This window comes from Dipodomys merriami, unplaced genomic scaffold (genome assembly GCF_024711535.1).
Source record: "Dipodomys merriami isolate MVZ:Mamm:240054 unplaced genomic scaffold, mDipMer1.0.p SCAF_805, whole genome shotgun sequence".
Lineage (NCBI taxonomy): Eukaryota > Metazoa > Chordata > Mammalia > Rodentia > Heteromyidae > Dipodomys > Dipodomys merriami.
Genome location: NW_027206408.1, coordinates 191,291 through 253,800, shown reverse-complemented (window position 1 = coordinate 253,800; position 62,510 = coordinate 191,291). Strand labels below are relative to the sequence as shown.

The 62,510-nt window shown below is 39.0% G+C and overlaps 1 protein-coding gene, 2 long non-coding RNA genes and 1 other non-coding gene across 4 annotated transcripts; 3 read left to right on the top strand and 1 right to left on the bottom strand.

Annotated features, from left to right (window-relative positions):
• Positions 1–17,671: 17,671 nt before the first annotated feature.
• LOC138819638 (zinc finger ZZ-type and EF-hand domain-containing protein 1-like) lies at positions 17,672–26,683 on the top strand. Its single transcript, XM_070011121.1, has 4 exons — positions 17,672–17,693; positions 21,671–21,782; positions 25,594–25,664; positions 26,524–26,683. Coding segments are annotated over exons 1-4 (345 nt in total). The 5' UTR covers positions 17,672–17,691.
• Positions 26,684–26,867: 184 nt separating this feature from the next.
• Positions 26,868–33,184, top strand: LOC138819643 (uncharacterized). The gene is made up of 3 exons (XR_011369543.1): positions 26,868–26,937; positions 32,048–32,207; positions 33,055–33,184. It is a non-coding gene; the product is annotated as an uncharacterized lncRNA (long non-coding RNA).
• A 70-nt stretch (positions 33,185–33,254) lies between these two features.
• On the top strand, positions 33,255–45,600 carry LOC138819642 (uncharacterized). The gene is made up of 3 exons (XR_011369542.1): positions 33,255–34,876; positions 34,970–35,083; positions 45,452–45,600. It is a non-coding gene; the product is annotated as an uncharacterized lncRNA (long non-coding RNA).
• Positions 39,011–39,114, bottom strand: LOC138819645 (U6 spliceosomal RNA). The gene has a single exon (XR_011369544.1). It is a non-coding gene; the product is annotated as a U6 spliceosomal RNA (small nuclear RNA).
• Positions 45,601–62,510: the final 16,910 nt, after the last annotated feature.

The window sequence follows — 62,510 nt, the reverse complement described above, 5'->3', positions numbered from 1 at the left end:
ACTCAGAGCATCCACCAACCAAGTTAGTTTATAGACAAAGTGGCAGGCCAGTCTTAGGCTCTTAGGCTCTGCCCTACATCTTCCTGTTTTGAAGGACCCCCAGACACACCTCAGACCTAACAACATGGGTGAATAGAAAAGTAGGTGAGTATTGCTTAGTATTCTGAAGGTGCGCTAAGGTGCTGTCTTGTCATGGCTGCCATCTAATAAATGTCCTTTCTCTGACCTTCATGATGTCACTTTATTTGCCATAAGGGGAAAACTGGAAGCTCTAACAAGAATACCTAGAATTTGGACCAGGGGTTGTAAACTCCATTTTGAGATCATGATAAACTCACCACTTACTGAGCCAGGAAGTTGGGTTAGGAATTCACAAGCTGATAATTAACTCCAATTTCCCTACCTAAACATCCCTTAGCACCCCTCAGAATCCCACTTCCCAAATGTGTGGACAGCCTTAAACTCTGTTCTCCTGGAGAAGGATTTGAGTATGGGATATCATCAGCTTCTCATTTGTGGCTGCCTTATGAATGCAGATTTTCTTTTAGGCTCAAAATAACTTCAGTAGTTGGGTTGCTGTGTAACAGGTTATATAGGACTCGGTCAAGGGTTCACACCCCTAGGTAGAATTGTCAAGGGCTAAGGACTACTGAGGGCTCACTTGCTGTCCGTGGTATTGCACCGAAGACTTCTCTGTCAATGTTGCCCACAGTGCCTGGGCCAAAGCCTCTCAGAAAGACTCCAAGCCCACCCTGCCGTGGCTGAGTCTGTGTGAGTTAATTATCATTGAACAACTATGTTTCACAGTCTATGAGCCACACACTTCTATGTGCATACGCATTTGAGAGCCCAAGTATGACTCTTTCAGAACTTCTTTTCCTTCCTCCTGTGTTCCGAGAGCAACAGTTAGTACAGTGCATCTGTCTCCCAGGAGCTGTTTTTAACTGCACAAATTTCTTACAATAAACAATAGGTGGAAGCTGCCATTAAAGCAAACAAGTATGAAATAGCACACAATGCTTCCCCTGCATTCCTGGACCTAACAAGTTCCCAATTCTGAGCACAAAGTGTTCATGGCTGAGTTCTAAAAACCTTCACTGATTGGTGAACTTAAAATAAACTTAACAAGGCAGGTACCATCCAGTACAGTAGTTGCCACCTATAATCCTAGTTATTAGGATGGCTGAGATCTACTAGATCAATCAATTTACAGACCATGCAACACAGAAAATTCTAAGATATTAGTCCCAAAAGAACAAACTGAGACAAGGAGAGCCAAGTGGAAAAGGAGGAAGTCTTAACCAAGAGAATGTTTCTCTGAGCAGAGATGTGGGTAGTAATTCCAAGAAAGTTCTCGAGTTGTGGCTCATTAGTAGAGACTACCAGGTCAAACTTCACTAAAGCCAATAATAAAACATATAAAAATAAAAGCTGAAGGGATGTGAAGGGTAAACAAAGGAGGAGGCTGCAATGCTTGATAAGAAATGTACTCATTATCTTGCCCATGTAATTGGAACCCCTCTGTACAGAATGTTCACCAAAAAAACAAAAAACAAAAAACAAAAAACAACTGAGCTGGGAGCTGGGGGCTCATGCTTGTAATCCTAGCTACACAGGAGGCTGAGATCTGAGGATCACGGTTCAAAGCCAGCCCGGGCAGGAAACGCCATGAGACTTTTATCTCCAAAAAACCACTAGAAAACCGGAAGTGGTGCTGTGGCTCAAGTGGTACAGCACTTGCCTTGAGCTGAAGAACTGAGGGATAGTGTCCAAGCCCAGAGTTCAAACCCCACGACTGACAAAAAAATAAAAATAAAAAAATAAAAAACTATATTTGGATTTCATTACTAATAGCACTTTTAAGGGAAGTGGTGTGTGTGTGCGCGTATGTATGATGTGTGGTGTGGTTTGTCTGAGGTTGTGTATGGGCCAGTACTGGTTCTTAAAAATCATTGAATTGGCACTGTCCTTTACGTTTCCCATTCAAGTCTGGTGGTATTCTAGCTCTACCACTTGAAACACACAATTCTGGCTTTCTGCTGTTTAACTGGAGATAAATGTCTAATGGGTATGTCAACCTGCATTGGTTTTAAAGTATGATCTTCAGATCTCACTCTCTTGAGTAGGTAATTCTTTAAGAGTGAGCCACTATGCTCAGCCCAGTATTCCCAGTAAGTTACTTAATATTTCTGATCCTCAGCTTATTTCTGTGTGGAAAGTGAATTATTTTGTGGACCTTAGAATCTGGTGGGAATTATGATGGGCACAGGAAGTATGTGTGGACAGAGCCTGATACTCTCATAAAATTACTAATGTTTATACTGAGATGAATTCCAAGAAATGGAAACAAGAGAGATTTTTCTTTTCTTGTTTGTTCATTTATGGGGAGTGGGGGAGCCACAGAAATTCAAGGAGAACAGAAAAATGATGTAGATACTATGTTGACCATGAACTATACCATTTGTGGACAGGGACAGGAGGGAAAAACAGAGAGATAGCAAGCAAAGGAAGTGGTGAGAATATCCAACAAGAAATGTACTCATTACCTGACATAAAATGATGACCTGTATGTACATTACCTTAACAATAACAATTAAAAAATCCAGGTTGATGATCCTCTCCCCCAGTTTTCTTTAGAGGCCCAGAAGACTAAGGCCCACCTATGGAGTGTTTAAAGGTCAATTTATATGATGATATAGAGACAGAATCTCTAAGAAATGTTATAAAAAAAAGTATTCTATTCTTAGTACCTGTTTTTGTTTAAGAGTGGAGATTCTATATGTTTTTGGCAAAGGTATTTTTTTTACTTTCTTTTTTCAGCACTTGTCAGGTGTTGAAATCCTTCTTAAAGCTTTGGGACAGAGGTCTGCTATATCTTGGTACTTTGCCCCTAGATAAAATGGTAATCAACCTTTGAAATTAATGTACTTGATTATGAGTGTTATTTTTGTGCATACCTATCAAGGAAATATATTGAGCAAATATATTATGAATTATCTGATATTTTAATGCATAAAACTGTTATCACTGTACCCAGGAATAATCTGGCACTGCATGCCAAAAAAGGGGGGGGGAGGGCATTTTAAACTAAAACTACAAAATGATTTTAAGATTTTGGTGCTAGCAAATGTGTCCAGGTATTATTACATTGAAAAGAGATTTCAAAATGGTTTTTCTTCATGGATACTTAGTATTTGCTAAAACCATGGAGTTTGATATCAAAAGAGTTTTCAAAATGTCCCCATTACAACAATGAGATGTACAAGTTGTTATGTCAAAAGCGAACTTTGCAACTTTGTGGGGAGGGTGGCAAGGGGAGCGGGAGGGTTGGGGGGGGCAAGGAAGGAGGATGGGAAGGGGAAACAAAGGAGGAGGCTACAATGCTTGATAAGAAATGTACTCATTGTCTTGCCCATGTAATTGTAACCCCTCTGTACAGTATTTTCACAATAAAAATAAAGAAAAACTAAAAAAAAAGAGTTTTCAAAATGTAAATTAAAGAAAAAATCACTAAGGAGGTAAAATTTATATTAAATGTTAATTTTTAAAGAGCAAAAGGAAGATCCTAGATGGCAGACTAGAGACAAAGCAGTATCAGAGAAATAAAAAGGTTTAATTGAAAAATTGAGCTAGAAAGTGGACATCAGGCAAAGGCAAGTAGTCAGAGCCTACCACCAACAAAGAAACATCCCAATATATTATCTCAGAAACAGGAAACAAGTTGCAGACCAGCGCTCATCATCAGTATCCCTGATTTCAATAATGCATGTACATCCTCTACACACACACACACACACACACACACACACGCACACACACACACACATGAATGTATGCAACATCTCAACCTCAACCTACTTACAAGCATCCACTCAAAATGAATCAAAGATCTTCCTGTAATATTTGAAACTTTAAAAGTTTCAAGTTTTGTAAATAATTGATAACAAATGCATAAGCAATTATTTTCTGAATGGCAGAAATGTGAGTTCATGACGATTATAACTATTTAACACATCCCTCCATATCCAAAGAAAGAATTAAACAACAGACAATCCGAATTTTGGGAATATATTTCTACTAGCTATTCCCCAAAGGCTTAATAAGAAAATACATAAGAGATCCAAAATTTAAATACTAAAATAATACAATTAATATATGAGTAAGTGAAGTGAAGGACACTGACCAGAGATCTACTCTGCCTCCTGCTCTCAGCCAGCTGCACATTCCACCACTTTTGAGGCAGCTCAAGCCTGCAGTTTTTTTAGAGTAGCCATGCTGGGATTGGGGCTGGGAGCTAAGGGAAGAAGAGGGTTGGCCACAGGAGGAAGGAGGCAGCAGGCCAGCTGGTTCCTTCAATGGCAGCCCTAATGGCAACCGGTTCTGGGGAGTGTAGGTAAGGTGCAGTGATTGGGACAGATCCCGCGGGGCCTAGCCTGAGGAAAAGGAGTAGCAAGTTCCTCCAAGGTGGACAAGGAGAAATATGACAACCAGTGGCTGAAGCATTTCAAGAACAAAGGCCACAACTTGGAGGTAAACTCAGGCCGTGTGGAAGGCCAGGGCAGAGGGCCTGGGGGCTGGGCGACGCCGGTGGCCTAGAGGCAACAGTGATGCTTCCTTCTATGGACGCACCAGGAAGTGTGTGAGGGAAGGCTCCTCCAAGGCCCTGGCCTAGCCCTGAACTGCCAGGAATGGCTGGCATTTTTGTTTTGTTTTGTTTTTGGGTCTGGTCGTGGGGCCTGAACTCTGGGCCTGGGCTCTGTCCCTCAGCTCTTCAGCTCAAGGCTAGCGCTCTACTACAGTGCCACTTCCAGCTTTTTTCTATTTGCTTATGTGGTGCTGAGGAGTTGAACCCAGCCTCAGGCATGCAAAGCAAGCACTGTACCACTGAGCCACCTTCCCAGCCCATGGCTGGCATGTTTGAAACAAAGTTTCTAATTTTTTTGAACCAAAGTTTCTAATTCCTCCCATGCTGACAATTCTTCTGCTACTCTCATTTCTCCTTGTTTCTTAATTCAACTCCTGTGACCTTTCGGTTCATGAGAAACAGCTGAAGAAATGTGAAGATGGCTTGAAGTCAGAGCTAACTTCCACTCCAGCTCAGAGGATCTAGTGAAGGACCTCCACCTGGGCCTCAGAATCAGGTATTAATTGACCTGTTTGGAATAGACAAACTTACTTTCTCAGGGAGAATCTGTCATTCCTTGACTTTCTCTAAAGAGATCTGATACTAGGGCACATTTCAGAGAATGTGCTTTCCCACCATCATCCATAGCCTTGTCATAAGGAACAGATTCAAAACTGAAAGTGGGCTCATTTCCCACAGGGCCAGTCAGAAGCCAGGAGATCACACTTTCTTTCTCATCATGATGTTCTGGTAGTAATAGAGTAGACAAAGTCTAAGATGTAGCTAAACTGAGCCTGAGCCTGAGGGGGATACAAAGAATTTCCCTCTTTTTGACTACAAGTGAGTTGTAGTCATGGCACCTTCCTTCATATTAGAAAATGCCCTAGGTGAATTATCTCACTGCCACTTTGCAGGAGGTTCAGTTTCCCCTAAGGAGAAGGGTTAAAGGGTGTGACAACCAGTTTGCTTTCTAGGCTGTTGTTTCTCCCACTCCTTCCCATACTGGGAATTCATTGCTTCTTTCAGGCACTCAACTACTTGTTCTGACTCCTAGTCAGGAATACTATTCTTTTGCTAGTCTCTTGCAATTGATTTAGAATAGGCCCAGGCTCTGCTCATGCCAAGAGGTAGATGCAAGAAGGTGACAAGAAGCTCAGATTTGTACCAAAGATCAATCATATAGCAATAAAATTTAACTGAAATTAGTAGTTGAATAATTTAGGGTTTGTAGCCACTAATTTTAGGTATTTATTTGTAACACAGATCTAGAATCATGGATTAGGAAGAGAATTGTGAAATAGATTCAATATAAGATGCAAAAGGCACCCCATAGACATAACAGAAGCTGAGAGTGTGAAGGAACTATTGGTACAGGTCCATCTAATATCTTAGAGTGTCCTTGGATAGCAGGCTGTTAGAATATCTAAAGGAGAAGGACTTCCCAGGCACGAGTGGTTCACACCTGTAATCCTAGCTACTCAGGAGGGTGAGATCTGAGCATTGTGATTCAAAGTCAGCCCAGGCAGAAAAAACTGCTGGAATCTTACCTCCAATAAACAATTCAGAAAAAGCCAGAAGTAGTGCTGTGCAAAAAGAGGCTCAGGGATAGTGCCCAGGCCCTGAGTTCAGGCTCCAGGAGCTGCAAAACAACAACAATGATCATAAAATAAAAGAAGGATTTAAAGATTTGTTATGGAATGAGGCTTATGTGTAATTGCTTAGGGAACCTAGGAGGAGACAATTTGGAACACAGTGATAAATACTCATTACCAATAAAGGATCCAAGGCAAATGCCAAATTCCTCTACTCAAAAACGTCCAAACTTATCTTTTCTTGTAATTGAGGAGAGGCTTCTTTTACAGGATTTCTTCTTATATAGGTAAAAGTCAGTTAATGAACCTCATCAGACTTTCCTGTCAAGATGTAATGCAGCTAACTCTATGGAACCTAATCAGGGCTAGGAAAGTACTGACATTTATACATTTGTCATAATTTTCCTTATAAATATATAACACTGTCAGGTCTAATGACAGACTTCCTATTTTAGAGTTGGAACATGCAACCTATTGAAGGAAATACACATGGATCTCTCAGAGCAATTTCTCTACCACAGAACCATTTCAGATTTCATCCTCATTACCCAAAGAGCAACACATGAAAGCGATGCCCATGGAGGTGGTTGTCTGGATTTTGAAGACTGTGATCTGCACATATATATTTATGAAAATATTATGTTTTTATACTAATGAATGTGTAAAATAGTATAGTAACAGATAAAGAATTGAACACCAAAGTGCACACACACACACTCAAATATAAGAATTTCTCTATATCCTTCCTATTTACCTATACAGACAGTACATGACTTTTTCTTGAATTGTCCTGCAAGTTCTTTATCTGACTCTGGTAGCTTCACATTCTCTGATCTCAAATTAGCCAGATGATATGTGTTCAACAACATTGCCTGGTACAGGCAAAAGTATCCACCTGACAGCCAGAGGAACTTGGATTTCAGAAATGCCATGAATAAATGTGAGGCATACCAGTAGTTTTGAAATTGAATAGATTACATATTTATTAGAAAGGCTGGAAGAAAACACTTCAGTGTAGGATGAAAGACTTGAAGAAAACTACAATTTAAATTATATATATAGCCAGCACCAGTGGCTCATGTCTGAAATCATGACTACTCAGGATGCTGAATCTAAGAGTCACAGTTCAAAGCCAGCCCAGGCAGAAATGTCCCCATGAGATTTTTATCTCCAAATAAACACTCAATAACTGAAAAGGGTACTGTGGCTCAAAGTTGTAGAGATCTAGGGGTGGGATGTAGCTCTGTTGCAAAACACTTGCTAGCAAGTGCAATGTCCTGGGTTTGATCTCCAGTACCAAAAAGAAAAGAAAAAATACAGTTAAAGCTGGGTGCTGGTGGCTCACACCTGTAATCCTAGCTAATAAGGAGTCTGAGATCTGAGGATAGTGGTTCAAAGCCAGCCTGGGCAGCAAATCAGTGAGACTCTTACCTCCAATAAACCAGCAGAGAACTGGAAGTGGCACTGTGGCTCAAGTGGTAGAGTGCTAGCCTTGAGCTCAAGAGCTGAGGGATAGTGTCCAGGCCCAGAGTTCAAGCCCTATGACCAACAAAGAAAATACAGTTAAAAAAAGTTGTAGAGAGCTAGCCTTGAGCAAAGAGCTCAGGCATAGTGCCCAAGCCCCAAGTTCAAGCTCCACAACCAACAATAAATAAAAATAATTAATAAATAAATTACATATAGTTTATTACAAACTCTGTACAGGGAAAATAGGATAGGACAAGTGGCAACAAATGACTACAAGTTACAAAGTGCCATGCCATTTTCTCACTCTGAGAAGATGAATGATTTATACCAAATTTCAAAACATACTGTAAGTTATACACAGGAAATGAAATAACCATGCATTTTACAGACAGTATTTTCAAATCAGTATCTTTTCATTTACACTAAAACACACTGCTTTCAAAATTGATTTGTTTTTGTTATTCCAACTCACTTACCAAGGAAGGAAAGGAAATGGAAATGGAAACATTCAAAACCAAAGAACCTCTGAATATACCAAGGCTCATGCCTGCTTGCTATTATTTCTTTGCTAGGAAATATAACAGGATGATATAGTCTACAGGTAAAGTAGAAGAACAAACTCTCCACTGAGGCTGCAGAATGACTGATGAGGATGGGTCATACAACCTTATCTAGGAAGTTTCACAAAGAGTTTGCTGTGGTAGGTTGAGTCTAGTAGATAAGTGTAGCCAATCTTAGAGAGGAAATTCATTGTAAAAGGCCATATAGAGATGAGGAGGATAACTTGAAGGTGAATATGTGATTAGAGGGCCTTGCTTTCTTGAAGATAGACGTTTTTCGAGTAGGTTTTATACTGTTGAAAATGAGACAGTTAAGGAAGGGATGCTTATTTTTTTTTAGGTCCAGGAATTAGAAATATTATAACATTATCTTTGAAAATTGATAGTAAAGTAAGTGTATTTACAATTTCTATTGCAACATATAGTTTTACCCAATAAATGGTTGTTTATTCTGAATGGGTTTAGAAATGAAACACCATAATATATTTGAACTCACAAAAATAATGACACACAACTTGCCATGCATGGAATTAAAAAATATGTAACAAGACTTATGTCTGAATTCCCAGCTGCTCGGGAGGCTGAGGTCCGAGGATAGCTGTTTGAAGCCAGCCCAGACAGAAAAAAAATGTGAGTCTCATACTACCAATTAGCCTCCAAAAAAAAAATAGTAGGAGATTGATGTGTGGATCAAGTGGTAGAGTACAAGACCTGAGCAATACGGCTCGGGGACAGCAACTGGGTCCTAGTTCAACCCTCAGTACTCATACAAAACAATAAATTATGTGACTAAGGCATGTGGTGCATATTAGAGTTCTCATTCCTTATGCCCTTCATAGTTTATATAACACAAAATTCAGTTTTGTACATGTATTAATTATAGTTACTATAGTAGTATCAATTATTATAAATATATTATATATATTACTTATACATTATATAACATTGATGATATTATAATATATTCCTACATTATTCATAGTAATTATAGTAATATCAGTAAAATCGTATATGTTTTAGAAAAGGGAATAAATTTTCTTTGGTATAACGAGGAAGTAACAGTCACAAAAATTATTCCTCTTGGATTTTATATATATATATATATATATGTATATATATATAATTATTTCTTTTGCATTCAAGATACTGAATGATAAAAGCAAGTTTTCATATGCACTGGTGTGTCATTGGCATGGGATTGTTCTCCTAAAGTCTTTACTCCAGGCAGAATAAACAGTGGAAGCTTGAATGATTGCCATTCAGGAATTTCTTTAGAAAATGAACCAATCTTGTTTTGATTATTAACAAATTTGTACCCAATACCCTTTTCATTTATAAAATATTTTCATTCTATAGCAATTTTATTGCCATTATAACTATAATTAGAAAGATAATGTGGATGCATCTGCTCCATATCTCTTAAAAGGTAATGTGACATTCACAGAATATCCAGATAAGCATGATGGAAAACTGGACTTGAATTCTAGGTCTGCAACTGGTCAGTCTTAGGTAATTGGGAAATTTGGTTGGCATTGCCTGCCTAATTCTTTAGATAGATAGATAGATAGATAGATAGATAGATAGATAGATAGATAGATATAGATATAATGTAGTATTGAATAAAAAGCACAGAATCTTTTCTCAAGTATGTATATTTACATTTTGAAAAGGTAATTTAAAAAGTGTAGCCATTATTGTGTATTTCTTTGAAAAAACGAGTGCATTTCAGGAGTATTTTCACTTCAGCTTCTATAAGAAGATGGGAAATTGTATCTTTTGTATGTTTGCCATGTGGTATTACATGTGTTTTCAAAAATACATACACATTTTAAATAATGGTATTTATTTCATAGGTCACAAACTGAATAATTGGAGTGGATGACCCTAATGTCTTATTTCAGTTGCCTGAATCAGACCGAAAAGAGTCTAAATTTCCTAGTTATGAACATTTCTTCATGCAAACTTAACAACATAGAATGGATTATGAAGGTATAGCCTTCACATACCTCTAAAGCTTTTATATATCTTAGAGTAATATGCACCTACACTAGTCAGCACTCATGAAACACTGATATATTATAATTGTGTTCATATCAGAAATATACTTTAGCTTAAAGTAAAATGAGATGGGTTGTATACTCAACCAAAGAGCAATGATCACCCACTGCAATTTTTCTCAGTGGGTAAACTCTCCCATGTATTTTACTGACTTAACTTCTATTTTGTGCTTTACCATTATTGGAGAGGTCCCATTGTGTCTACATAACAATGCTGTAACAGCCTGAGCTGCCTTTCAGTTGTACCTCCATTGTTGTGATCATGGTCAACTCTGCAGCTGTGAGCACATATTTAGTGGACACTTGATCTTGTCAAGCCCTGATTTAAAATCCAGCTTTCGCTTCTCATTGTCACAGTGTTAAAGATACCACTCCTCTAGATTTATTTTTTATCTTCTTGTATTTCAGACACTGCCTTAGATGTTAGATTTTGAAGTAGAATTTTTGTACATTTTTATTGTAAAAATACTGTCCAGAGGGGTTACAATTAAATGAACAAGGTAATGAGTACATTTCCTATCGAGCATTGTTGCCTCCTCCTTTGTTTTTCCCCTACCATCTCTTCCCTCTCACCTCCACAACTACTCCCTCCTCCCTGCCAGTTTTAAAGTTCATTTTCAATGTAGTGTCTACATCTCATTGTTACAATGGGTCTACCTGTATCCCTATTTAAGCATTTATTTAACATCATCTTATATGGTCATATGTACATAGCTTTTGACCTTTTTGCTTGTCCTAGAAAGAATTAGAAATTTTACTTTGCATTTGATCTGTTGAGGTGTTAGTGATGCCTGATGAACTGCATATATAATAATGTTAATAATGCGATGTTCTGGCATATATTTGTTTAATTTTTACAATTGAGGATGTAAATACACATCACTTACAAAACTGTTTTCATGCACTTTGGTAATACTTTATTGTGAACTTTCTAAATGCCAGGCATGGCAGCACATATTCAAAATCCCATCACTTCTGTAGCTGAGACAAGGCTGGAAAGTTCCAAGCCACCAGGACTATATAGCAAAAAGAGCAAAAGAACCTTCCAAAGGTTTTATTACATACTTTTTACACTTAGCCATTATGACCACCATAATGGAACTCCACTTCTTCACTAATGATTCACAGGATTACTGCTGATGATTGGTATCTTGCCAGGTGCTCATATATGTTTGTGTATCTTCTTTGATAAAGTGTGTTTCCACAGTTTGTATTGAGGAGTTCAGAATATCAGGTCGGTCCATAACCACAACTCTGGAACATCACAGATGATGGGATACCTTGCCAAAGAACTGAGAAATCACAGAGAGGAATAGGAAAGTGGGACACCAGGGGACCCAAAGGCTCACCACCAGTTTTTGGTGGTCCTGCTTAACAAACTTTTTATCCAGTTTAATATAGGGGTGTGGCTAAAGGTATTTGCACAAACTAGGTCATCAATCTATCTTGTGGTTACAACCACTAACAAGAGGTATACTTTGTATACATAGTGACAATTAACTATCTTACTGTTAGGGAGCAGAAGGGAGGAATACATACTTTAGCCATAAAATATCTCATCTCATCTCCAAGATCTTACTATTTTAGTATCCTAACAGCTGTATTTTAAACACACTTAAGGTAGTAACTTATAGCTCTATCTTGCCTTGACGATTTGACCTTTCCAGGGTACATGTCTCAGCCTTTTGAGTCTTGTTTAAGATGGCTTTCTAATCTTTTATCTCTTTCCAGATCTCACAGCTCAGCTCTAGAATCCCTCACAAGTACTCTTACAGTTGTATATTTTTGGAAAGGATTTTTTTCTAGGATAGGCTTCACTTTTTAAACTCTTAAGATTCCTTTTCTCTCCCTGTTCCTGTATCTCCCCCTTTGTGTGTGTGTTTGTGTGTAGGTTGTGAGTGTGTGTGTGGGGTGTAGTAATGAGATTTGACTTTGAGCCCTTGAACCCTTGGTGTTTACACTCATGCCTGATGCTTTACCATGTGAGCCAATGTTCCACTAGGCCTTTGACTGATCAATGGAACATCAATGTCTCATGGATTTGGCTACCCCAGCAAGCTGTGAGCCATGATCCTCCAATCTCAACCTCCTGGCCTTTTAGGAATAGGGATGAGCCACTGGCATCCAGATCTATTGCCAAGTGATTTTTGGTTTTGTATTGCTGTTGTTGTGTTCATCCAAAATCTGTAAGGAAAATAAATCATTTATCATCAGGACTATTCACATAAAATGTGCAGTGTTGAAAGATTAATTATGTTTGACATCCTGTATGATTTTTATCAGTTTACAGATACAGTATGTAATATGAATTTTTGAATTCTATTGTTGGAAACAGTTGAGTCACATATATAATTTGATTGTTCTTGATTTGGTTTTATAATGTGTTATTTCAGAACAGAGTGTATTAAGGCTTAATTTTGCACTACTGAAACAAGACTTTTATGATTATTCAATGTCTTGTAAATTATAAGTTAATCATTTCTTGGCATCATGTGAGTGCCCGGTAGTTTCCTGTAGTCTTTCCAAGTGTTTTAGGACACAATGCCAGACACTTTTCTGAAAACATTTGAATTTACTGTTCTGACAAATATGTAAGATTGTACTTTATAATTCTCCTGGGATTTTCACTGTACTTCTCTGTACTCTCCAGTGATAAATTCATGTGACAGTTATGTTGATATTCTCCCGTGTTACATTCATCATTGCAACTTGGGAACTACTAGTATGCACTCCTGTACTTCAGTCCATTCACGCCTTGGCCTGCACCACTCTCACAGCAGAGAGCCATAGATTGGGAATATTTTCTTCGCTGTTTATCTTGGACATCTGTCTTTACTTTCTAGCAATGTATTAATTTAATTCACTCTCTAAAGTCTAAGAATGCCTTGAAAATGATTACTGTATTTCCATGGGTTTTTTCTTGTTATTTGGCTTCAGGGAAGAACTTAGGTCAAGCAGATTGCAAACAAGCCTCAATAAATGTTATTCATTAGATAATGTTAACTTCATGGTCTGACTGCCTCCTTCCTTTTCATTGTTTATTTTTCAATGTAGCCGTTTCTTGTAGAAAATATTTCTGTGCCTACTTAATATTAATTCCTACTGTAAGCAGTAATTAATTTTATTCCAACATCAATTCACAGTACCCTGTGAGTTTCTTCAGGATATTGTTTTAGGGTACTTCACATTCTTGGCTATCTTTTAACCATCAATGCATCCAATGATAAAGGCATATTGCTTAAATCATCATTTTGATCACTGAAAAGGAAACCATACTGCAATCTCAGTATATGGCAAACAATTTTCTGGTTTAAAGTTATTTTAGATTAAAATTGATGCTGCAAGAATGAACATTCTGTGTATAATTTAATATATTTTCCTATTTATTTTGTTTTAGTATAGGTTCCAATATAGAAGTATAAAGTTAAAGCATTGCTATTGCTTAGTTTAGATTAATATTTCCAAAAAGTTCAAGAAAATTTTCTATTTATTCACAATTTTCAGTCAACAGAGTGTCCATTATGACCAACGGAGAGAGTTTAAAATTGTTGTGTTCCTTAAAGTAGTTGCTGGGTAATCAAATCCAGTGCTTCATGTGTCAGTCTACTGTGTGCCTATGAGCCTGACGTGGCCTGTTGTTTTATTCTCACTCAATTAGAATAAAGAAAAATTTCAGTAGGAAGAAATCATTATTTGGTTAGTTTATCCAATATCTCTCTCACATATACAGAAATATAATTAATTCTACACTGGCTGAAAATGGTATTCTTGCATTATTTTTATTAGTAGTTGCTGTTTTTTTTATAGCCTCTCCCTTCCCACTCGAAGTCCTGCCTCTATCCTATCCCCTCTCACAAGTTCAACTTGACCCACTTCCAGTCAGCCCCTCTTTCGAAACCCTGTCCTGCTGCACCTGAAATCCCACCCCCAATTAACCTACACCCTAGTAGCCCTGCTATAAACTTTCAAAGCCCTGTTTGCAACCAGCCTCCTTCCTCAAGTCCCTGCTCTGCTACTTGGAAATCCCTCTTCCACTCCATCTACTCTCTTCTCTGCCCCAAAGAAACATATCGCCTCCCTCAATACCCAACTTGTTCCACCCAGACCCTCACCTCCATCCAGCTCCTCCCTTGAATCCCCACCCTTATCTCTGGATGCCCTGCCCCTAACTAACCTAGTCCCTCCAACCCCACCCTTCCCTTTCACCCTACTCTCAACCAGCCTTCTCCCTCAAGCTCCTTAGAGGCTCCAGGGAACATTTCTCCCCTTTGCCCTTCCCCCACCCCATAACTAGTCTACTCCTACAGCCCAGACAACCCATTCAAAGCCCTTCCCTGAACTACACTCCTCCCATGAAGCCCTGTCCTGCTACATCAAAATCCATCCGCCACCCTATATTTGCCCTTGAAGCCCTGCCTTGTTTCACTGGAAGCTACTGGCACAGCCCACCTCATCCTTGGAAAGCACTTCACCAGGTACTTCCCTACCTCCCCATCTTAAGTCCTGCCCTTCTCCCCCAATAATCCAACCCTCAGCTGAGCTCCTCATCCAACCCCTAGTTGGGGTTCTCTGTGGAATCCACACTCCACTCCACAGGATACCCTGCATATAATTATCCTAAACCCTTGTAGCCCTACCACCTTCTGAAAGCCCCACCTCCAACTAGCCTCATAGCTCCAAGCCCTGCCCTTCTCCACCAGAAAATCCCACCATCCTTGCTCGTTCTGGAAGGCCACATTGTTCCACTGGAAACCATTCCACCAGTTGGCCTCCTTCTGGAATGCTTACCAGGCTTGACTGGAAGCACCTGTCCATCCCTATTCTCTTCTTTGAAGGTTTGCCTTGCCCTACTGGAAACCCTGCCCACAGTAGGCTTGCTCCTTAGATATCCTGCCTCCTAACACTGAAGTCCCCAATCAATCTTACTCCATCTCTCCAAGTCTTGGCTGGCTTCACCGAAAACCCCACCCTAACTAGTCCTTTGGATCCTCAAAGCCCTGTCCTGACAAGGCTCATTCGTCCATTGCTGCCCCCTCCTGCTCTGCCAGAAATCCTTCCATCTTACCACATGCCAAAAAGTATGGGGTTTTCCACCCCAGAAATGCTGTCCTTTACTAGCCCAGTCCTTCATAACACTGACTTCCCTCTCAAAGCCACACCCCTCAATAAACCTCTCCCCATCAGCCCAGCCTTCCTCCACCAGAAAGCCTGCCTTCCACCAGCCTCTTCCCTCAAATTTCCCACCCTGCTCCACGGGAAATCCCATTCTACCTAACCCATGGAGGCCCACAGCGCTCCACCAGTAACCCCTCCTCTAAGTAAACTCTGTGAGAGCTTGAGGGGCCGGGAAGTCCTGCCCCATGCTGATTCCATCTTCATGCATGCCAGGCCACTTGGGGAAGAGGGGTCAAAGGGTGGCTTGGGGGACAGGCCACCAGATATAGCAAGAGGGGTTTCTGGGGAGGGGATGGAAAGAAGGAGATGCCGCAAGAGACACATGACAAGAGACATGGCTCCTGGAGCAGAGCAGTGCCCGGCTCTCCTCAGGCTTGATGGCCTGAGGAAGCTGGATCAAGGAGAGGTCTGGGAAATCCCAGGCTGTCAGAGAAGGCTGGAGAAGTCTGGGCAGGCAGGGAGACCTGGGGAAGCCCTAGCCAGCTGAGAGGACTGCACAGAGCTGAGAGGACTGTGAGGAGCAGGGAGGCCTGCAGAGAGCTGAGAGTCCTGTGAAATGCGGAGAGGACTACAGAGAGCACAGAGGCTTGTGAAGAGGTGGAGAGGCAGAGAGGCTTGCAAAGAGGCCAATGGAGAGTGGAGAGGCAAGGCTTGCAAGGAGGAGGAAAAAGGAAAACAACTTGCCCCCTGGAGGTTGCAGTTGCTCCTAATTCTAGTAACCTAGGACAGGGTTGCAGACACATTAGTAAAACACCTTTGACATCTTTAACTGTGCTTATGTGTATTTTCTCGCTCACAGGTCATTACATCTCCTCGCTTGCAGCCCCATTCTTCTCTTAGGACTGCAAACAACATCTTCCCCGGTAACCCTGCCATTTTCTACTGAACATGGGGCTATCTCTGAGCCTCCTTCCTAAAGCCTTGTCCTGTTCCACTGGAAACCCCACCCCTACAAATCCAATACTTCCTACCCCCTCCCAAATGTCTCAAAGCCCTACCCAGACTGGCCTCCATTCTCAAAACCCTGCCCTGCTCCACCACAGAGGCTGTGGCAAAGCAAGCTCCTTCCTGGAAAACTCGAGAGGTTGACTGGAAACCCCAAACCACCTCAAACACGAAGGTCTTATCTAGTAACTGTTTTATTCCAAATGTGATTTTAAGTTGGTATACAATTCATATTACTCAACACGATAAAACAGTTTTACAAAAAGGGAACATCCAAGTGTGATAGCTATTAGATGCCTTAGTCTAGTTTGGGGTTATGGTACCAGACAGATCCATATTGTGTGAAGGAATTACCTTTTATTGTAAAGCTTTCTTTGCAAGTATTATTAATGTTTCATAAGTGATAATTTTATTTCTAGAAAATTTATGCACATTTGTGCCCATTAACTTTAAGAATATTAGTTATTTTGGTTGAGGAAAGAGTATTAGTGTACAAAATCTGACTTTCAACTCATCTGTCTAATGAATAATTTCAGAGTTCCTTTCCATACTATGTACTGGAGTTTTAATAACAGAACTTCTCTAAATTCCAGAATGAACTTTCAGATTCTTCCTTCCACTAAGGTTCCCTTTGGGAAAAAAATGAATTGGGATTATACAGGTAAAATGTTAGAAATAAAAATGTATAATTATATAATTATATAGTTATATAATAACAGGTGAAGAACCACCCAATGTGCCTTTTATTTTCTAACAAAAGGAACTTAAGGATATTTAACTATAGACTTTCTGAAGGCTAGAAGACAAAAATATACGATATGACCTGTGTATTTCTGAAAACAAAACCAAAATAAGGAAAGACAATAATGAAGCAGAAGGGAATCAGGAACTTTGTATGTGTGATATATAACTGGAGATTGTAAGAAATACAATGAATCAGGTAAAAATACCTTTGGTCAAAATGTCTGTTTCATTGTAAATCTTACTTTTGTTAACTTCTGACTGAATATTTGTTTCAGCAGTGATATGCCCAGGAGCTGTGTGGTTAGGCAGTTTCATCATTGCAAGATCATCAGAATGACTGTCTCCCACACACTTTACCATACCTCCTAGATATGCAATCCTGTTGGTCCAACACTTTAAGCCCGACCTGTGTTTTATCAAAGTTCTGTATATGTATGTTATTGGTTTATTTAGGCTTTATTTTTATTTATTTAGATGTCTTCTGGTCCAGGAGGAGGCATCAATAACAGTTCGTTGGTGGTGAACACATGTATGTATCCTTGGCTGAAATCTGCTCTTGTTTTATCTAGTCTGCTCCTAGAAATAAATGATGACAATTATATCTAACATGGTATAGTGTCACTATTAACATCTATCACATGCTGACTATATGTTTTTTATATTTCTTTTTACCACTCTCTTTCTCTTTCTCCCTTCTTCCTTCCTTTCTTCCCTCCTTCCTTCTTTCCTTTGTTCCTATCCTCCTTCCCTCCTTCCTTATCTCCATTCCTTCCTTCCTTCCTTCCTTCTTCCTTTCTTTCTTTTCCTTCCTTCCTTCTTTCCTTTCTTTCTTTCTTTCTTTCTTTCTTTCTTTCTTTCTTTCTTTCTTTCTTTCTTTCTTTCTTTCTTTCTTTCTTTCTTTCTTTCTTTCTCTCTTTCTCTCTTTCTCTCTTTCTCTCTTTCTTTTTTTCTTTCTTTCTTTCTTTCTTTCTCTTTTAATTTTAATTTAGATATTTTGTTTGTTAGACAGGCATTCTACAAATAAGGACACATCAACAATCTTTTTCATTTACTAACTTTGCTCATACATTATCAGTTTTGTTGATGGCAAAACAGAGACTAGGCTAAGCTCATTCTTACCTTGGTCAGCCAAGTAGCTGGGATCACAAATGCATTCCAACCTGCCTGGCTTTAGGGAGATATGGAAATCTTATTACCTCCCTTCCCAGACTGATTCTGAATTGTGATCCTCTCAAATTCTACTTCTTCAGTTAATGATGTGACCTTCAATAGCCTGCCCTCTCTATAGGTGATCCAAATGAATGATTAAAGCAATAATAGTCTCTTTTTGCCAGTCTTGGGGCTTGAACTCTGGGTCTAGTCAATGTCTCTAGGCTGTTTTGGCTTGACACTTGATCCACAGTGACACTTCAGGTATTTTTCTGTGATTAATTTTGGAGATAAGAGTCACACAGACTTTCCTGCCCATGCTGGCTTTGAACCATGATCCTGGCATCTCTGCACCCCAAGTAACTCGGATTACAGGTGCAAACCACAGTTGCATGCCTGCAATTTGAGTTTAATCACTGGCATAAATAATAAAATAGTTTTTATGTTAAAATATAGGGTAAGATTGAAAATATAATTACACTAGTCAGATATTTTAGAAAGTATTTTTGTTTCACATTAGTAACTCATCTTTACCCCAATTAAGGGATTATTTTTCTGTTTGTCATCTTGTATGTCATTTGGAAAATTAAACTTCATGTCTTCCAAGTGGGATAAAGGATTATGAATGGCCTTATGTACCAGCTCACATCTATGATCACTATCAGAAATCAGAGATCAAGAGTATCACACTTTGGACATAATCTGGACAAAAGTTTACAAGTCCCAATCTGCACAAATCAGTGAAGCATGGTGACTCATGCCATTAATCTCAGCAACACAAGAGGCATAGGTAGGACTATCATGGTCCATGCATTGTCCACACAACAAAGAGATTTTAAGATAACCTAAAAGCACAAAAGGCAAGAGGTACCAAAAGATTAGAGTTATAAACAATAAATACATGTAAAATTAAATGCATATTTAAAATCATTAAGTTTAATTGGAAATTTGATTTCATACCTATTTCTTCACATTTTTGTTATTTATGGGGCTGAATTCTGGGCCTAGGTGCTATCCCCCAGCTCTTCAGCTCAAGGCACCTGCTCTACCTCTTGAGCCACAGCACCACTTTCTTTTTTTTCTGCTTATGTGGTGCTAAGGAATCGAACCCAGGGCTTCATGCATGCAAGGCAAGTACTCCACCACTGAACCACCTTCCCAGCCCCTATTTCTACACCTTTTATGTTTTCATTAGTTTGCCTTTCTGCTCTTGATTTCACTTCCACATATGATTACTCGATTCCTGGTGTTTATTTTATTGGACTATAAGTTTTTCTAATAAATTATATCATTTAATTTCTAATATGAATCTATCATATTTCACTTCTTAAAATTATGTACACCAAGTTTACCCAATTGTCTATTGTCTATTTATAGATTAATGCTGTCTTCCTCAGGTGAAAGAAAACATACATTCTTAGTTTCTCTTGGCTTAATCTAGTTTTCACCAGGTCCTACCATTTCCTTAAAATGATGCAATATCATCATTTCTAATAGATAAGTAAAATTCCATTGTGTATATATTCCACCTTATCCTGGTTTATTTTTCAATTGAGTGAAAATGTCTAAATGTCATTTCTTGTATTTGGTGTGATCCATCTCTCAATGTAGCATTTAAATTTGCATAACTTTTGTCTTTTTGTGTTTCCATGTGTTTTATGTTTTGCTTTTGATTTTTATTCTTTATGCCATTTCTGGCATTTGCATTAAGGGACTTGCACTCTCCTTTGACATTTTGCACTCAAAGCTGGCATTCTACTACTTGAGCCACAGTTCCGTTTCTGGATTATTGCTGGTTAAGTGGAGATGAGAGTCTTATGAACTTTCTGTCCAGCCTTGCTTCACACATCAGTTCTCAGATATGCACATTCAGAATATCTAAGACTATACACAAATGTCAGCCTCACCAGGGAGATTCTCTGTGTTTTACCTTATTCCTGTTATTTTACTGATATTAAGTAAATGGCAGCAACTTTTTATCATTTCCCTAATATTGTGCATGCAATCTATTCTGTAACAAAAAGTGCCTTTATTCATTCCTTGGCCTGATGGCTTACATTTTTATATATGTCATTATATAAATCATTAGTTCAATATGATACATAAATCTGCTTTTTTTTATTTCTGTCAGTTGTGGAGCCTGAACTCTGGGCCTGTGCACTATCCCTGATCTCTTCAGCAAAAGGCTAGCACTCTACCACTTGAGTCACAGCACCACTTCTGGCTTTTTCTGCTTATGTGGTGGTAGGGAATCGAACTCATGGCCTCATGCATGCAAGGCAAGCATTCTACCACTGAGCCACCTTCCCAGCCCCTACCTACCTACTTTGCATCGGTGGCTCAGGTCTGTATTACTAGCTACTCAAGAAGCTGAGATCTGAGGATCACAGTTCCAAGCCAGCCCAGTCAGAAAAGTCCATGAGACTCTTATCTCCAATAAACCACTCAGAAAACCAGAAGTGGCCCAGTTGCTCAAGTGGTAGAGTGCTAACCTTGAGCTGAAAAGCTGAAGGACAGTGTTCAGGCCCAGAGTTTAAGCCCCATGACTGACAAAAAAGTGGCCCACCATTGTAGAAAACTTTTCTAGAAGGACTTTTTTTTGGGGGGGGAGGTGCTAGTCCTAGAGCTTGAACTCAATGAACATAACATCTGGGCACTGTCTTGGAGCTGGTTTTGCTCAAAGTTACTAACCTACCACTTGAGCTACAGCTCTCTTTCCAGCTTTTTGGTGGTTAATTGGAGATAGGAATCTCATGGAATTTCCTGCTTGGACTGGCTTTGAATTGCAGTCCTCAAATCACAGCCTCCAAGGATTATAGGTGTAAGCCACCAGTGCCTGGCTTAGAAGGACTTCTTAAGAACTAAAAATAACATGAAGGCCTATGAACAGTGATTTCCTTTATTGGAATTCCAGGGTCTGAAAACCCCCAGACTTCTGCGTTCAGCTGTTTGTGAGTGCCCAGACCCCACACTGGTCACACATTAGTCAGACAGATGTGTGGAAAATGAGTCAAAGAAACTGGGCCTCCCTTTCCATAGCTCTTTTGAGATATAGTGGTCATTTTGCCTCTCTCATGAGAGTCTCATTAAGTCTGGTTCTTCAGATAGATAAGCCACTGTATAGAGAGCAAATTTCTTCTTAACTTTCATTTTATAGATGAGATTGCTACAAATTGGGAGGACCTCTATCACTACTACCTCATGTGTTCCCAGTGGGTAGTGGGTGCTATTCCTGGTCCCACTTTTAATTGACATGCTTTGTATATGAGGAAACTCCTATATAAATGTGGCTTTACTTGCTGGATTCTGGAGAAGCTTAGGAACAGGAAATTGTTTTGATTGTCATTCTGTACACAGGGTTTACTGTTCATCTGAAGACCTTGGAGAAGATGATCCTATTGGCTGGTTTGAGCTAGAAGAAGAGTGGGATGAAATAGATGTCCAACTGCAGCAGTGCCGAGTTGCCAAAGTAAGCATTAGTGAGCACAACCCTCGCATGTTCTACTCCTACCCTCTTCTTATTGTGTATACTCTGTGCTAATTGTAGGCCAGCCCTAAGTCAAAACAGAACCTCAGAGGTGGAATAATTCTCAAGGAGTCCCTTGAGAATGTAGTGGGAGAGACAGATATAATATGGCTGTGATAAAGGGATATTCAGGGGCAGTTGGAACCCACAGGAAGAAGATTCAAAACAGCCTTGAATGCACTAGGAAAGATGGTGTGGAGTAAATGGCTAGAAGTTAAGCCATCATCCTTGACTTGATTGAGATGTGTGGAAGAGTTCATCTTAGGCTGAGAAGCAAGTACACAGGCATATGTGCAAGAGATGTGTTTGCCTGGCAGTGAAAGAGACTGTCAAAGAGCTATCTGGCCACTTAATTTTTTTTAACTTCAAGTATCAATCTGAGGCTGAGACTTCAATAAGAGAATTAAGAACTATCTTCAAGGCTTTTTATGCAGTAAAATACTAGATTTGGAAAAGCCGTTAACGAAGGAACTTTTAAATAAAAAGCAATTTGTACAAAAATTGGGCTTTTAAATAGTCACAGTGGCTCATGCCTACAATGTTAGAAACTTGGGAAGGCTGAGATTGGGAGGATCACAGATGAAGATCAGCCTAGGCAAAATAAAGTTGACAAGATTTCATCTTGAGCAATAAAAAGCATCCTATATATACATTTTTCTAATTTGGGAAGGCGAAGGGAAAAAAACAAAATCCTTAAATAGAGATACAGGTTGACCAATTGTAACAATGAAATATACAAGATGAACTTTACAACCCCATGCAGGGGAGTGGGTGAATGGTAGGGGAAAATCAAAGAAGGGGATAACAATTCGATAAGAATGGTAATCATTACTTTTCTCATGTTACTGTAACCCCTCTGTACAGTATCTTTATATTATATATATATATATATTTTTTTTTTTTTAAAAGACAGTATGTTGGAAATGAACTTTTAGACTTGGTCCGGGGAATTCAAGGGGCCAAGGGAAAGTGGGAGAAAAATGAGGGAGGGGGTAAAAATGTTCAACAAAAATGTACTCATTACCATATATATCTATATATCTGCAACCCCTCTGTATATTACCTTGCCAATAAAAGTAAATTAAAAAAAAATCTGGGCACCATAGTGCATACCTGTCATCCTAGCTGTGCGGGATTTGCAAATAAGTGAATTTTGGTATTGGCTAACTTGGGCAAAAGATGAGACTATAAAATATAAAAATTAGAAGAAAAAGATTGAGGTGTTTCTTTCTTGAGAAAAGAGCAAAGATAATTTATTGGAAAAAAAAGAGACAGTATAAAATAAATGTCAACTGGGCAATCATATGCAAAAGATTAAAAAAAAAAAGAAAATCTAGACCCAGATCTTATATACTTTATAACTCATAGCTCAAATTGATTATGACCTAAATATGAAACCTAAATCTAAAACTTTAAAAACATTTTTGTTGTTATTATAAAGGTGGTGTACAGGTGGGGGTACTGTTTCATAAGATGGATAATAGTACATTTCTTCCTGGACAGTCCTTTGTTCTCTCATAGTTTTTCCCTTCTGTACCCACCCAAAAGCTGTATGTATAGTTCATTTTCAACATGGTTTCTACTGTGTACCACTGCTGCATTGGTTCACTCCATGTCTCTCCATATTCTTTCCCGATCGACAGACCTGTTGGAACCATCTCTTCACTGTGATGGTAATTATTTACTGAAAGTGTGGATTCTTTCACTGAAGTCGATTACGATGAGATTTGTTACTTTTTATTTGTTCTGAATATTTCAATTTGAGTTTCCCAAATGTTTGTTGATAGATTTCTAAAACCTTTGTGCAAAATAGCTATCAAAGGACATGACCCTGTGCTCATTTCCAATCTGTATTGTATAAGCTTTTGTCTCACAAGTCACAGTTTAGTCTCCAGCTTTATGACTTGCCTACAAACAAATTATGAGAAAATTTTAAACAAATGCATAAGTAAAGTTGGCCAGGCGCTGGCGGCTCACTCCTGTAATCCTAGCTACTGAGGAGGTTGAGATCTGAGGATCGCAGTTCAAAGCCAGCCCAGGCAGGAAAGGCCATGAGACTTTTATCTCCAATAAACCACCACAAAACTGGAAGTGGCACGGTGGCTCAAGTGGTAGAGCACTAGCCTTTAGATGAAGAGCAGAGGGACAGTGCCCAGGCCCAGAGTTCAAGCCCCATGACAGACAAAAAAGAAAGAGGAGGAGGGCTGGGAAGGTGGCTCAGTGGTAGAGTGCTTTCCTTGCATGCATGAGGCCCTGGTTTCAATTCCTCAGCACCTCATAAGCAGAAAAAGCCAGAAGTGGCACTGTGGCTCAAGTGGCAGAATGCTAGTCTTGAGTTGAAGAGCTGAGGGACAGCACCCAGGCCGAGAGTTCAGGCCCCATGACTGCCAAAAAAAATAGTTGATAGTTGTCTCACCCCCAAGTGTACTCATTACTTACCTTCAATGATGATAAGCTTATCTTGTTTCATCTATAATATACCTCACCTACTCTTCTTCCTCCTTCCCAGTATTATTTTAGAGAAAGTATATGACCATTTTATTCATCAATACTTCAAAATATACCTGTAAAACAATATTACTAAGTTTTGTTTCTCCAGTTTTTTTTTTATTGCTCAGTTTTTAGATACTGTCATGTTACTCAGACTAAGTACTGGAGTAGAAGGGTGCTTTAAGTATTTACAAGTACTCTGTTAGCAAATGGAATATTGTCCCAATTCTTTGCATTCACCAGGTAGCTGATAAACTAATTTTTACTTCATCCTACACAAAAAAGTAGAGGGCACATGGCTTCTTGAATAACACTAGTGACTATTAATAGACCAACCCTGTGTCCTTTGTTTTTATCATCCCTTCAGAATGCTATGGTGAAGGTTTTGTTTTCCTTCTTATGCTAATGAATTGAACTTCACTAATATTTTACCTGACTAAGCCATTCTTTGTCCAGCATCCTTCTGTTCATGTGACCCACGCCCCTGTCTCCCTTACTGTCTCTGTCATGTTGGGTCTTCTTTTTTTTTTTTTTTTCTTTTGTTGGTTGTGGGTCCTGAACTCTGGGCCTAGGCACTGTCCCTCAGCTCTTCAGATCAAGGCTAGCGCTCTACCACTTGAGCCACATCCATTTCCAGCTTTTTCTGTGTCTTGGAGCTGAGGAATTGAACCCAGGGCCTCATGCATACAAGGGAAGCACTCTACTCCCACTGAGCCACCTTCCTAGCCTTCATGTTGGGTCTTCTTGAACCTTCCATCAAATGCCTTGCACAGCATTAACTATTTGGTACATTTATTTTAAAACAGTAAGTTTCTTCAAAATTAACTGATTAACCCTGTCTGGAGGCCTGAATCCTATGTTTGTAAGCATAGTCTGTAAATCTACATTATAAAGGGAAATCTTTAACATTGTTTAAGCAACAGAAAGCTCACAAAAAATTCTCTATCCCTGCCTTTGTCTCTTCCTCTGAAAGTGCATATCTTTTAGAAGTCAGCTTCTTCAACTATTGGGTCAAACCTTCCAGAAGGAAAACTTGCAGATATTACTTTTGGGCATAAACTAAACTTATCTGCCAGTTTTGTTTAAGTAGTAGGTTCTTCCCTCTCCTGATACTGGACAAGGGTTTAGTTCACTGCCACAAAGTGGTCTGCTGAATCTGCTCTCCTCATACTTGGGACAAGTATGTGATGTTATTTCATGGTACCATATGTCTGTGGAGTGTCATGAAGTAAATTTTCTAAATGTCCTTTTCTTGGCTTTCTAGAAGAATATCACTGAGAAAGATCATAAGCAGTCCCTGCAGCTCACATTCCATTCACTGTGCACATATTTTAGGTAAGTTTGATTCTCTTCGATTATTGAATAATTCTAACCTCTGTAGTTATTTTTCTTTAATTAGTCCTTCCTTCTGTGCTTTTGGAGTAGTGCTTCTCCTACCCAGAATTTAGAGAGATTCTCGAGTTCCTACTAGGCATGAGAATGACTAAAATAGTGATAGACTGATACTTTTCTCAAAACCTTAATCCAAGGCCCTTATAAGACAAGGTAGTATTGAACCCAGTGAAAACTTCTTCAGACCTTCAGTCTCTAATTAAATATCAAAGACAAAAACTAAAACCAAAAGAGTTTGGGGTCCTCAGTCTTCCATTACAACAACTGAAAATGCAGAGTAGTAATGTGTAGAAAGAAACATTCCAGGAAGAGAGTATATGGAGACTTACAGTCACATCAGAAAAGCAGATGGGACTGTAGAGTTCCTTAATGGAGGCACAGACTCTTGAAGGAGGGAGGGAACTGAGCATCTGCTTACAAGATGGACTATCTGGTCTGGATGACAGATTTAGGGCTATTTGTATAAAATGCTTTCAGAATCAGTTAACGAAGATGATGATAGGTCCTGGAGGTGTTGCATGAAGAACATTTGAAGATACAGGGATTGTTAGCCTGGATTGTTGAGTTACCAGTCATGATATCAGATATATTGAACACTGATATCAAGGTAATTTATGTGTCTGTGCTTTTGGAAGGATATATGGACAGACCGTGGCATAGTCCTAGTTGTAACTACCATTTCTCTTCCTGACCCAGACCCCTATTTCATAGAACTGATGCTGACATCTCTCTGTGTTCTTTATTTGAACCTGACCAGGAAAAGCCTCTTCCTACAAACAGGTGTGAGTTTGTGTCCTTTCAGTGATAAAGATCCAGGTGGCCTTCTACTTATACCTGAGAAAAGTGACCTTGCTGGCATGAACACTGGTGAAGTCCTAGCTATCATGAATACCCTCCTTTGTGTGGCTGCTCGAGAGGTACATCCTGTTTTCTTCTCCATTCTTTACCTCATGCTTCTTTAAGAGTATTTGATAAGACAGTTACTGTAGGGTTTTTTTGGAGGGTGGGTGGGATTGATGGTACTGGGTTTGAAATCACTGCCTCATTCCTGCTAAGCAAGTGCTCTACCACCTGAGCTGTGCCTCCTAGCCCTTTTTACTCCTGTCATTTTGAGGATAGTGTCTCAGTTTTTGCATGGTCTGGACTGAGATCCTCCTGGTCCTGGTCTCCCAAGTAACTATAGTGGCAAGAGGTACACCCCAAGCTATCGTTTAAGGTAAGATGTAGTGAACTTTTTTCTGAGTGTTCCTTGAACTACAGCTGCGATTATAGCATGATCTACCATACCTGGCTACAGTCTTAACTTTTGTAGTATTGTTTTTGCCATCACATCAGTTTTCTCTCATATGTCTAGACTATTCTGCCCATCTCTGTGTCCTCCTTAAAATTCTCACTACAAGATCATTGATATGTGCTGTCTTTCCAGTTCACCACGGATCATTCTGATCTCCATTTTTATTTCTGCCATTTTCTATAATTTCTCTTTCTCTTGTAGCACATCTAAATCCTGCATATTCTTCAACCTCTAAAAACTTCTTCAAGCTCTTACCATTCTCAGTCAAAGCCACTGGGCGAAAACTTCAGGGTTCTCACAAGTTGATAGAAGCAGGAGCTCACCATGCTGGAACAACACTGAAACCTGGCTCTTCAACTGGGCCATTCAACTCTGAAATCTCACTGACTGTCCAAGAAAGTTTCCCATAATCCCTTACCACTGGGACATCAAGTAGTTGACCTTTCTTCCCTTTCTCTCATCTGTGATACAGAGGAAATTGCATATACAATTAAACTTTCTAGGCCAGAGATTATTGCAGCCACTGAATTATCTTCTTGTAAAAGCAAGCATTTATGGTTATAGGGAGGGAGATAGACAGAGTTACATTAGGAGAAAAAAAAGTAAAAATGGTCTAAATTACACCTAGTCTGAGCTTTTTTCTCATGTTTGTTAGTTCAACAATGCCTACCAATGCCTGCTGTGTGTGAGGCCCCACGTTAGGTACAGAGGATACAATGATAGAGGAACCCAAACAAATGTGTGATTACATAGTTTTGTGCATAATTCAGGCTGTCAAAGGATGAGCACTGGTCTAGGGAGAGGGAAGGAAACTAGGGAAAAGCATTTTGGAAAAGAATTGCTGATCTCAGGGAAGGACTTTGAATAGGCTTAAACAAGCAAAGAGGAAGTGAGAGACATTTCAAATGGAGGGAGGTACACCTACAGTGGGCCTGTGATAAATGGGAAGGAACAGGCTACTAAAAAGGGGATGATAATGGGTAGATTCTGAACACGAGGTATTCATGGTTTTAGTGACCTTAAGGTGGTAAGACCTAGTTGCGCTCTCAAGATAGAAATTGTGGCTAAATTGAGCTACAGAGCTGAGGGATAGCGCCCAGGCCCAGAGTTCAAGCCCCACAACCAGACCCAAAAAAAAGAAAGAAAGAAAGAAATTGTGGCTAAAGATTTGTAACCAGTAACGAACAGGAAGTCATGATTGGGGACTGCCTCACATCAGTCATGGGCATCTTGAGCAAATCTACAAGGAAGGTAACCAGGACAGTAGGAAGGAGTATCAGGAAGAAATTCTGGCAGAGAAAGGGAAAGAACTTAAAGAGGGCCAGAGTTTGCAGAGCCTGAGTTTCAGTGGAGGGGCTTTGCTCTCCAAGTGGTAACTGGGGAGTGATCCAATAGAGACAGTAGAATGGGACTGAAGGAAAAGCAAAGCCACAGCATGAAGGGACCATTTCAAAATGTGGTTCACATACAAAAGAATAGATATGGAGGGACAATAAGTGAAAACAACTCTCTGTAGTATCATTCTTCAGTGTGTGTTCACAGGTTCCTTGTTTTTCTTTCTAGTCATCCCTGTACAATGTGTTGGTTATTGCTTGGTTTTTTTTTTCACCTTGATAGCATACAATCTTCTGTGAAATATTTGATTTGTTTAACAATGTTTTTGAGTTTCATTCATGTGTTGTCATTTGTGTTCACTGGTGTACCACAATAGTCTCTTTATGACATACCGTAATTATCTGCTTAACTTGGAGAGGCATATGGGTTGATTCTAGTTTAGAGGAATTAATTACAGACAGTGCTAATATTAGCATATTTCATAGTTTTTTGTTTTGTTTTGTTTTGTTGGTTGTGGGGCTTGAACTCTGGGCTTGGGCGCTGTCCCTCAGCTCTTCAACTCAAGGCTAGCGCTCTAACATGTGAGCCACAGTGCCACTTCTGGTTTTCTGGTGGTTTATTGGAGATAAGAGTCTCACAGACTTTCCTGCCTGGGCTGGCTTTGAACCACAATTCTCAGATCTCAGCCTCCTGAGTAGGTAGGGTTATAGGTGTGAGCCACCAGCATTTGGCACTTCATAGTTCTTCTTCTTCTTCTTCTTCTTCTTCTTCTTCTTCTTCTTCTTCTTCTTCTTCTTCTTCTTCTTCTTCTTCTTCTTCTTCTTCTTCTTCTTCTTCTTCTTCCTCTTCCTCCTCTTCCTCCTCTTCCTCCTCTTCCTCCTCTTCCTCTTCTTCCTCTTCTTCCTCTTCTTCCTCTTCTTCCTCTTCTTCCTCTTCTTCCTCTTCTTCCTCTTCCTCCTCCTCCTCCTCCTCCTCCTCCTCCTCCTCCTCCTCTTCTTCTTCTTCTTCTTCTTCTTCTTCTTCTTCTTCTTCTTCTTCTTCTTCTTCTTCTTCTTCTTCTTCTTCTTCTTCTTCTTCTTCTTCTTCTTCTTTTTTGTTGGTCATGGGGCTTGAACTCTGGGCTTGGGCACTGTTCCTGTGATCTTCAGCTCAAGGGGAGCACTACCACTTGAGCCACAGTGCCACTTCTGGTTTTCTGGTGATTTATTGGAGATAAGAGTCTAATGACTTTTCTGCCCAGGCTGGCTTTGAATTGCGATCTTCAGATCTCAGCCTCCTCAGTATCTAGGATTATAGGCCTGAGCCACTGATGCCTGGCTACTTATAATTCTTCTTCTTCTTCTTCTTTATTTTTTTTTTTGTATGTCGTTCATAGGGCCTGAACTCTGGGCCTGGGTGCTGTCCCTCAGCTCTTCAGCTGTAGACTAGCACTCTACCACTTGAGTCTCAACCCTACTTCCAGATTTTTTTGCTTATATGGTGCTGAGGAATCGAACTGAGGGCCTCAAGCATGCAAGGCAAGCACTCTACCACTGAGCCACCTTCCCAGTTCCAACTTCATAATTCTTATGTGACCGACCCTCTGGAGGTTAGATGCCCCTTCAGAGAAAGTCCAAAGAACAAAGATGACGAAGAGTTACAAAAAGATCATGAATTATTTTCAAGTAGGTTTTTAAAATAAAATAAAAAAGTGAGAAAATCCCATCTTCCCTTCCAATATATAGGCACAATTTTTTTTTTCAGGCACACAAAAAATTCAGACACAAATTGAATGGACATTTATAAAGTTTGGGCTCATTAGTATACAGGTTCATCTTCAACAGACATCTTTAAGCATTTTTAATGGTAGGAAGATTACAAGCTACTTGGCTACTTCTTTCATTTACAAATTATAAATTCTGTAGTCATTTAGTCAATTCTCCTAACTTAAAATATTATGTTTTCTAAAAACATCCTCCTTATAGAGAGATTCCACACAGTGGTCCAATTTCAATCCTTTGTAAATTACGCTTTTAAAAATTAAAGGTTGGGCTGGGAATGTGGCTTTGTGCTAGAGTGCTTGCCTAGCATCCAGGAAGCCTGCGATTTGATTCCTCATTACCACATATATAGAAAAAGCCAGAAATGGTGGTGTGGCTCAAGTGGTAGAGTGCTAGCTATGAGCAAAAGAAGCTGTGGGACAGTGCCCAGGTCCTGAGTTCAAGCCCCAGGTTTGGCAAAAGTAAAAAATTTTTTAAAAATTAAAGGTTTCACCAGGTGCTAGATTACAGCTAATCAGATAGCTGAGATCCAAGCCAGTCTGGGCAGGAAAGAATATAATAATTTTTTTTTTTTTGGATCTGGTCGTGGGGCCTGAACTCTGGGCCTGGGTGCTGTCCCTCAGCTCTTCAACTGAAGACTAGCGCTTTTTTCTTTTTGCTTATGTGGTGCTGAGGAATCGAACCCAGGGCCTCATGCATGCAAGGCAAGCACTCTACCACTGAGCCACCTTCCCAGCCCAGAATATAATAATTTTTTTATCTCCAATTAACCACATCTTTCCCCCCCCACTCCCCAGAAATGCCAGAAATAGAGATGTGGTTCAAGTAATAGAGCAGTAGTAGCCTCAAGCAAAAAAGCTGAGGGACAGCACTCAGGTCGTTAGCTCATGCTCCAGAACTGCCACCAAAAGAACAAATAAATGCTTCTGTTCTTTTTAGTGATATATATTTACCATTTAAAAACAATATGTAGCTCCTAGTTCTTCAAATACCTTGATACTGCTCTTTAGCCTGAAATTAGACATACTTTTCCAAAAATGAAGAGCTAACATTTAGTGAGATCACTGCATCCAGTCACACAATATCAGTGATATCACTAGCAATGCTGTTTTTGTTGTTGTTATTGTTGTTTAAACCTAGTAAAGAGGTCACATAACAATTTTTGATGTTTGAATTTATATTTTCATTTTCAAATGAATTGCTTGAAAATGTGATTTTCCTATTGTCCTTCAATGATGGATTATCTTTATTTTTTCCATATTTTATTATCAATTTATGGTACATGGTAGATTTATTTTGACATGTCCATATACTCATACAATGTGGGGGCTGGGAAGGTGGCTCAGTGGTAGAGTGCTTGCGTTGCATGCATGAGGCCCTGGATTTGATTCCTCAGCACCACATAAGCAGAAAAAGCCAGATGTGGCATTGTGGCACAAGAAGTAGAGAGCTAGCCTTGAGCTGAAGAGCTGAGGAACAGCACCCAGGCCCAGAGTGCAGGCCCTATGACTGACAAAAACAAAACAAAATAAAACTCATGCAATGTACCTTGATCAGACTCACACTTTCTTTTCAACTCTCCCTCAACTCTGCTAGCGAGAGATTTGATTGAAGACTCAGGATAAGGGCTCAGAGACAGAAGATTCATTACAAGAAAGAGATGAACAATAGGGTGGGCGTCTTGGGGTGCAGTAGATGTCTTGTGGAGCAAAAAGAATATTTATAGGTTCCACAAAACTGCAGAGCAATAGGGAAGTTTTCCTAAAACCATTTTTCTTGGTTCACTTCTGGATTGAATGCTCTTTCATAAATTTGCCCCATACACATAGGTTTTTGTTTTTGCTTTGCCAGTGACAGCTGCTTCTATAGAGATAGTTCCTGCCCAAGTTCTGGGAACACATTATTTGGACATTTCCTGTTTGTCTGTTTCTTTGTAGTGTGAGCTGTTGATGCTCAGTGAGCACCAGGGGAAGTTGGCTCTGTGGTCTTTTCTCTGTTCTGGTCTGTGCAAGGTAGCCTGCTCTCCCGGTGCCATTTGCAACTGAAGAGCACAGACTCTGGAGCCAAAGATCTTGCTGTGTACCTTATAGAAAAAATGTGAGTATCAATACACAATCCTGAAAACAGATAGTTATAACTCACGCATCAAGTATGTATATGGCTTATTTCAGTTCCGATCTATAGTTATTTCCGCTTTTGTTTTTGTTATTTGGAAGTTTTTGTTTTGTTGAGACAATATTTCACTATGTACCTGAGGTGTGCCCTGAACTCGTGACTCTCTTGTCTCAGCCTCTCAAGTGCTGAAGTTACAAGCCTGTGTCACCACCTTGTTCAGATTATTTTTGTTTTTTTTGACCCATTTCTGGGTCTAGAACCTAGGGCCTGAGTGCTATGGCTGAGCTTTATTGCCTAAGGCTATTGCTCTACTTGAGCCACAGCACCCCTTCCTGCCCTTTTCCTGGTTAATTGGAGATAGAGTCAAGTTGGCATAGAACTCAGCCTCCTGAGTAGATAGGATTGCATGCATGAGCCACCATGCCTAGCCTTTTTTTCTTTTCTTGGGGCGGTGGGGGGAAGGTGCTAGTGCTTGAACTTAGGGCCTAGGCACTTTCCTTTAGCTTTTTTGCTCAAGATGAGCACTCTGATGGAATTCTATGCCTCCATCAGAAAGAATGACATTTCCCCATTTGTTAGGAAATGGAAAGGTTTGGAAAAAATTATATTAAGTGAAGTAAGCCAGGCCCAAAGAAACATAGGTCCCATGGTTTCCCTTATTTGCAATATCTAGTATAGGTATGAGTCAAGCGGAAAAGGTCAGATAATGTGATGTTAGGAAAATGAACCCTTAAATATGTATTTTAATGTCTTCGTTTCTTTCATTCATGTGTTTCTAATGCATTTATAAGATTATTTCTTTGTTGCTTTGTATGTCCCTCCCCCACAGTGTAACCCCCGCTTTCACTATATTTGATGTCAGTATAACATGTGGAGGAGATGGGGACAAACAAGTCGTTTAAGGATTCGGGTGGACCTGTTGCAACAATGAGAAGTACAAAATGTCATGTCAAAACCAGCTTTACAATGTCGGTGTGGGTGGGGGGAGGGGGGTATGATTGGGTGGGGGGAAGGGGGGTGGCTGGGAAGGGAGGTGAAGGGTAAACAATGGAGGAGGCTGCAATGCTTGGTAAGAAATGTATGCATTATCCTGCCCATGTAATTGTAACCCCTCTGTACAGTATGTTCTCAAATAAAATAAAATAAAATTTTAAATTAAAAAAAAAAAAAAAGATGAGCACTCTGCCACTTGAGCCATAGTTCTACTTCTGGCCTTTTGCTTCTTAGCTACAGATAGAGTCTTCATGGACTTTCCTTCCTGGGCTGGCTTCAAACTTTGATCCTCAGATCTCAGCCTGCTGAGTAGCTAGGATTACAGTTATGAGCCATTAGCATTAGTGTTTTTATTTAGAATTTGGTCATTCTGCTGCCTAGTCATTCTCTTTGCAATCATACAGCACTCGTAAGTGATATTATTGCATGTCAGGGGAGTCTGCCATCTCTGTTAATCATCACCCTCAAAAGAAAGTCTGGAGCTTTTAAAAACTATAACTTTTATAAATCACTGAAAATATTGATACTTGTTTCCTGTAAATCGACAGAAAATTGTATGAAATCCAACAGACGGTGAGAAATTGACTATTTACTTCTGCCAAATTTGGTCTCAGCAATTATGACAAAATGCTTGGAGTTCTGGATCAAGCCACTTAGGCCTTGGGAGATCAGAACATTAATTCATGGACCCATTGTAAACTAAAGGAAAGGGAAGGCTAAGAGCTGACTCATTTGGTCAATTTTTCATATTTTTCCCTTTTCCTTCCCCTTTCCCTTTTCTTTTCCCCTTTTCCTTTTCCCTTTCCCTCTCCCTTTCTCTTTCACTCTTTCACAGTACTGGTATTTGAATTCAGGGCTTTGCTTGCTAAGCAGGTATAACTCAGCCACACCTCCTATTTTTACTTAACTTATTTTTCAAATAGAGTATTACATTTCTGTCTGGGCCAGCTTGGACTGCAATTTTCCTATTTGTATTCCCCAAATATCTGGAACTACAACTATATAATCATATGTTCAGATTTTTATTGGTTGAAATGAGGTCTCCCAAGATAAGTTCTCTTAAACTTCTTGTCTAGGCTGACCTTAAACTGTAGTCCTCCCAAGTAGCTAGGACTACAGGCATCACCACTTCTTTTTAGATAAGTTTTCACTGTGTAGCCCATGCTGGCCTTGAACTTGCTGTCTACCCAGGCTGCCCTTGAATTCTCAGTTCTTCCTCAGCCTTCTGAGTGCTGGGATCAAAGACATAACTTAGAGTGATATCTCCACTTCATTGAAAAGCAACAAAGACAAAAACTCACCTTAAACTTAACTATCACTCATATCAACTACTGAAATTTTCACTGCTTTTCCCTTTCAGAAGAAATTAGACTGACATTGTTCATTAGGATGATGCTTAATGGTTTTGTGATCTGCTGTTCCCTTCTCCCTGCGTTGGTAGTCAGCTTCTATAGCCCTCCCTAGCTTTGCCCTTGGTAATAATGTAGTAAATGATGTTCTTACCATATAAAATATTAACTACTTTATGTTTTGATAGATGTAAGACAGTTTCTGGCAAGCATGAGAGTGATTTTGGAATCCCTTTTGTCACAGAATAGTGGAAAACCGTAGTAGAAAAACTGTGTAATTCAGTGTTTTCCATGGCAGCTCATCAACTGGTAAGGAGAAGTGGCTATTTGCAATAAGCAGGGAAGGGAGTGGTGGAAATACCAGCATGTGCAGTGAATACTGAGTACTTCATCTTCCTTTAGGTCATCTTTCTCCTAGACTTCTGTTCTTTGGACTTTTCACACTGTACTCTCTTGAGAAAGTTGAAGAAGCTGTTGAAGAAGCTCTGCAATGACCCTGAAGGAGGACTGAGCAAGGTAACTTGAGTTGGCCCTGAACCTGTATTGCTTCCTCTCTTCAGAGAGATATGACTCTACCAAATAAAACATACTGGACTACAGATATATGCAAATAAATTGCCTCTAGAAGCTTTATTGGTATTTTTGCCAACAAGGATAGTAAATACCACCTTGATTTGTCATTAGCATTAGAAAGGAGGCAGAAAAGCTGTATAACTTATCTAATCATTTTAGAATATATTAAGTTACATAAAATCTATGTAAATAAAGTCTGAAAGATTTGTCTAGCCAGGTTCTTGTAGCTCATACCTGTAATACTAACTACTCAGGGTTGAGATCAGAGGATCTCAATTTGAAGCCAGTGTAGGCAGGAAAGCCTGTGAGACTCTTAGCTCCAAATAACCAGTTGGGGGGAGGGGGGCAGATGAGGAGGGGTAGGCTCGAGATGTGGCTCAATTGGTGGAGTGCTAGTCTTGAATGAAAAAGCCCAGGGACAGCACCAAGACCCTGAGTTCAATCCCCATGACAGGCACACACACAAAAAAATGAAGTCTAAAAGAGAAAATATACATGGAAAGACAAATAAGAAGGTTTGGTATTTAAAAGAATTATCTCCCATACTTAATTTTTATTATATAACATTTGTTCATAATCTTTTTGAGTTTCATAACTGCCTGATGGTAGTAGAAAGGGCATATACATTTAGCAGATCTTTTTTATTTTCTCATTTTGTTTTTTGGTGTAAAACTAGAACTCAAACTTAGTACCTGTTGCTTTGGCTCATTAGGTAGTGCACTACCAACCAACTAAACCATGCCTCCAACCCTGATGTTTTTGTTGGTTGTGGGGCTTAAACTGAGCCTGGGCATGGTGCCTGAGCTCTTCAGCTCAAAGCCAGTGCTCTACCATTTGAGCCACAGCATCTAATCCTAATCGGTTTCTTTGCCAGTATTGGTTCTTAAATTCTGGGCCTATTCCTTAGCTCCTTTTTCTCAAGACTAGCATTCTACCACTTGAGCTATTTCTGGCTTTTAATTGCAGATAAGACTTTCCTGACAAAGCTGACTTCAAACTGCAATCTTCAGATCTCAGCCTCCTGGGTAACTAGGATTAGAATCATGAGCTAAAAAGAAAACTTCCTTTATTTTTAAGAGGAAAAAAGAGTGGTCTTAGACATGCCAAGGTCCTAAGTAAAAATGTGAGCTCTTTAAACTTTTAATTCAGTGTTTTTCTCCAGTGGAATTCATACCAGTACTTATTTTTAAAAATAGTTCTGTCACTGCTAAAAGATAAAAGCATGAGTCCCTAAAGTATAACCCTAATGCACTTCTGCTGAGTGATAGATGTCTATTGACCAGCTTAGCCTGTGTAAAATTTCATCAGGGCTGTCAAAGCCTGTGATCTACAGCACTGATAGTCTATTGTGACAGTTGGTTCTGTAATAGTATCTGGAATTTTCTCCTACTCATTTGTCTGCCTAGCTGGATGTTGAGACCTGGCAGCAGGAACAGCCTGTGGTACTACATACATGGACCAAGAAATCTGCCCATAACTATGAAAATAACTGCCATGAAGTATCTGTCTTTGTTAGCCCAGGGGCAACCTATTTTGAAGTAGAATTTGATGAGAGGTGTGAAACCGAAAAGCGCTAAGACTTACATGTATTTTCTTCCAAGCAATAGTGGATCAAAAACAAGAGAAAGAATATAATAGAGATTATGCCTTCACAGGTATGATTATCTGGAATTTACAGATTCTAGAGTTAGGAAGACACACTGACATAAAACTTGGTACTTACAAGTGGCCTAAGGTAAGTCATATTCCCAAATCAAGGTAAATAAGTACTTCTGTAGCAATTCTTGTCCTTTTTCCAACTTTAGAGCTAAAGGTATGGTGTTTGGAAAAAGAAGGACTACCTAGGCTCTGCTGGCTCATGTTGATAATGTTCAAAATCCTAGCTACTCAGCAGGTTGATATCTGAGGAATAAGATTTAAAGCTAGCCTAGGTAGACAAATCTAAGAGAGCCTTATCTCAACCAGCAAAAAGCAAGAGTGGAGACTTGTTTTGAATGGTAGAATGACAGCCATGACCAAAATAGCTGAAAAAGACTCAAAGCTCTAAGTACAAACCTTAATACTGGCACATTTCTAGAATGTGTTATTAGATAGTTTTGACCATACATCAGGCTGTCAAGGGATGAACACAGGTTTAGGGAGAGGGAAGTCAACTAGGGAAAGGCATTTTAGAAAAGAAGTGCTGAGCTCAGGGCAGGACTTTGAATCAGCTTAAACAAGCAAAGAAGAAGGTAGAGACATTTCAAATGGAGGGCGGTACACCTACAGTGGGCCTGTGATGAAATGGGAAGGAACAGGTGACTAAAAAGGGGATGATAATGGGTAGATTCTGAACATGTGGTACTTGTGGTTTTAGTGGCCTTCAAGTGGTAAGACCTAGTTGCACTCTCAAGATAGACATTGTGGCTAAAGATTCGTAACCAGTAACGAACAGCAAGTCATGATTGGGGACTACCTCACATCACTCATGGGCATCTTGAGGAAATCTACAAGGAAGGTATCCAGGACAGTAGGAAGGAGTATCAGGAAGAAATTCTGGCAGAGAAAAGAGAAAGAACTTAAAGAAGGCCAGAGTTTGCAGAGCCTGGGGTTCAGTGGAGAGGCTTTGCTCTGCAGGTGGTAACTGGGGAGTGATCCAATAGAGACAGTAGAATGGGATTGAAGGAAAAGCAAAACCACAGCATGAAGGGACCATTTCAAAATGTGGTTCACATACAAAAGAATAAATATGGGGGTCTGGGAAAGTGGCTCAGTGGTAGAGTGCTTGCCTTGCATGCATGTGGCCCTGGGTTTGATTCCTCAGCACCACATAAGCAGAAAAAGCTGGAAGTGGTGCTGTGGCTCAAGTGGTAGAGCACTATCCTTGAGCTGAAGAGCTGAGGGACAGCGCCCAGGCCAGAGTTCAGGCCCCACAACCGGACCCAAAAAAACCCGAAACTGTACAGAGGTGTCACATTTCTGGGAGTAAATAATGAGTACATTTCCTAACAAGCATTGTTCCCTCCTCCCACCATCCCTTCCCTCCCACCTCCACAAATACACTCCCCTCCCCCTTCCCCTGCCTAAATTGTAAAGTTCATTTTTCAACAGAGTGTCTTGTGCATCTCATTGTTACAATGGGTTAACCTGTATCCCTATTTAACCATTTTGTATTTCCCTTCCCCTCGCCAAATTAGAGAAACGTATGCACAGGATGTTGGTTTACCAACTTCAAATACAATGAAAACAGGGGTTATAGCGTGGGGGAGGAACATATACAGAAACAAAAAAAATCACATCACACATCATAAGTACATTAGAAACAATAACAAGAAAGTAAACAAATACTTGTGTCCCTATCTTAGGGTTCATTTCCCTTAATATCATCTTATCTGCTCATATGCACATAGCTTTTGATGTATTCTGCTTATCACAGACATATATTAGTTATTGAAAATAAGGGAAACCATGGGACCTATGTTTCTTTGGACTTGTTTTACTTCACTTAATAAATTTTTTTCCCAAGACTTTCCAATTCCTAACAAATTGGGCGATACCATTCTTTCTGATGGAGGCATAGAATTCCATTGTGTATATACACCCATATTTTCTTGATCCATTCATCTACTGAGGGGCATCAGGGTTGGCTCTATATCAGCTATTGTAAATAATGCTGCAGTAAACATACTTGTGCTGGTAGTTTTAGTATGGTCTTGTTTGTGATCATTTGGGTAAATGCCCCAAAGTGGGATTGCTGGGTCATAGGAGAGCTTTATATGGAGTCTTTTGATGAGCCTCCATATTGCTTTCCAAAGTGGTTGAACAAGTTTACACTCCCACCAAGAATGCAGTAGAGTCCCTGTAGCCACATACTCTCCAGCATCTGTTGTTGCAAAAATGGAACATTTCACTAATTTGCGTGTCAGCCTTGCTCAGGGGCCATGCTAATCTCTGTATTGTTCCAATTTTAGCATATTTGCTGCCTAATTGAGCACAGAACATTTTTTATATGTAAAGTGTAATTGATTTTCTTAAACTAGACAATTCAAAAAAAGTAAGCTCAAAAGATTTCTTGTGAAATTTTAGAACCATGTATTTCTTTTTTTTAGCAATACAACAAACTGTTAGTACCATGTATTTCTTACATAAGCACACATTTAAGAAGAAAGTCAAGATTGGCATGTCAAAAACAAAATAATTCCAGATATTTGTTGTTCAAGAGATGTGTAGGAGGAGGAATTCAATTATTCTATACAAGGCACCTGTCATAATGAACACTGCAGCAAGTGTTAAGGTTTGTTAAAAGTGTTAAATGTATTTAATTTTGGGTATTTGCTTATATATGCCAAAATTAGGACTGTTTGGCAGGTCATAAACTTTTCTATAAAGTATTTAAGGTTTATGGTAGCAGACATATGGTACTAATTATGTACATTTCAGAGTTTATAGAAACATTACCAATAAGAAGTTGCAAAGTCTTTGCGTAAAGAAGCAGAGTGAAGAGTTAAGACTTTGTTAAGTACATAGTTTCTGTTAAATTTTTAGGGCTTCCTTACTTTACATGTTAGTGAGGAACAAATGATGATATAAGCCATATACAAATGATGAGATGAACCATAAAAAGTAATCTTCGTGGGTAACTTTAAAGACTACTCATAGCCTATAAAACTCTTTTTAAAGGGCTGGGAAGTTGGCTCAGTGGTAAAGCGCTTGCCTTGCGTGCTTGAGGTCCTGGGTTCGATTACTCAGCACCCATAAGCAAAAAAACAATCCAGAAGTGGTGCTGTGGCTCAAGTGGTAGAGAACTAGCCTTGAGCTGAAGAGCTGAGGGGCAGTGCCCAGACTCAGAGTTCAGGCCCACGACTGGACCCAAAATAAAAACCCAAACAAAATCCTCTGTTTGAACATCATAATCTTAGCCAGTTTTAAATGCACAGGAATATGAGAAAATAGTAAAATCTAATATGTAGAACACTTCAAATACTGAAAACACTGGTAATTGTTTTTTTAATTTTATTAATCATTAATATTTAATTTTCAGTTTTCTTTATTTGTTGCATTGTTTCCCTTTTTGTAATATAATACAACTTTTTATAAGTCGTCATCAGGAGGTACTTTGAGAAGCTTACTGGGATGGCCAAAGATTTTTTATAGGTGCATGTGAGTTTACAAAGAAGAAAATTAAGAACAAAATATTTATTAAAAAAATTATCAAGTACAGTCTGAATCAGGAGGGATGAAAAATGTCCACACTCAAAATCTTAGCCCTCATCTGAAGTGGTGGTATTACAGAGTTGAGACCACAAAAGTGAGAGACTGTTTTTGTGTTTTTTTTTAATATTTTATTTTATTTTATTTGAGAACATACTGTACAGAGGGGTTACAATTACATGGGCAGGATAATGCATACATTTCTTACCAAGCATTGCAACCTCCTCCTTTGTTTACCCTTCACCTCCCGTGTTTTTTGTTTTTGTCAGTCGTGAGGCTTGAACTCTGGGCCAGAGCGCTGTCCCTGCACTCTTCAGCTCAAGGCTGGCTCTCTACCCCTTGAGCCATGGCGCCACTCTGGTTTTCTAGTGGTTTATTAGAGATAAGTCTCACGGACTTTCCTGCCCAGGCTGGCTTTGAACTGTGATCCTCAGAACTCAGCCTCCTGCATAGCTAGGATTATAGTCGTGAGCTGCTGGCACCCAGCATTGTTTTGTTGATTTTTATTTTGTTGGTCATGGGGCTTGAACTCTGGGGCCTGGGTGCTGTCCCTCAGCTCAAGGCTAGCGCTACCACTTGAGCCTTCGTCTTTTTCTACTTCTGTGGTGCTGAGAAATCAAACCCAGGGCCTCATGCATTGCAAGGCAAGCACTCTACCATTGAGCCACCTTCCCAGCTCCTGAAAGACTGTGTTTTAAAAAATCATCTAAACAACATTTGCTTTCTGCTTTGGGTTATATAATGAAATATATGAATATCTTTTTATATTTTTGTGAATTGTCATACTTCTAAATTTATACTAACTTCAGCCACTTTATCCTTTTCAAAGTCATGAAATATCGCTGAGAAATTTCTTCTGGGAAAATTGTATTTGCACTTATAATTTCTTCTGAGTCATTTTTATTTTTATTTATTTTTTATTTTTTTATTGTGAAAAAACTGTACAGAGGGGTTACAATTACATGGGCAAGATAATGAGTACATTTCTTATCAAGCATTGTAGCCTCCTCCTTTGTTTCCCCTTCCCATTCCTTCCAAGCCTCCCCCCCTCACCCAGTACTCCCCCCAACCCCCCACCAAAGTTGTAAAGTTCATTTTCGACATGACAACTTGTACTTCTCATTGTTGCAATGGGTCCATCTGCATCCTTATTTAAACGACTTGTTTTTCCCCTTCCCCTCCACAAATTATACCGACATCAAATACAGTGAAAGCAGGTGTTATACTGTGGGGGAGGGACATACAAAGCAACAAAGAAATAATCATATAAATGAGTTAGAAACAAATGCATGAAAGAAAAAAAACATTTAAATACATATCTTAGGGTTCATTTTCCTAACATCACCTTATCTGACCTTTTATGCTTGACTCATACTTATACTAACTATTGCAAATGAGGGAAACCCTGGCACCTATGTTTCTTTGGGCTTGGCTTACTTCACTTAATATAATTTTTTCCAAGTTGTTCCAGGCCCATATCAAGCACTGAAATAGAAACAGCAATAAGAGACCTCCCATCTAAGAAAAGTCTAGGACCAGATGGTTTTACAGTGGAATTCTACAAGGCCTTCAAAGCAGAGCTCACACCAATACTCCTACAACTCTTCAATGAAATTGAAAGAGAAAGTTCACTACCGAACACATTCTATGAAGCCATCATAACCCTCATCCCAAAACCAGGCAGGGACTCATCATTTTTATTTTTTATCAAAATCATTTTATATTTTATGCCGATGGATTATCATACATCAAATACCTTCAAATGTACATGTAGAGTCTAAAGATAGCAGTATGAATATTCTCATACAGCTCTTGTTTATCTGTTATGTACTTTCAGTATTATGTTACTTCTCTCTTTCACCGTTTTTCATTCATAGTCTTTCTCTTTCATGCTCCATGTCTGCTACTTAGAATTTCTGCTGGTCTTTTGTCCTTCAGGATCCACTGGTTTTGTGGGAACATGATAGGGACCAACAGTTTCCCTTGCATTCTTTAAGAATTCTAAGAGTGACGTGATATTATTCTTTGCCATTCTAAATGGCAAAACAACAGATCTAGGAATTCCTTTTCACTTTTACTTCTATTATAAATTTTATCTCAAAGGAATCATTGGGATAGATAAGATATTTTATCTTGTGACTTAAAAGTTCTTTTTCTTTTACAAACAACCTTTTTCTTTGATTATCAGTAAGTAACTACATGTAATGAAAACAAAGCTATCCTATGGTAAGTAGACCGAAGTTGTTCACAGGGATGAAAAACAAGGTAATGGGGCAAGTGAGAACAAAGGATACCCATCATAGAGCACAGCTCCTCAGAGCAGTTTATCATGTACACTTTGTGAGAATGACAATGTGCTGGGAACTATTGATTAAATCACTGAACACTGATTTATATATATGTACATATATTTGCATATGTATATTTATTTATATATGCATATATGTATGCATATGCCCTTATATATGTACACACATATGTTACTATACACATAAATTCACACATACATATACACATGTATACATGCACACATGGAGAAAGACACATATTTACAGCCAACACAAGTTTCACTAGTTGTTGAATATGCCTTAGATGGAATATTTGAAACAAAATATGTTGAAAATGTATTTGTCTCTATTAGTTCTTTTACCACTCCTCTTATCTCTTAAAACTGGTAGGTTTTGACAGATTTGACTTGCAAAATGCAGTACAAGTCACTCAGAAATCTCAGTAAGTAAAGAACATATCGTGTTTCCCAGCTCCCTACAGAATGCTTGCTCTTATAGACATTCTCAACAACCAAAGTAGCAGGAAAATGCCCTGGTAAAAAAATAAAGTTATATATCTCATTGTTGCAATGGGTCCACCTATATCCCTAGTTAAACGATTTGTTTTTTCCCTTCCCCTCCAAAAATTATACCTACATCAATACAGTGAAAGCAGGGGTTATACCGTGGGGGAGGAACATACAAAGCAACATAGAAATCATCTTATAAATATGTTAGAAACAATTTCATGAAAGTCAAAAAACCAAAAAAATCATTTGAATACTTATCTTGGGGTTCATTCCCCTAACATAAACTTATCTGACCTTTTCTGCTTGACTCAGACATATACTAGTTATTGCAAATAAGGGAAACCATGGAACCTATGTTTCTTTGGGCCTGGCTTACTTCACTTAATATAATTTTTTCTAAGTTTTACCACTTCCTAACAAATGTGGCAATGTCATTCTTTCTGATGGAGGCATAGAATTCCATTGTGTATATATACCACAATTTCTTGATACATTCATCTGCTGAGGGGCATCTGGGTTGGTTCCATATCTTAGCTATGGTAAATAATGCTGCAATAAACATAGTTGTGCTGGTAGTTTTAGTATGGTCTTGTTTGTGATCATTTGGGTAAATGCTCAAAAGTGGGATTTCTGGGTCATAAGGCAGCTCTATGTGGAGTCTTTTGAAGAACCTCCATACTGCTTTCCAAAGTGGTTAAACAAGTTTACACTCCCACCAACAATGTACAAAAGTACTCTTCTGTCAACATTCCCTCCAGCATCTTTTGTTATTAGAGTTCTTTATTATAACCATTCTAACTGGGGTGAGGTGGAATCTCAATGTTGTTTTGTCGAAAAATGAGCTTTACAACTTTGGTGGGTGGGGAGATGACCAGGTGTGGGTGGGAAGATGGGAAGGGATGGAAAGGGGAAAGAAAGAGGAGACAACTATGCTTGATAAGAAATGTACTCGTTATGTTGCCCATGTAACTGTAACTCCTCTGTACGGTATTCTCACAATAAAAATAATAAAATTATAAGGCTCTAAATGGCATCCTTCCTTGAGCTCTTTTCCAACAGCCAGCATCAATTCCCAAGCAGATGAAAGAGTCCTCAGAAGACTGGACCTCAGATCAACATTTAACCAACCCATTTGAAAAGTCCTATGAGAGAAATGCTGGCTGAGGTCTGGCTGATTTCCTGGCCAAGAAAATAAGAAAAGAAGAAAGTATTTTTAATGTATTAAAGTTTGAGAATAATTTGTAACTTGTCAATAAATGTGTAGAACACAACTATACCAACTGACAAAAAATGATGTGCTCTTGGACTTGGTGAGTGATTTTACATGTGTTTTCATAAGTAGAATCAGCAAAAATCAAGCCAGCATTTCTTCATTTAAGATATGAAGAAAGGATACAGGTTGACCCATTGTAATAATGAACTGCACAAGACACTCTATCAAAGAGGGGGTGGAGGGATGAGTTGGGGAAGTGTGAAAAGAAGGGATGGTAGGGGAAAAACAAAGGAGAGGGTGCTCAATAAGAAATGTACTCATGCTGGGCGCTGGTGGCTCAGGCCTCTAATCCTAGCTACTCAGGAGGCTGAGATCTGAGGATCTGATTTAAAGCCAGACTGGGCAGGAAAGTGTGAGAAATTCTTTTTTTTTGGAGGGAGGGGTCCAGTTGTGGGGCCTGAACTCTGGGCTTGGGCGCTGTCCCTCAGCTCTTCAGCTCAAGGCTAGCACTGTACCACTTGAGCCACAGCGCCACTTCAGGCTTTTTTCTTTTTGCTTATGTGGTGCTGAGGAATTGAACCCAGGGCCTCAAGCATGCAAGGCAAGCGCTCTACCACTGAGCCACCTTCCCAGCCCCCAAGAAATTCTTATCTCCAATAAACCACCAAAAAACAGGAAGTGGCACTGTAGCTCAAGTGGTAGAGTGCTAGCCTTGAGCTGAAGAACTGAGGGACAGCACTCAGGCCCAGAGTCCAAGCCCTATGAACGACAATAGAGAAAAAACGAGAAATGTACTCATTACCTTACTTATGTAACTGTAACCCCTCAGTACAGTATCTTTACAATAAAAATATATATTAAAAAGATACAAGGAAAATTTCTGTACTTATAGGAAGTTGTATTTGTCACATCAGTAAGGTATTGGTTTTAGGACCAGAGGCATATTACACTTTGGATAGTCAAATTCTCTATGTGAACACAGCATATTACTTACATTAGAATCTGCCCACAACCTAGTACAGAGTAATTGCTATGAAAATTTTTACTACATTCTATGTTTGTAATGAAAAATAAAAGTATATGCACTATTAATAGATACAATTTTTTTCAGATAATTTTTGCCCACATTTTATGGATGGAATTGGGAGAGCAATTTTGAAAAGCACAAATTTCATCACCAAGACCGGTCTGCAAAACAAGGAGCTAATACAGCATCACTGAATAGTATGGAACTCCAAGGAGAAGTACTTGAATTGACAGTATCAGAAAGTGTAAGCACACAAGAACTTTTTAGAAATGCAGCTGCTAGATTTCTCATGGAGAGCTTTCATAACACTTTGTGAAACACCAAGTCAGAACCTCACTGAAGTGTAGATGGATTTCCCTCACCTTTCTGTCATGCTCAGTCATTATCAATCAACATATAGCTAATCTCTAATAATCCTCTAATAACAAAATATTGATGGAGTATATATATGCAGAAAACCTGGGAAGGCTAAATTTTTTCAATTAGGACAGTTTGTATTCTATGATCCAGCAGAGTGGAAACTAGGTAAGCATCCATTTACAGTCTTCTGAATAATTCTGCTTCTGACCACATCAGTTATTTATCCATACCTGTGCTGGAGTGAGCGCTTTTTAAAAGACTTTAATGATTTTAAATTTAAATTTAAATGTGGAATGAAATTAGTTTCAATAGTGCATTACATTAAGATATTTAGAAACAACTGAGAAACCTAAAGGTCTATAAGATTTTTTTGGAAGTGAAGAGATATTGGAATTTCTTTCTTTATATTTTAAGCAATTTGCAAAAAGAATTGGCAAATAAAATTTATATTTGCAGCAGACTTGACACTTATTAAATTTTGTATGGTAAAGAGCACAGCCTCAACAATATGTCAATGCTATCCTCTTATTTATCTTTAAAGGTTTATGCTTCTGGTCTCTTAATATTAAAACAAAACTTTTTAAATCTTTAGCTAGTAGTCCAAAGGGTTTTGCTTCATCATGTCAGTGTTGAATAGAGTGTATGTATGTATGTTGAATAGAGTGTATGTACACTTCAATGTACAATACATCTGGATCATTGTCAAACTTTCCACTTTTCTTCCTTCCCTTATCCCAACCCGACCTATCCCTTCAAGTTTTCTATTTATATTCTCACATATATGCAGAAGTAGGCCCTGAGAGGAGACTCGAGCTGGGACAGCTTCTTTCCAGGCTTTGCCTTTGTTTTGGGGATTTTAGGAAAAAAAAACCCTCTAAACAAGGTTAACTCGACCTTGGCTCCAACCAGCACAGTTCTTGGAATGGAAAGAATGCCTCTATGCTCCCCTCCCCTTAACAACCTAACCCACCTTGATTGTTCAGTGAAAGACTGACACATAAAACAGGTAGGTTGTAATCTGGCTCCAACTGGTGACACCACGTGCTTTATGGTAAACCCTGCCTTTTGCACATGCTTACAGTAAACTCCACCTATTGGCCATCTGTGTGTGGTCTGGTATGACCATACAATCCTTTGTGTGTGTTACGATCCCATTGGTCACCTGCGCATGACCAGGCTCGACCTCATGGATTTTGTCTTTAAAAACCAAAGAATGGGGGCCGCTCGGGGTCACAGTATCAGCTCCCGAGCCTGTGCTGAGGCCCTGGCTGATCAGTGTAGGAATCTCAATAAAGTTGCTTCCTTATTAACAACTTTGTTGCAGTGGAGTCTGTCACTCTGGAAGATTAGGTGGGCTTGCCTGCCCTGAGTAGGGGGTCTTCTTACTACATTTAATGGGGGCTTGTCCAGGATAGAGCTGAGGGGGATTGAAGTCCCTGGCCAGGAGGACAGTATGTGGGCACTTAGCTGTTGGAGAGAAGTTCCGAGAAAAGCCTTGAGGTAAGCACGGTGGACCTAGGTAGAGAAGGGAGAAGGCGCCAGAGTGAGGCCAAAAGTAGGGTGAGGCTGGACACAGCAGAGTCCCCTACGGCTGAGGAGTTCCAGGGATGCCTGGACCCCTCAATTCCACCAGTCCTAGCAGTCCTAGTTGGACGGGGGCTTGCTTAAAAAGTAACTTTTGGTTTTGGGATCCCTCCTCATTCTGTGTATAATCGTGTCTGTCTGTGTCTCATTTTGCTTTTGCTTTTGCTTGCCGTATTTGTAATTGGTTTTATTTTACAGAAAAAATATGGGGCAACGAGAGTCTGCTCCTGGGACACCCCTAAACTTTGTCCTAGTTCGTTTAAAACAAAAACAAAAACTGCTGGTTCTGCTTTGGTAACTTGCTTTTTTTTGTCAATTATGAAACTGCCACCGACCACCTGCAAGTGGCCCCATTTGCAAACACCATTTACTGAAAAGGCTATATTTTTTCCAATATAGTTCTTTAGCTCCCTTACTGAAAATTAGGTGGCTATAGGTCTGTGCGTTCATTTCTGGGTCTTTAGTCCTATTCCATCGGTCCTCAGGTCGGGTCTTGTGCCAGTACAAGCTCTTTGGATTTCTATGGTAGAGTAGAATTTGAGTTAGAGTTTGAGTAGAGTAGAGTTTTCTATGGTAGTAGAGTTTGAATTTTGGTATTTATCTTCCTCCAGCACTGTTCTTTCTACTCAGGATTTTTTTTTTTTTTTTTTTTTTTTTGCTATTCAGAGACTTTTATTGTTCCAAATGAATTTTTAGATTGCCTCTTCTATTTCATTGGAGAATGAGGTTGCAATTTTAATAGGTATCTCATTGAATTTGTACTTAGCCTTTGACAGTATTGTCATTTTCACGATGTAATCCTCCCAATCCAGGAGCATGGGAGGTTTTTCCCCTTGCTTAGTTCTGCTTTAATTTCCTTTCTCAGGTTTTAAAGATTTTGTCATAGAGCTCCTTCACCTCGTTTGTTAAGTTCATTCCTACTATTTTATTTTTTGTGGAACTATTATAAAAGGGGGTGTTTTCCTAATTTCAACCGTGTTCTTCTCATTATTGGCATACAGGAAAGTCATTGATTTATAGGGTTAATTTTATTCCCTGCTCCTTTGCCAAAGTTTCTGATCAGCTCAAGTAACTTGGGAGGGAAGTCCATGGGATTCTTTAAATACAAGATCATGTCATCTGCAAAGAGGGAGAGCTTTACACATTCTTCCTTATTTGGGTCCCCTTTATGTCTGCATCTTGTCTTACTGCTGTAGCTAGGCATTCTAATACTAGTTTAAAGAGGAGTGGGGAGAGTCGACACTCTTGTCTCATTCCTGAATTTAGAGGAAATGGCCTTAATATTTCACCATTAAGTATAATGCTGGCTGCAGGTTTGTCATATATAGCCTTTATTATTTTGATGTATGTTCCACGGATTCATAGTTTTTCCAAAACCTTCATCATAAAGGGGTGTTGGATCTTGTCAAATGTTTTTTTTGCATCTATTGAGATAACTATGTTGTTCTGATCCTTGCTCTTGTTAATGTGATGAATTATATTGCTTTGCATATATTGAGCCAGATTTGCATCCCTGAAATGAATCCTGTTTGATCATGGTGTATGATTCTTTTCATGACTTGTTGAAGTCGATTGGCGAAGATTTTGTTGAGAAGTTTTCTGTCAATAATCATCAAAAAATAGGTCTATAGTTCTCTTTTTCGATGAGTCCCTGCCTGGTTTGGGGATGAGGGTTATGCTGGTTTCATAAAAAGAGTGTGATAGTGAATTTTTGCTTTGAATTTCATTAAAGAGGTGGAGAAGTATTGGTGTGAGTTTTGCTTTGAAGTCCTTGTAGAATTGAGCTGTAAATCCATCCAGTCCTGGACTTTTCTTGGGTGGGAGGTCTCTTATTGCTGCTCTATTTCCATGCTTCATATGGGTCTGTTGTTTTAAATCATCTTGGTTAAGTTTGGGCATGTCAATATTTGCTAGAAACTAGTCCGTATCTTTTAGATTCTCAAACTTATTAGTATAAAGGTTTGAGAAGTATCCCCTTATATATTATGAATCTTGGCTGTTTCTGTAGTTATATTTCCACTGTCCTCTCTTGAGTTTGTTTATGTGAATGTGTTCTCCTTTTTTCCATTCCATAGGATTTGTTAAGGGTCTGTCAATTTTATTTTTTGAAGAGCCATCTTTTTGTTTTGTTAATTCTTTCTATAGTTCTTTTTTGTACTCTAATTCATTTAATTCGGATTTAATTTTATTTGCTTCCATCTACTGGATTGGGGTTTGGCTTGTTGTTCTTTTTTCAAAGAGCTTTAGTTGCCTCATTAAATTGTTGGTTTCAGATTTTTCCAATTTGGTAATGTGCAAACTCAGAGCTATAAACTTGCTTCTGAATACTGCCTTTGCTGTGTCCTAGAGGAGTTGGTAATTTGTGTGATCATTTTTTTTTGAATATCATGAACATTTGAATTTCCTTTCTAATCTCTTCCATGACCCACTGGTGGTTCAAAATTGTGCTGTTCAGCCTCTATGTGTTACAGTATTTACTTTGGTGGCTTTTGGTATTGAATTATAATTTTATTCCCTTGTGGTCTGAGAGAATGCAGGGTATAATTTCAATGTTTCTGAATTTGGACAGATTTGCTTTGTGGCCTAAATATGGTTCATGTTCCATGTGTTGCTGAGAAGAAGGTGTACTCTGTTTGGGCTGGGTCAAATATTCGGTAAATGTTGGTTAGGACTAGTTGATCTATGCAGATTTTAAGATCTGTAGTTTATCTGGTGAGTTTTTGCTGGGTGGATCTATTTAGTGGGGATAGTAGTGTAGTAAAATCCCCCACAATTAATGTCTTTGGATCTATGTGAGATTTGAGGGAAAGTAGCATTTCTTGTATAAATTTTGGTGCTCCATTATATGGTGAGTACATGTTTTAAATCATAATATCCACCTGAAGGAGAGTTTCCTTAATTAGTATGCAGTGACCTTCTTTGTCATTTCTCATTGATTTTAATTTAAAGTCTATTTTATCTGACATTAGTATAGTAACTCCCCCCTCTTTATGGGGGCCATTTGCTTGATATATTTTATTCCAGCCTTTCACTTTCAGAATGTTTATTTTTGTGGGCAAGTTGTGTCTTTTGAATACAGCAGATAAAAGGATCTTGCTTTTTGATCCAACTGGACAATCTATGATGCTTAACTGGAGAGTTAAAACCATTAATATTATGAGTTAGGACTGAGAGGTGTTTGTCTGTCCCTGCCTTTTTATACATTTTATACATTTTTTATACATTTTTGTACCTTGGCTTTCTTGTTGTGATCATGTACGTGTTTTGTACTATTTATAATGTATGTATATCATACATAATATATGTAATACATACTATATCTGTAAATATGTATAAGAAATGTATATATGTTTATATATATATGCCAGGAATTATGGAAAAACCATTAGTGCATTTCATGTGTGCAGCAGCTTGATGAGAGCTGATTTCATTTTACAAATCATTGAGAAGCCAAGGAACCTCCTCTATGCACACAGAATAATAAACAGTAGGGCCAGTTTTCAAGCCCAGAGGCTGGATCCTCAACTACTATACCACCTTGTCAACCAATGCCAATCTAAACAAAGGAGTGGAAAGAAGGGTGCAGCTGTAAGGGATGCAGCTGGTGTTTAATGCAGGTATAAATCAAGGTGTAGACTAAATATGACGCTCTTTCCCACTATGTTTCTCCTCCCACCAACTCCTACTTCTCAGGAATTAGGTAGTGATTCTTGCATTCAAACCTGCTCTGGAACTGGAGCAAGTGTCAGGCTTGACCACATGCCCAGGAAAAGAATAAAGACTGGACTTTTTTCCCACGCCGCCATCCCCACCCCCTTGCCCTCTGGCTATTCCCTTTCATACAGGTAATTTCTGTATGAAAGGTAATTCCTGTATGGGTAATTCTCAGCAGCAAAGCTAGAGGGCAGTCAAGTTCCTCCTGGCAAACCACCAATGGGCATGTATAGCTTTGAAGCCTCTGCCTGGCAAAGAGGTTAGGTTTTAGCTTTATGACAAAAATCAGCATGTTAACATTTTGAAGTGTTTGACATTGAGGAAGCATTTACTTCTGTTTAACCCGACACTTCCCAAAATTATTTGAACACAACACACTCATTTTGTGATTCTTCCTGAATTGGACAGGATTATTCAGCACAGCCTAAGTGGAATGCCCCGAGGAACCTATACTTCCTGCTTCCTGGTGGCCATCCAATGGAATTCCTGGAGTTCTGAAGCAGAGAGGCCTCCATTGTGTAATGGACAAACCCTACAGACCTAGCCCACCTCAAGAAAGCAGGTGATCTCCTTTGGTTGACCTTGTATCTAGTAACTGGCGCCAAGATGGGCCTCCCTCCTTCCACCCCACTCTTCCTTTCTTTTTTATATTTTAAAAGTGCCAAAATACACAGATGATCAAGTCAGAACCCACCCATATCCTCCCATATCTAAAGAAGTTACAATGCTCCATATTATATAAATGCTTCACAAGTAGTATTTTTGTTATTTAGGAAACCCTGAGAAAAAGAAATGCATGTACAGTTTCCTGACAGATCAAATCACTCTCTTAAATATATGTGATCCAAAGTGAGTTGAATTCATGGATATAGAACTTGTACATGAAGGAGCTAAATGTTTTATCAGAATATTAAAATCAGGTGTATTTTCTATGTATTTGAAACTTATAATGGGACTGTAAGCTGAGTACATCTAACAAATTATACACACCAGGAAAATAAACAGTCTCACAAGAACTACATGACACTGCAAGAGCTGACACCTGAGATTTGCAGAATCAAAGTCTGCAACTTAAATGGCAAGAAATCTTAAAGTTAATTAATTTTCAAAGGTGAGTCTTAAGGTAAGTTTTAGAAGAGAGATGGGAAATGCTTAGCTATGTCCGAGTTCAATATTGAAAGAAACAAATTCAAAGAGGCACCACCTCCAATACTTTGGGACAGCAATCAGCAAGACTTAAAAAACAATGGTTGGTTGCTTTATTCTTTCTCATGAGTCACCCAAATGAAAAGACATATTCAGTTTACAAAATGCAAAAGAAAACCTATTAAAATGTTACAGAATTGTTTGTAATGTCCAGCTCACTTGATGATATAAAGAAAATTATTTTAACTCTATAAAGACAGGAGTTCTTATATTAAGCCTAGCGATAAACTCCTGAACTATTAAAGGACTATGCTAACTAAATCCAGAGACATTTAAAATGCTCATAATCATATTGCTGTTGCTTTCATCAAGAGGAAAGTAAGTCATCTTGAAAACATGCAAATTTCTGAAAATAATTTTTCTTTCACATTTTACAAACTGGCAAACTTTCCATAATCTGTGTGTGTGTGTGTGTGTGTGTGTGTGTGTGTGTGTGTGTGTGTGTGTACAGAGACTCAAATGCAAAAACACAAGGCCTAAGGTTATCTATTGGCTTTTTCCCTCAAGATTGGCACTGTACCCACTTGAGCCACATCTCCATTTCTGGCTTTTTGCTGGTTAACTGTAGAAAAGATTCTCAGATTTTCCTTTCGAGGCTGACTGAATCTAATTCATCTGATCATAGCCTCCTTCATAGTTAAGATTAAAGACATGAGCCACTGGTGCCTTGCCATAATCTCTTTATACACAGACACTGAGACATTTGAAATTGTTGAGTAAGAATCTTTACTACAAGGCACTACTTTTCTTTTAACTTTTCATACTGCAAATGTACCTTGCTGGATTGATTTTTGTTTGAACCTGATATTTTTTACACATTTCACATTGCTTTTGTCAGGGTTAAATAGGAAATAGACTTGATTAGATACATTAAAAAGTCTTAAAAATCTCATGGTCTTTCCTGCCCAGACTGGCTTTGAACCATGATCCTCAGTTCTCAGCCTCCTGAGTAGCTAGGATTACAGGCATGAGCCACTAGCACCCAGCTGAAAATTACTGCTTTAAAAAAATGGCAAAACTATTTTTGACAAATATAATGAAGAAATGTGGCCCCATTGGGAAGAAGCCCCTTTGCCTCCAACCATTGTCCCATTCGTTGTAAGTGGATCCAACTACAGTATTGAAACCCACCTATGTAGACTAGACTGAAGTGCACAATAATTGCTGTTACTCTAATCAACCATTTTGGGATGCCACAGGCACTCTGCTCTGCCCAGTGCCTTTCCGTTCCCTTCACTCTATATCCTGGGTTTAGGCCCCAGGTCCAATCTTCTCAAAAAGTCATGGGCTCTTGTTAAATTAGTCATTGCAAGGGATTTCATGCTTTGCTGGATTTATATTTCATGCCTGGAAAATACACCAATGGTGTATTTGTAGGTGGTCACCTGACTCAAAATTGGAGTACTGTTTCTGTGAAAGCTAATAGCAAAATCAACAGTTACCAGAACTTTTCTGCACCCCTCTTCTGGTACCTGATGGAGAACCAAGGCTTCCTCTAACCATCTGGTACTCTTTGGTCTTCAAGATGCTTAAGCAGCCCTCCAGTGCTCCTCCTCTGCTTTCCCAATAGATGTAACCACCATTCTCAGGACTGGAAATGTCTAATGATGAGTATGCCACCAGCTAACCCAAGTGGTTTATCCCAAAGCTAAAGGTTTTAAGTCTTGATGTAACTTATTTTCATGTATGGAAACAGAACAATGAAAATGCTGAAATTTTTGGAAGACAAGGGAATTGAATCTCATGGAATGAGAGTTATATCTGGTCTGAAGATGATTGGATATATATATATATATAGCTCGGCTAGGTGAGAATTCAAAGGCAAGAAAGTGCAAGGCTCTGATTTCCAAAACTGGTATTTGTAGGGGTGCAAAGAGCTATTTTTGGAGCTGCAAGAATTGTATGTGTTGGGTATCATTTCAAATCTAATTCATAATTTAAAAGTTATATTTTATCCAGTATTATGAGCTGTTTTACCTTGTGGGATCAACTTGCAACAAGAAAGTGTGATCTATCATCTTCTACTTATTTGACTGTCTGCCTGGATGTCATCTACATATTTTGCAATCACTTAAACTAAGAACATGAACTCATGTTTGCTTGCTCACAGCTGACACTCTTCCAAATGAATCAGGCCTCCATTCTGTACTTTGATTAGTTAACTACAGATAGAGTTTTGTGGACTTGGTTTTAGGAGTTTCTTCAAACCATGATTCTCCAGTTCTCATCCTTCTGAGGTAAGATTATAGGAATGGGACAATGGTGGAAGGCAAAGGGGCTTCTTTCTGATGAGGCCACAATTGTTTATTTGTCAGTAATATTTGCTATGTTTAAAAAACCCAGTAATTTCCAGCTGGATGCCAGTGGCTCAAGCCTGTAATACTAGCTACTCAGAAGGCTGAGAACAGAGGATCATGGTTCAAAGCCAGTCTGTGCAGGAAAGTCCATGAGACTCTTATCTCCATTAAACCACCCGAAAACAGGTGCTGTGGCTCAAGGGACAGAATGCTAATTTTGAGCTGAAGAACTGAGGGACAATGTCGACCCAGAGTTCAAGCTCCATGACAAACAAACATTAATTTTCAAATGCAAGATTATAGTGATGGAGAACTAGTCTTGAAAAGAAAGTTCAGGACAGCACCTTGGACCTCATTTCAAACCTCAGGACATACAAACAGGGACACACAGGCATAACTTAAAAGGCATAAACACTATGCAACCCTTCTCAGGACACAAGGCTCTTTTACATAGCTGCTGACTGTTGCTCTCATATACAAGCATCCAAAGAATTTTTTTTTCTTTTATTATACAGTCTTGGTGATTTGTTTGAATAATCAATTCAAGGTTGGAAACCATACAACATAGAAGATCTCATTGAAATAAACAGATGGATACACACCTGTAATACTTTCATTCAGGTGTTGGTAGGAAGCCTGGAGGTATGACTCAACTGTGGCTGGCACAGCAAGACCTATGGCAGAATAATACTGAAACATCAAAAATGAATGAAAGAATGAAAGAAAAAATACATTTATTGTCATAGTCTGAAACCTTATGGCCCTCACAATTGTCCTGATCATGATAAGCATCAAATAAAGTGTTTTTCTTATGGCACACAATGAAACTGGTATACTGATGGCAAGGAGCCTAGCATGGCTGACCTGAGGCTGAGCAATCTGAAATAAGCCAGTACTCTTACTCCTGCAGGAACACTCTGGTGGCAAACCAAACCAGTCATTGTTCAAAGTAGCTTGGCATATAGCTTATGTAAGCACACTTACCTTTCTGGGCCATTTAATTCACAGCCTGCAATTGCTGAGAAACTGTCACAAATCTCTAATTTTCTTAAGTTGTTCACTTCCCTGAACATGCCCTTTGCAGAATTACTTCTTCCTAGAAATTTATTCCATACCACTATCTCTCTCCCCATCTAAACTTGCTTACAAATATTTTCACAGAAAAAATAGAGAGACCCACACAAAGTTAGGAGGGAATCTGGTGAAGATCTCCAAGTCAGCAAACACCCCCCACAAACTGGAATCCCTACCCCCAGGGTGAGTACAGGGAAGGAGCGAACTCAGCGATATTGCCATTACAGTTGCCAGAAATTGGCACAACCCGGTAAACCCCCAAAGTCAGCCCGTGCCTGCAGTGCTGACAGGATACTCATGTGCCCCTGCCAACCTGACACAAGGACCCCAGGAAACCACAGTCACAGCCAATCCATTGTTCTATGCTCTATGGGCCAACTGCACTGCACTGCCAACTAGGCACTCTGCTGGGACCTGCTCCCTCCCTGCTGCCACCCTGCACAGACCCCAGGCTCTCACAGCTGCTGCACCACAAAGCTGCTGCTGCCATCTCTGCTGACAGACCTAGCAGCCACCCCCAAGGCTGCCCACCACTGCCCACCACCTCCCACTGCCTCTGCTGCACATCAGCACTACCCCCCACACCCCAAAACAGCCTACTGCACCAACCTCCACTCAGTCCTGCCACACCAGGACTTGCCACGCTACCACAGAGGAGACCCTTGAGATTCAGCAGAGACAACCCCCCACCTGGACCTGCCAACACCCAGACCTTCTGACTGAGAACCTGCCAACTCCATCTGTTTTTCTTTTTTAGTACTCTCTTTTTTTAATTGTGAAAATACCATACAGGAGGTTACAATTACATGGGCAAGATAATGAGTACATTTCTTACCAAGCATTGTTGTCTACTCTTTTGTTTTCCCTTCCCATCCCTTCACATCTCCCCCTTACTCTGTCCCCCTACCTACCCACCCCCCTCCACCTCATCACAGTTGTAAAGTTCATTTTTCGACATAAAGATTTGTACATCTCATTGTTGCATTGGGTCCAGCTGTATCCTTATTTAAACAATTTGTTTTTTTTATTTTAAACTTATTTTTTATTGTGAAAATACTGTACAGAGGGATTACAATTAGATGGTCAAGATAATGAATGAGTACATTTCTAATCAAGCATTGTAGCCTCCTCCTTTGTTTCCCCTTCCCATCCCTTCCCAGCCCCGAAGAGAACTTGGGTAAAATGATAGTAGAGGGAAAAGAACAGCTTGGGGGAGGGGCATATGTAGTAAGATGAGAATAAAGACCTTGTTACCAAGTGTAAGAGGTGGAAAAGGATTTGAAGAAAGGTTATGTAGGGAGAAGCTTACAGATTGAGATGAAGGTGAGAAAAAGAAGTGTATTTGGAAACTTGCTGAGATTAGAGAAAGATTTTTCAAATATTATTAGAGAGTCACTTAATCTAAGTTAACTCCTGTAATAATTATTTACAAACGAAGAAGGAGGCCTTTGTGTACAGAACTAGGCAGGGTAGCTCTGATGGAGTAGTAGTATAATGTGGAGGGAGAGGAGAAAGGGAGAATTAGAGGAAAATAAAGAAGAAAATCTGACAAATTAGCAGATCAGAAAGTGGAAGAAGAAACCAAATAATAATGAAAAATAGAAGCTTTAAGTGGAATAGCAAATCCTAAATCACAATACACTTAAATAACACACTTAAATAGCATGTAGAAATAAAAACAAACAACAAACGATCAGACATAAAAACTAACAAATCAACAAAAACGAGAATAAAAACTAAAGAATTGTTTTTTTGGGAGTTCTTTAGGGGAGCTTTAGTCTCCCCATAGTCCTCAGAGCAGATTCTTGATAGAACCTTGGATGTCTTGCTGTAGTCAACTTTCCTTGTGGCTTGTTTGGAAGTAGATGGCCTTTTCATGGGAGAAGGTGCTTGCTATCTAGAGTTCCACTCTCAGGCTTGGTGGCAGGGAGTTTTGGGGGTTTCAGGTTTGTAGACTGCTATCATAGGCCTGCAACAGTGTCCCAGACTTTTCCAGGTAGCCAGACCAGCCTTAGGAACAAAGCTTATGTCCGTGTTCTGTTCTGGTATGATCCCTTCTTTTTGGAAGTGGATTTGGGTCAGAGGGCTTTGGGGTCCCACATGGAATTGCTACCCCCAGAGATTGGTCCCAGTTGGGTTACTCAAGAGGTCTGTAGCTGGTGTTGTGCTGTGTCAGAAAAGACTTGGAAAAAAAATTATATTAAGTGAAGAAAGCCAGGCCCCCAAAAACATAGGTTCCATGAGTTCCCTTATTTGCAATAACTAGTATATGTCTGAGACAAGCAGTAAAGGTCAGATAAATTAATGTTAGGTGAAATGAACCCCAAGATAAGGATTCAAATGTTTTTGCTTTCATGCAATTGTTTCTAACATATTTATAAGATGATTTCTTTGTTGCTTTGTGTGTCCCTTGCCCAAGGTATAACCCCTGCTTTCACTGTATTTGATGGTATAATTTGTGAAGGAGAAGGGAAAAAATTGTATTTAATGGCGAAAAACTAAAGCCATTCCTTCTTAACTCAGGAACAAGAAAAGGATGTCCACTCCCTCCACTTCTCTTCAATCTAGTATTAGAATGCCTAGCTACAGCAATAAGACAAGATGCAAACATAAAGGGAATCCAAATAGTGAAAGAAGAAATAAAACTCTCCCTCTTTGTAGATGACATGATCTTGTATTTAAAGAATCCCATAGACTCCACTCCCAAATTACTCAAGCTGATTCAAAACTTTGGCAAAATAGCAGGGTAGAAAATTAACCCCCCCCCAAATCAATGGCTTTTCTGTATGCCAACAATGAGAAAAGTGTGGCTGAAATTAGGAAAGCAACTCCATTTGTAATAGTTCCACAAAAAATAAAATACCTAGAAATTAACTTAACCAAGAAGTGAAGGACCTCTATGATGAAAACTTTAAAATCTTGAAAAAGGAAATCAAAACAGAACTTAGAAAATGGCAAAACCTCCCATGCTCCTGGATTGGAAAGATTAACATCGTGAAAATGGCAATACTTCCCAAGGCTAGCTACAAATTCAATGTGAAACCTATCAAAATTCCACCCTCATTCTTCAAGGAAATAGAAGAGGCAATCAAAAATTCATATGGAACAATAAAAGACCACGAATAGCAAAAACACTCCTCAATGGAAAGAACACTGCTGGAGGAATATCAATACCAAATTTCAAACTCTAATATAAAGCCATAGTAATCAAAACAGCTTGGTACTGGCACAAGAACAGACCACAGAACCAATGGAATAGAATTGAAATCCCAGAAATGAACTTGCAGACCTATAGCCATCTAATCTTCGATAAGAGAGCTAAAAAAATAGAATGGAAGAAAGACAGCCTCTTCAGTAAATGGTGCTGGCAAAATTGGTTAACTACTTGTAGAAAACTAAAGCTAGATCCTTATATATCACCCTGCACCAGAATCAACTCCAAATGGATCAAAGACTTCCAAGTCAAAGCAGACACCCTGAAAACATTACAGGATGGAACAGGAGAAACCCTAGGTCTCCTTGGCACAGGCCAAAATTTTCTTAAAGAGACTCAGAAACACAGCAAATCAAAGAAAGGTTGGACAAATGGGATAGCATGAGATTGCAGAGCTTCTGCATGGCAAAGGACATAGCTAGCAAGATCAATAGAAAGCCCACGGATTGGGAGAAGATCTTCACTAGTCATACAATGGACAAGGGTCTCATATCTAAAATATACTTGGAACTCAAAAAATTAAATCCCCCAACAACAAATCTGCAAAGAAAAAAACTGCCCAATAAATAAGTGGGCTAATGACTTAAAGATAAACTTCTCTGAAGAAGAAAGGATGGCCAATAGACACATGAAGAAATGCTCAACCTCCCTAGCCATAAAAGAAATGCAAATAAAAACAACATTGAGATACCACCTCACCCCAGTTAGAATGGAAAAAATCAAGAACTCTAATAACAACAGATGCTGGAGGGGATGTGGACAGAAGTGTACTTTACTTCATTGTTGGTGGGAGTGTAAACTTGTTGAACCACTTTGGAAAGTAGTATGGAGGTTCCTCAAAAGACTCCACATAGAGCTCCCCTATGACCCAGCAATCCCACTTTTGGGCATTTACACAAATGTTTACAAACAAGACCACACTTAAGCTACCAGCACAACTATGTTTATTGCAGCATTATTTACTATAGCTAAGATATGGAACCAACCCAGATGCCCCTCAGTAGATGAATGTATCAAGAAAATGTGTTATATATGCACAATGGAATTCTATGCCTCCATCAGAAAGGATGACATTGCCCCATTTGTTAGGAAATGGAAAAACTTGGAAAAAATTATATTAAGTGAAGTAAGCCAAGCCCAAAGAAACATAGATCCCATGATTTCCCTTATTTGCAATATCTAGTATATGTCTGAGTCAAGCAGAAAAGGTCAGATAAGGTGATGTTAGGAAAATGAACCCTAAGGTATGTAATTTAAATGTTTTTTTTATTTCATGCATTTCTTTCTAACACAATTATAAGATTACTTCTTTGTTGCTTTGTATATCCCTCCCCCACTGTATAACCCCTCATTTCACTGTATTTGATGCCGGTATAATTTGTGGAGGGGAAGGGGAAAACCAGTCGTTTAAATAAGGATACAGGTGGACCTGTTGCAACAATGAGAAGTATAAGTTGTCATGTCAAAAATGAACTTTACAACTTGGGGGGGGGGGAGGATTGGGTGTGGGGGGAAAGGATGGGAAGGGATGGGAAGGGTAAACAAAGGAGGAGGCTACAATTCTTGATAAGAAATGTACTCACTATCTTGCCCATGTAATTGTACCCCTCTGTACAGTATTTTCACAATAAAAAAAATAAACAAAAAGACAATTAGGTAAACATTAAAAAAAGGAAGACAAGGGATATAAGAGAGAAGGTAAGTTATTTCAAACCATGTTTGCACATTTAGAAAATTATAACAATAGAACCTCTCATAGAATTAATACATGCTAATTCAAAATTGAATTTAAATGTAAAAAATAAACTACAAAAATCTAAAATCACTGAGAACAGATAATTGTAGGTTTATATGTTCAGTAAATTACAATCAAAAAGAAGACATTCTGCCTCTCTACATGATAGCAGTTATACTCAGAAGGGATGGATAGACAAGCAATATTAAGAAAATTCAGAATATAAATGGCATGAACTTGTGTAGGATAGGACTAACATCTGAGCTACTTGCTCTAGGAGTTCATAATTATGGTAATATACTAAGAACTGTGGAGCTGCAACTTTTTGCAAGCGTACACGTGTTTGTGAGCCAGTGCCAAGGGCTGAAATCAGAGCCTCACATTCTTACTCATCATTTCCTTCTGCTATATTTAGAGTGGTTATTTTTATTGTTGTACAGAGGGATGACAATCACATAAGTCAGTAATGAGTATATTTCTTTTTGAACAGTGTCACCTCTTTCCTCATTTTCTCCCAGTTTTTTTTTCCTTAATTTACAACTCTGCCATTTGAGCACTTTACTTTGGTGTTTGATTGGAATAAGGGTCTCTAGGATTTGTCTTCTCTGTGCTGGCTTCCAATTGGGATCTTCAGATCTCAACCTCCAGTACATCTAGAACTGGTTATGAACCACCCCTGCCCAGGAACTGCACATTTTTATGTATCTCTCTTGATGACAATTATCATCTAAGTACAGCAGACACAGAAAATAAATTTAAGTGCACTGATTTGCAAAATAATTTTCCTGCAGGGCTGAAAAAAATGTCTCAGTGGTAGAGTGCTTGCCTCGCATGCATGAGGCCCTGGGTTCAAATCCTCAGCACCACATAAGCAGAATAAGCCAGAAGTGACACTGTGGCTCAAATGGTAGAGTGCTAGCCTTGAGATGAAGGATTGAGGGACAGCATCCTCGACCAGAGTTCGGGCCCCACCTGACAAAAACAAACAAGTAAACAAAAAAAAACCCTGCTAAATCTATTCAGGTTGCTGAAAAACTATACTATTACAGAAAGGAGAAAACAGAAATTTGTGGTGAACACTCAGGAATTTGGCTGAGTTTCCCAGCAATAGTATATAATACCTGGTTGAGCTTGGCAAAGTTCAAAATCTATTTTCTCTTCTCAGTTGCACAAATAATTAGGGAATAATTTGAATTATGCCAATTATTTGGTTGTTATGAAGAATCAATAATTCGAGATATAAAAATTTCCTTGATCTGTGACTTAATATTGTAATTCAGATTATGCAGTTAATTAATATCTGAATTGTCTGCTTTTGAGCATTTTTCCCCTTTAAAATGCAACCACCATTTCTCTAATACAAACTCCTGTAAGCTTCCTCAAGGGCTCTGTGAAATTTAGTTATATTTTCAAAATTATAAATCATTTCTGTCAAGATTAGCATGTCTAGGCAAACAATCTAGTACAAAGAGATAAAATTTTAATTTTTAGAAGAATAAATACTATCCAAGAGGAAGAATGCCCTTGTTAAATGAAAATACATCTACACATAGGCACTTATAATGGCATTTAGGACAAGATTTGACTTTTGAATGCAAAAAGATAAAGTGCCAAACAACAGAGATATGTTCAGTATTTTACAGAGATATGTTCAGTATTTTCTTTGTATAGTGTCAATGTTTATGTTTATATGTAAATCTTACTATTTAATAAAAATAAATTTTTAACTGCTTGAAAAAAAAGAAAGAACAGCAATAAGAAGGGTTATAGAAAGTGAAGTAAAATGTCTTCAAAGAAGAATGGAGGAGGCCGAAGAAAGAATATTGGAGGCTGAAGACAGTTTAGACTCCATAGAGACAGAGCACACAATTATTCATAATAAAACTAAGAAGTATGACAGATCACTGCAGGAAATACAGGATACATTCAGAAAGCCTAATTTAAGAATAATAGGTATAA

Excerpts from the sequence above, each read along its gene's own strand:
- LOC138819638 (XM_070011121.1), top strand. Across the intron at positions 21,783-25,593 it reads AGCAGTGCCGAGTTGCCAAA|AAGAATATCACTGAGAAAGA; the intron begins GTAAGCATTAGT and ends TTGGCTTTCTAG. Across the intron at positions 25,665-26,523 it reads TCACTGTGCACATATTTTAG|TGATAAAGATCCAGGTGGCC; the intron begins GTAAGTTTGATT and ends GTGTCCTTTCAG.